At 41.8% G+C, this 60948-nt stretch overlaps 2 protein-coding genes and 1 long non-coding RNA gene across 5 annotated transcripts; 2 read left to right on the top strand and 1 right to left on the bottom strand.

Moving 5' to 3' along the window:
- Positions 1-866: 866 nt before the first annotated feature.
- lim2.3 (lens intrinsic membrane protein 2.3) lies at positions 867-13171 on the top strand. Of its 2 annotated transcripts, none has more exons than XM_034168892.1 (5): positions 867-1131; positions 4569-4756; positions 12576-12725; positions 12800-12934; positions 13026-13171. In XM_034168892.1, exons 2-5 carry the CDS (start codon positions 4582-4584, stop codon positions 13085-13087), a joined length of 522 nt encoding a protein of 173 aa, XP_034024783.1. In that variant the 5' UTR covers positions 867-1131; positions 4569-4581; the 3' UTR covers positions 13088-13171. The 2 variants fall into 2 exon arrangements, with proteins under 2 accessions (XP_034024783.1, XP_034024782.1); XM_034168891.1 differs by having other exon boundaries at positions 1031-1131; positions 4581-4756.
- Positions 13172-22123: 8952 nt separating this feature from the next.
- hspa8b (heat shock protein family A (Hsp70) member 8b) lies at positions 22124-44220 on the bottom strand. Of its 2 annotated transcripts, none has more exons than XM_034169108.1 (9): positions 44097-44220; positions 35955-36164; positions 35661-35866; positions 33102-33254; positions 30845-31400; positions 30545-30747; positions 28936-29134; positions 28308-28540; positions 22124-22423 (listed from the first exon to the last, which is right to left on the bottom strand). In XM_034169108.1, exons 2-9 carry the CDS (start codon positions 36157-36159, stop codon positions 22238-22240), a joined length of 1941 nt encoding a protein of 646 aa, XP_034024999.1. In that variant the 5' UTR covers positions 36160-36164; positions 44097-44220; the 3' UTR covers positions 22124-22237. The 2 variants fall into 2 exon arrangements, with proteins under 2 accessions (XP_034024999.1, XP_034025000.1); XM_034169109.1 differs by having other exon boundaries at positions 30545-30752; positions 30850-31400.
- Positions 44221-54349: 10129 nt separating this feature from the next.
- LOC117509331 lies at positions 54350-55284 on the top strand. The gene is made up of 3 exons (XR_004560381.1): positions 54350-54407; positions 54487-54560; positions 55149-55284. It is a non-coding gene; the product is annotated as an uncharacterized LOC117509331 (long non-coding RNA).
- The last annotated feature ends 5664 nt before the right edge of the window (positions 55285-60948 follow it).

Genomic DNA, 60948 nt, shown 5'->3' with positions numbered 1-60948 from the left:
TGCCGTGCCAGATCCATCTGGAGATTTTCTTGTATGTGCTCAAATCATTTCGGTTCCTGTTTTGCCACCATCGGAATATGTAAAATGTGGTCAGATGGTCTTCAGATTGGACATGGACCGCCGTCGGATAGGCGTCTCATCTTGACGACGCCTGGAGGGTTTTGAACATGTGCATCACACTCAGGGCTGCCGGCCGATTTTGACCAACTGTGTGGAGTCTCACAGATGGCTGTCAGAAGGTTTTGGAACTGAAACCCGACACTTCTTGGATGTGCACCAATTCGTCATTCTGCGTGATTCTGACTATGTCTGATGGAGGTATTAGAATATGATATTAATTTAAATAAAATATGATATTTTACTGTTATACTCATAGACCACTAGGGGCCACTCATGGATCGCTCTTTGAGAAAGGTTGGTCTTGCGTCTTGTTCTTGATTTAAACTTCTCCATAAAATCCGATAACAGTATGTGAAATAATGTCCAAATGCCCAATTTCTGAAATTATTTCTGATCTAACAGAAAAAAAATCACCCAAAGATCACAATAGTTACAAATTACACAATGTTATGATGCAGTCAAAGGAAGATTTTACATGAAAAACACAGACATCTGTCAGCATGTTTACGTTCTGATCTTTGCGGGGACAGTAAATTGCTTCTTCTTTCATTTTTGCAGCACCAATTTTTTTAAAATAAATTGTTACCAGAATAAGTATGAATCATACCCAGTTTCATCTCAAAATGTGTCATCATAAAGCCTATTAAATTAAAACAGTCTTTGTTAAAGGGATTTTTCTGGCACTGTCAGGTGTAATTGTGTTGCAGAGCACTGCTGTACCGCGCGCATGAGTGTGTGTGTGTGTGTGAGTGAATTAAAAGCCTTGTGTCATCAGTATTACAGAGATGTGTGCAGCACTTTAACAGTTTTGTATTTTCAGCAGATTCCCGAAAACACAAAACTCATCCTTTGTGATTGGCTGTGGCTCAGGGCGCCTCTTTGTTCCATTGTCCCGTTCGTTCTCTTGGGTTCCTGCGTGCAAACAAAACTTTTCTGCCCCTGTGGGCCACATCGGGCTCCTCCGACCTTTGACAATCGCTGCCACTCCCTGAGGAAGGTTAAAGGCTACAGGTTTGTCATTAATATCAAAACACTGTATATATGCTCTGGAATGTTTCTTTGCTTATTTAAACTGTTTTGACTTCGGCTAACTTTAAAGCAGGAAACCTCAGTCTATGAAATATTTCCTCATGCTCCAAACGCTGTGTTGCGTGTTCTGTTTGTGTGTTTGTCCTGCACATGGATCCACATGTGGATTTGTGGTAGCAGATCTGCAGAGTTCAGCGATCCAAAACGATCCAAAACCAGCTCTAATCAACTAACCAATTCAGATAAGACTTATTACTGAAAAAACATCCAACAAGACATTTTCCTCAAATTTAACAAAGACGAGTTATGGCCAGAAAACAAAATACACACTCGCCAACTTTTAAAGGACAACTTGTTTTGTGTTGTAGACTTTGTCTCTGTTTGGCTTCGTTATGTTTTCAAAAATGTCCAAATTTTTCTTCAAATATGACTTTGACCTCAGTAAAAGTCAGTCAGTGTACACCGTCGTAGAAGACGTTGGTGGTACAGTAGTGTTCAGAATAATAGTAGTGCTATGTGACTAAAAAGATTAATCCAGGTTTTGAGTATATTTCTTATTGTTACATGGGAAACAAGGTACCAGTAGATTCAGTAGATTCTCAAAAATCCAACAAGACCAAGCATTCATGATATGCACACTCTTAAGGCTATGAAACTGGGCTATTAGTAAAAAAAGTAGAAAAGGGGGTGTTCACAATAACAGTAGTGTGGCATTCAGTCAGTGAGTTCATCAATTTTGTGGAACAAACAGGTGTGAATCAGGTGTCCCCTATTTAAGGATGAAGCCAGCACCTGTTGAACATGCTTTTCTCTTTGAAAGCCTGAGGAAAATGGGACATTCAAGACATTGTTCAGAAGAACAGCGTAGTTTGATTAAAAAGTTGATCGGAGAGGGAAAACTTATACACAGGTACAAAAAATTATAGGCTGTTCATCTACAATGATCTCCAATGCTTTAAAATGGACAAAAAAAACAGAGACGTGTGGAAGAAAATGGAAAACAACCATCAAAATGGATAGAAGAATAACCAGAATGGCAAAGGCTGACCCATTGATCAGCTCCAGGATGATCAAAGACAGTCTGGAGTTACCTGTAAGTGCTGTGACAGTTAGAAGACGCCTGTGTGAAGCTCATTTATTTGCAAGAATCCCCCGCAAAGTCCCTCTGTTAAATAAAAGACGTGCAGAAGAGGTTACAATTTGCCAAAGAACACATCAACTGGCCTAAAGAGAAATGGAGGAATATCTTGTGGACTGATGAGAGCAAAATTGTTCTTTTTGGGTCCAAGGGCCACAGACAGTTTCTGAGACGACCCCCAAACTCTGAATTCAAGCCACAGTTCACAGTGAAAACAGTGAAGCATGGTGGTGCAAGCATCATGATATGGGCATGTTTCTCCTACTATGGTGTTGGGCCTGTATATCACATACCAGGTATCATGGATCAGTTTGGATATGTCAAAATACTTGAAGAGGTCATGTTGCCTTATGCTGAAGAGGACATGACCTTGAAATGGGTGTTTCAACAAGACAATGACCCCAAGCACACTCGTAAACCATCAAAATCTTGGTTCCAAACCAACAAAATTAATGCCTCGCAGATGTGAAGAAATCATGAAAAACTGGATATACAACTAAATACTAGTTTAGTGATTCACAGGATTGCTAAAAAAGCAGTTTGAACATAATAGTTTTGAGTTTGTAGCGTCAATAGCAGATGCTACTATTATTGTGAACACCCCCTTTTCTACTTTTTTTTTTTACTAAGAGCCCAATTTCATAGCCTTAAGAGTGTGCATATCATGAACAGTGTTGGGGAAAGTAACTTTGGAAAGTTACTTCATTAGTTAATCTATACAGTTATATTTTACAGTTACTTCTTACATTTACTTCATTAGCAGCTGCGGACACCTTGTCGGCAGCTGTGAATGTAATTAATAAAGTTACTCATAATCTAATTTGGTTATTTTTAAGATTTAGTACTCAGAAAAGTAACTATTAGTTACTTTGCTGATTAGTTACTTTTCTGATTGCTCAATCTTACGAGTAACCAAGTTAGATTACTCGTTACCTTATTAGTTACATTACTTATTAGTTGCAAGTTTTCTGCAGATTCTAATAAAGTAATTGCATAAAGCTGCTAATGAAGTAACTGCATAAAGCACCTGTATAAAGCAACTAAAAAAGTAACTAAAAAAGTAACTTGTCAAAGTTACTTTCCACAACACTGATCATGAATGCTTGGTCTTGTTGGATTTGTGAGAATCTACTGAATCTACTGGTACCTTGTTTCCCATGTAACAATAAGAAATATACTCAAAACCTGGATTAATCTTTGTAGTCACATAGCACTACTATTATTCTGAACACTACTGTATGTTTATTGTTGTTTGAGCACTCAAGCATAATTACAGGATGAATGATCAAATTGTCAAAGTTTTCACTTTTTTTTTTTTTTTTTTTGGTAAAGTGAAAATCAAGGTCAAGGGGTCAACTGGACATTTTTGTGGCAGGGCCTGAGGCTTTTGTATATGTTTTTAGTCCATTTCAGCCATCTGTTTTCAGGAATGTTGAACTCAAACATCTTGGGTTTGTTTGTTTGTGTTTTTGTTGTAAGCCTTATGTTCCTTCTCGTGCACTCCGTTCTCAGGTTTACTTTAGGAAAAGTTTGCGTATCATGCTCCCAGTTTACTGACACTAGGAAGTTCACTTTAGTTGACACTTTTAAAGCTCATCCTTAAACATAAGTGATGGTTTTATCTCTATTTAAGTATATTTGTTTGTATGTTTGCAAATAATGTTGGGTTTTCATTTGTTCTCATTTGTGTTTAAATGTTTGTCATTTTATTGTTGTATGTTGTTTTATTTACAGAAAGCACTGAAATCTTTTCCCCAAAACCGTAAAAAAAAAAATTCTAACAATACTAATTATTAATTATTATGATTATTGTTGTTGTTATCTGTTTTTCTTCAGTTTACTCATTGACCAGTATATTTCATAAACCATTCAAATTATTGACAAGCAAATCAAAAGCATATTGTACCACAAAACCCACATTTGGCCTTTTACCTTAAAGAAGATATATCTATATATATTCTGTAACTTTATCATTGTACCTGACCCCTAATTGAAGTAAAGACTCAGTAAAGTTGGCAAGTTCCAGATTAGACCTGGTTATGTATCACCTACTGCGTGGTTTACTTTTAGACAAAATCCAAGTTTTTGTTGTTCTTGTTGTGCTGGATACAGTCCTGCATGATTCTGTCAGTCCTGTGTGCTTATAAGAGTGTCATTCAGCTGTAGTGTGTTTTATTTTGTTCTGGTTGTAGTTATTTCTTTATTGTGACTCTGTAACGTGTAGAAGTGATCTGAAACGCTGCACCGGTTCTGACCTGCACTCTTCCTGTGTGTCACTCAGTGCGTTTTGCAGGATGTACAGCTTCATGGGAGGCGGGCTGTTCTGCGCCGGAGTCGGAAACATACTCCTCATTGTCTCCACGGCAACAGACTACTGGATGCAGTACCATCACTCCACTAATTACATGCACCAGGGCCTGTGGCGGTACTGTGTGCCGGGGAAATGTATGACACACACAGACAGCATCGGTGAGACTCTCTGGGTGACTCATGTGCTCAGCCCTGACCCCAAAAACACAGAATCCAAAAAACAATAGAGAGAGAGAGAGAAAAAAAGGATCGAAGGATCGGCTCACCCCATCATATATATTACATGTTTATATGTTATATATATATATATATATATATATATATATATATATATATATATATATTACTGATTATTGGTGGAACTACAAGAAATCATCTATAAAGAAACTGTATGTGTCCTGTCATAACATTTTGATTCGTTGGACTGACCAAATACAGTACAAGGACACTCTGCACAGTCTTTGACATCATGTGGTCAGGCTGTTATCAGGAATTTGGTATATTGGTGTTAAAAGTATCATAAACATAATTTTACAGCTACTTATAAGAAGGAAAGAGCATGCAGCTGTTTTACCAAGCTATTACAATATAAATATTAAAAAATACCACTTAGACAGTTTCAATACGTTCTCCACCTCATTGAGTGGACGAGAGTGAGAAAGAAAAAAAAAGGTCCAGCTGCAACAGTCCTCTGTGATTCCAGAAGCAATTAGAGGTGTTTTCAACAGCCATCTCTGACAGAAAATGATTAATCTGCCACAAAATAATTAATTTATATAAGCAGCGTCCAGCGTAGTAAAGCGCAGCGTCCAGCGTAGTAAAGCGCAGCGTCCAGTGGAACAAAGCACGGCATCCAACTAGGAACACAGCAGGTGGGATCGTCACGACAAAGTGCGTGCAAGTGCGCAGCTCAAAGTCGTACAAGTGTTTATTTATTTATTTATCTTTATTTATTTGGAACCCCATTAGCTTCCACAAAGTGGTTGCTAGTCTTCCTGGGGTCCAAAAACTTAAAATCACAATACAACTACATTTGAACAATTAATAACGCATACAATTAAAGTCATAATACAACTACATTGCAACAATTAATAATGCATATAATTAACAGATTCAATTCATGATTCTTCACATTAGACTCAGTCCAAAGTCTGTTTTTTTTTAAGTTCATTCATACAATTTTGTTTTAAAATGTTTTTAAATAATATTTACAGTTTATTTGCCGTATGCCCCCAGGCAAATGGTTCCACGCTTCCGAGGATCTAAATAACACTGTTCTCCTCATACAGTTGGATTTTGAGAAAGGTACAATTAAATGACCAAAGCTAACCTGCCAAGTGACATGTTGATGACAATAGCCACTGTACACCAATTTATCTACAAAGAAAGTTGGATACCCTTTGAATATGGCAGTGTGCATATGACAAAGTATCTTTATATTTAACTTATCCTGTACCTTTATCCACCCTAAGGTGGCATGCATCTCATTTACACACGTTCTTTAATGCTTTAATGCTTCGATCTTAAATATGATCAATCTATCTTTGTTAGTTGGCTATGTACCACAAGCTTTTAAGGTGGCAGTAATTAAACCATTACTTAAAAAGCCATCACTTGACCCAGCTATCTTAGCTAATTATAGGCCAATCTCCAACTTTCCTTTTCTCTCAAAAATTCTTGAAAGGGTAGTTGTAAAACAGCTAACTGATCATCTGCAGAGGAATGGTCTATTTGAAGAGTTTCAGTCAGGTTTTAGAATTCATCATAGTACAGAAACAGCATTAGTGAAGGTTACAAATGATCTTCTTATGGCCTCGGACAGTGGACTCATCTCTGTGCTTGTTCTGTTAGACCTCAGTGCTGCTTTTGATACTGTTGACCATAAAATTTTATTACAGAGATTAGAGCATGCCATAGGTATTAAAGGCACTGCGCTGCGGTGGTTTGAATCATATTTGTCTAATAGATTACAATTTGTTCATGTAAATGGGGAATCTTCTTCACAGACTAAAGTTAATTATGGAGTTCCACAAGGTTCTGTGCTAGGACCAATTTTATTCACTTTATACATGCTTCCCTTAGGCAGTATTATTAGACGGTATTGCTTAAATTTTCATTGTTACGCAGATGATACCCAGCTTTATCTATCCATGAAGCCAGAGGACACACACCAATTAGCTAAACTGCAGGATTGTCTTACAGACATAAAGACATGGATGACCTCTAATTTCCTGCTTTTAAACTCAGATAAAACTGAAGTTATTGTACTTGGCCCCACAAATCTTAGAAACATGGTGTCTAACCAGATCCTTACTCTGGATGGCATTACCCTGACCTCTAGTAATACTGTGAGAAATCTTGGAGTCATTTTTGATCAGGATATGTCATTCAAAGCGCATATTAAACAAATATGTAGGACTGCTTTTTTGCATTTACGCAATATCTCTAAAATCAGAAAGGTCTTGTCTCAGAGTGATGCTGAAAAACTAATTCATGCATTTATTTCCTCTAGGCTGGACTATTGTAATTCATTATTATCAGGTTGTCCTAAAAGTTCCCTAAAAAGCCTTCAGTTGATTCAAAATGCTGCAGCTAGAGTGCTGACGGGGACTAGAAGGAGAGAGCATATCTCACCCATATTGGCCTCTCTTCATTGGCTTCCTGTTAATTCTAGAATAGAATTTAAAATTCTTCTTCTTACTTATAAGGTTTTGAATAATCAGGTCCCATCTTATCTTAGGGACCTCGTAGTACCATATCACCCCAATAGAGCGCTTCGCTCTCAGACTGCAGGCTTACTTGTAGTTCCTAGGGTTTGTAAGAGTAGAATGGGAGGCAGAGCCTTCAGCTTTCAGGCTCCTCTCCTGTGGAACCAGCTCCCAATTCAGATCAGGGAGACAGACACCCTCTCTACTTTTAAGATTAGGCTTACAACTTTCCTTTTTGCTAAAGCTTATACTTAGGGCTGGATCAGGTGACCCTGAACCATCCCTTAGTTATGCTGCTATAGACGTAGACTGCTGGGGGGTTCCCATGATGCACTGTTTCTTTCTCTTTTTGCTCTGTATGCACCACTCTGCATTTAATCATTAGTGATCGATCTCTGCTCCCCTCCACGGCATGTCTTTTTCCTGGTTCTCTCCCTCGGCCCCGGCCGGTCCTGGCGGGGGACTGCCCCTCCCTGGGCCTGGTTCTGCTGGAGGTTTCTTCCTGTTAGGGGGGGGGTTTTCCTTCCCACTGTGGCCAGGTGCTTGCTCACGGGGGGTCGTTTTGACCGTTGGGGTTTTGCATGATTGTTGTGTGGCCTTGCCTTGCAATGTGGAGCGCCTTGGGGCAACTGTTTGTTGTGATTTGGCGCTATATAAAAAAATTGATTGATTGATTGATTGGTTCTATGAGAACAACCGAGGGTTACCCGGCAGCTGCAATTTTTTCAGGTGTCCCTGTCTAGCACTAGACCAAATGACTGAGCAGTACTCCAGATGTGACAAAACCAGGGACTGGATCACTGTTTTCATGACCAAGAGTGGACAGTATGGTGTCAGGGCACCTTTAGTTGCAACAGGCCAGTCAAGGTCACATGTACATACAGATTAGTCCCAAAAATTAAGATCAGCATTGGAGCAAAACCAACTGAAAAACATTTTCAAATCAGTTTGAAATATGTGGTGTATGTACTCTGTCTGCAAAATTTCATGCTTTTATTGTCAAAGTCACGATTCACCTCAAATATTGCACATATCTGCTCCACTATTCTGGACACAACTTCACATTACACGGAGAAATGTGGCAGGGGTGGGCTTTGAACCAGAAACCTGCACTGAAACCAGTTGGCCATCACCCCCTTGTCACACACAATAATCCAACAAAATATGTTAGCTGATTCTAGCTACTTATAAGCCACATTTTAGCTATAAGCTACATGTTAACTATAAGCTAATTAGCACAATGTTATCTAAATAACTAACTCCATCTAGCTACCTACCTGAACTAGCACACTATCAAGCTAGATGTTCAAAATGTTGTTTCTAAAATCTGTTTTTCTTTATTCTCTTTGGCAATAAAATGACTTTAATCTTAAATATGATTGTTCTTCAAAAATAATCCATTTAAACTGTAAATGGGGAGTCTTCTTCACGGACTAAGGTTAATTATGGAGTTCCACAAGGTTCTGTGCTAGGACCAATTTTATTCACTTTATACATGCTTCCCTTAGGCAGTATTATTAGAAAGCATTGCTTAAATTTTCATTGTTACGCAGATGATACCCAGCTTTATCTATCCATGAAGCCAGAGGACACACACCAATTAGTTAAACTGCAGGAATGTCTTTCAGACATAAAGACATGGATGACCTCTAATTTCCTACTTTTAAATTCAGATAAACCTGAAGTTATTGTACTTGGCCCCACAAATCTTAGAAACATGGTGTCTAACCAGATCCTTACTCTGGATGGCATTACCCTGACCTCTAGTAATACTGTGAGAAATCTTGGAGTCATTTTTGATCAGGATATGTCCTTCAATGCGCATATTAAGCAAATATGTAGGACTGCTTTTCTGCATTTGCGCAATATCTCTAAAATTAGAAATGTCTTGTCTCAGAGTGATGCTGAAAAGCTAATTCATACATTTATTTCTTCTAGGCTGGACTATTGTAATTCATTATTATCAGGTTGTCCTAAAAGTTCCCTGAAAAGCCTTCAGTTAATTCAAAATGCTGCAGCTAGAGTACTGACAGGGACTAGAAGGAGAGAGCATATCTCACCCATACTGGCCTCTCTTCATTGGCTCCCTGTTAATTCCAGAATAGAATTTAAAATTCTTCTTCTTACTTATAAGGTTTTGAATAATCAGGTCCCATCTTATCTTAGGGACCTCATAGTACCATATCAACCCAATAGAGTGCTTCGCTCTCAGACTGCAGGCTTACTTGTAGTTCCTAGGGTTTGTAAGAGTAGAACGGGAGGCAGAGCCTTCAGCTTTCAGGCTCCTCTCCTCTGGAACCAGCTCCCAATTCGGATCAGGGAGACAGACACCCTCTCTACTTTTAAGATCATGCTTAAAATTTTCCTTTTTGCTAAAGCTTATAGTTAGGGCTGGATCAGGTGACCCTGAACCATCCCTTAGTTATGCTGCTATAGACTTAGACTGCTGGGGGGTTCCCATGATGCACCCAGTGTTTCTTTTTATTCACCTCTTTTTGCTCTGTATGCACCACTCTGCATTTAATCATTAGTGATTGATCTCTGCTCCCTCCACAGCATGTCTTTTTCCTGATTCTCTCCCCTCAGCCCCAACCAGTCCCAGCAGAAGACTGCCCCTCCCTGAGCCTGGTTCTGCTGGAGGTTTCTTCCTGTTAAAAGGGAGTTTTCCTTCCCACTGTCGCCAAGTGCTTGCTCATAGGGGTCGTTTTGACTGTTGGGGTTTTTCTGTAATTATTGTATGGCTTTTGCCTTACAATATAAAGCACCTTGGGGCGACTGTTTGTTGTGATTTGGCGCTATATAAATAAAATTGATTTGATTTGATTTTAAAGAATAAATTTGTGCCACTACAGGGGAACGCAGATTATTTTCATTGATTTTATAAACAAAAGTCCCATCACATTATTCTAGAATCTAAGGTGTCATTTTCAAATTAACTTTTTAAATGAAAACATGGAATAAAATCAATTTCCACAGACAGTGACTTGATTTTTGACTACTACTATTTTGTTGCACCATCTCTGGCTTTTATAACAGCTTGCAGTCTCTGAGGCATGGATTTAATGAGTCTACTGTACGTCGATAACAGACAGTGGTGGGCACACTTCCGATAATCCGATAACAGATAATTATCGAAGATAATGTTTTCATTATCGGATTATCTTTTTAGATAACTTTAAAAACCATTATCGGACCAATTATCTTCCAATCAATTTTTGTCCGATAAGATAAACAAAACTGAACAGTGACAAGCATTTTTAAAATTTAAAATCACTTCAGCACCTACCTGTTAAACGTTTTGTAAGAGATGGACAGTTATAGCCTCTGCTAACAGAAGAGAGCTGCTTCTATGAAAAGCGTCTCTATCCTCTGTAGACAAAGGAGAAATGACCCCCCCCCCCCCCCCCAAAAAAAAAAAACCAACAACATTTCCTTTAACGCCATACCGATATGCTGGCAATATCACCTAAGTCATCCAGAGGCATACATTTTTTAACTTATGGCTCAAATTTTAACCAAACTAATTTTGGACAAGTTATTTAAAATTACTGTCATGTCTGAAGTTTTATAAAGTGAAAATATCAGATGTATGTTTTAGTTTTAAAGTAATGTGCTAATTTTTAAGGTTTTGTGAGCACATGCTGTGCCCAGCAGTGAATTAAGGGTAGGATGATGTAATCTCAGTACGTTCATGACAGGACAGATGCATTTCAGACACTTTGTTCAGGCTCCACGGACAACAGCATTAAACTCTAGTGCTTAAAACTCTCGTGAATATATTCTCTGGGTTTATAGACATTGTTATTGTATTTGCGTTTGTTAAATTCCACGCATTTTAAATGTAGCAGACAGGGATTATCTGGAATTTTGTTTTCAAGGCCTCTACTGCCATCTACTGGCCAGTAGTGTTCACGGCAGTATTTGCCCTAAGTACTAAGCATCTGGGCACCAGTAGATGGCAGTGTTCTATTTATTTTGACCCCGGTTATATCAGATGATTGTCAAATCAACTTTTTGGCTTTGCAAATGGCTTTTTTTTTCAAATGAAGTTTAAAATCAAAACAAAACAACAGCAAAAAAATAAAATAAAATAAAATAACATTACAAGACAGCTCTGCAGTGTTTGCACATGCACAGTGTGAGCGGTTAGATGCTTGTAGCTTTTCAGCAGCAGGATACCCTCACGACGGCCGGCCAGAATAATATCAAACAGGTTTGATTTTCATTGGACCATACGATCGGCGATCAGGAGGTGGTCCTGAGATGTTAAACACAGCTTGTTACTCCATGTACACTACACGATGCAGGTCGCGCGATTAACCTGAAACTCGATCCAAAAAATTTCTGCATGAAAAATCATCTCGCACAGTGTAAAGCACGTTTTACAACATCATAAAACGTGCGCACATTCTCTCCACATGCAAAACATTGTGATGACACTTCCAGGGCTCCGTAAAAATGCCTGTTTTTACAAATAAAAAAAATGGAATATTTTACAAAAGCACATTTATCTGTAAACACCAACACACGACAGACGTCACATTAATGCAGGGGTGGGCAATCATGTGCCATGAAGGGCCGAAGCACTGCAGGTTTTCCTTGCTACCAATCACCTCAGCAGGTGATTTCATTAATGTTCAGGTGTTTCAGCAGGTGATTTCATTGACATCCAGGTGTTTATGTTCAAGGGAGAAGCTCATCAGCAACCCACCTGCTGAGGTGATTGGTTGCAAGGAAAACATGCAGTGTCTCGGCCCTCGTTGCCCACCCCTGCATTAATGTGTTGGTTTACATAATGAATGACTGAACCAATCAGTGTTTAGCAGAGGCACTTTTACCCAGAATCCTTTGCGATCTGTGTTTGTTACCAAACCTCAGAATTAGTGCATTATTCAACATTAAAAGATATATGCTATATTTTAACTTTGTACAAATGACAGAATTGACATTAATGGAGTTATTCTATCGGTATTAATGTTATTTATAAATCAAAACCATAAGTCAGCATGACTTTATTTTTCAAGACCTCTGCCTGACCTGAGCATTCTGATTGATAGAGAGTTGGCTTTATGGCTGCTTTCATAGTGACTCTGTGCTGGGAGCTCTGTAGTAAACAAGAGCTTCCACCAGAGACAGAATATCTTTATCGAAGATAACTTATCAGTTATCTGATTATCTGTTATCAAAGTTAATTTTTTGGTTATCTGTGCCCACCACTGCTAACAGATCTCTCTGCTAATGATCTCATCCTCTGTGGTCGCCCTCCACAGCGTACTGGGATGCCACCCGGGCCTTCATGATTCTTTCCCTGCTGGCTTGTTTCATCGGCATCGTGATTGGAGTCATGGCCTTCATCCACTACAGTTCCTTCGATGGGTTTGATAAGACATTTGCAGCAGGCATCCTCTTCTTCATCTCCTGTAAGGTCCACTAAAGCCTCTGTGATGACGATGAGCAAACACTGAAGCGCTGACGCTGAGGTTTGTGTTCGCAGGTTTCTTTGTGTTGCTGGCTATGGCCATCTACACAGGAGTGACAGTGAATTATTACGGTAAGCGTTATGGCAGCTGGCGGTTCTCCTGGTCTTACATCATGGGCTGGGTGGCCGTGGTGCTCACGTTCTTCTCAGGTATGCAAACTTGGTAACAAATAACCGCGCCCCATCCTAAGCTTCTTCAGGTTTGCTTTCTCGAAATAACTTCTTTATTCTGCTTTTCTAGGTATCTTCTACATGTGTGCCTACAGAATGCACGAATGCCCGAGGAACTCAAACTCACGCTGATTTGACCATCATGGACACCGTACAGGCCATGAAGAACCTTTCCTACAGTTACCTGTTGTGCTGTATCTCCACATAGAAGCAGAATAAATGAAAATGAACACAATCTATTGGTTATTTACATCCGCCAAGGACGCAATAAAATCATCTACGTTTGTCTGTCCTTTAGCAGGATTATATCAAAACTACTGCATGGATTTTGACAACATTTTCACCACAGATAGATAACAGGGCACAGAAGACTCCACTGACTTTTGGAGGTGATCTGGATTGGCACACGTCAGAAATCTTGGATTGCTCTTGTTAATCTTGCCTTGACACAAGTACAGCATTTAATCATCAATGTTTTCACCATAGTACCTGGTAGTGAAACTGTCCAAAGCAGGTGTCTAGTTGATGATGCCTGTAAAACCTCCAGGAGGTGCCTCAAGTAACCTTTCGGTTGCAAGAATTGTAGAACTTATTCTTTCAGCCATTTAGATCAATTCAAGGTTCATGACATTCGATAATAGTTTGGTGTTTTGGGTTTGGCAAAGCTTCCTCGTCATCATCACAGTCTGATGTGTCCTTAATCCTGAAAAATGATCTTTATGGGGTGAAGACATTGGACGTGGTAGTCGCCGGCTGGTGTGGCAACACAGTCAGCAGTTCTGAGACTAGTTGAAAATGATGCTGGAGACGGTTTGTGGTTATAAAATAAACATTTTGTGGATGAGCAACAGCACGGGGAACAGCCGTGCAGCCAGCACACCCTCAAAACGAGTGACATCGTGTTGAGCAACAAAACGGCACACTTTGGAATCTTTGAGTCACACCTGTGCAATAATCCCGCTGCTCAATCAGCATCTTCATGCCACATGCGGCATAGATTTAAAATTTGATCAAATAAGTAGCTCGGGTGCATATTTAAACAAAATTAATAAACAAAACTGAAGATCTGGAATGAAAAAGTGCAACGTTTCAGGCCAGTCTGGTGCTTTTTTTGTGTTCCCGTCACAAAAATGGAGCATTTGTGGTGACATATTTTTTTTATTTCATTATCTATAACCCCCCACCCCCAAGTCACCCTGCATTTTGTGCCCCAGCCATGAAAAGTGCCCCATTTTGATGATGTCATCATGAACCTATAGGTTGACTTTTTGTAATGCCATCACGAGCTGCTGGGAGACTGTGCTGTACATTTATACATCTGTTCATTTTTATCTGCATACTTCAATTTTACTTTTGTGAGCACTACGGCAAATGTTTGGAAAAGGCAGTGGCTTTATGTGCATGTGCATGTGTGTACACATGCCGTGTACTATATTGGTTCTCTTTCCAGTGGCGGCTCCAGAGATTTTTTTCTGCGGGTGCTATGGGGAGCTTGGCATTTTGATGAGGGTGCAATGGCCTCGTGTGTCACGATGGATCGCTGCTACACCTCTACCACATTCACAGGTGTGCGTACACATAGTCATATTCTGATCTGCGACAGTCACTAATGACAAAGAGAATGACCAAAATCACACACAAACCTAGGCTACTGTTTAATACAAATATTCACAGACCTACATATGTAGCCTATAGCAGGGCTGTATATAGGAATGTGAAAGGGGGGGTTCAAATCCTTGAGTTGGGGGTCCAGTGGGCCGCAGGGCTCCCGGTGGGGTCGAGGGGCAACGCCCTCGTGGGGGGCTCAGGGGGGCAAAGCCCCCCGAAGCAGAAGCTTTTTGAGGATTTCGACGGGTAAAAAGCTACATAAATTTCATTTGAAACCCAAAATGTATCATTTTAGGAAATACATTTTTATATACAAATAGTCCTTGCTTGGGATTGGATCAGTTGCCATAAGAACCACCCAGGAAGAACCAAGATAACATGCAAACTTTATACCTGCCTGCTGGTTGCGAATGACGCAACCGACAGGCGTGAAAAAACTCACGCATGCGCACGAAGGTTCAAGCTTGGCTGATGGAAGCACACGTGATTCAAATCCATATAGTTTTTGCAAAAAATAAAAAGGTCGGATAGTTTTCTAACAGACCTCGTATTTAGCGGTATTAATATTCGCGTTTACATTATGAATATGTACATATATGTACGTTATGTATTAAAATAGCGGTATTTGGCGACCTTGTTTAACTTGCAAAATTTGCATAATAAATCCCACGTGAATATTTGCACCTTTACAGTATTTGCAACAGGAAGGAGAAGCTCCCTTTATTGCTCAGCTTATACATACAAACATGTTTTTACAAACCAGACAAGTGTAATTGTGTGTCTACATGGGTATTTACAAGCCTACTAATCTGTTTGATATCAGAGGAGGATAGTGACCAGGGAGCAAAAATTCTCAACCCCCATGGGAAAAGTTTATCTAGCAGTTTCCCCATTCATCACTTAAGGGATTACTCTGGCAGAGGAAATTGAAACTTGAGGGTGTGTGATAATAGCTGTGTAACAGTTAGTGCTTGTTGCTTATTATCAATAAAAAGAAAATACATAACGTTGATATCCAGATCAGAAAAAAATCAGTAGAAAAAAATCAGCAGACTTCTCGGGGGGTGGGGGTTCGGTTGAACCCCCTCTATAAACGGGCATGTACAGCCTCTGGAAAAAAAATGCTTCACCTACCATTGACGTCTTCATAACAGCACTGGGTTTAAGAGCAAAAAGCATCAATGATTTGGTTCCTGTCGTGTTCTCTGAGGGTTAATTGCCAGGAGTGACACTGGGTCACTGGTTTGTCTGTGCCTTCTGGTGTTCTTCAGGTAGTTCTTTAGGTGACAGACTTCACTTCTTTCCATTTCCACTCATCAATATTTGGGCAGCAAAAACTAAACCATTTCAGCAACTTGAAACTACACTCACTGCAGTACGACGTCGTCACTGATGTTGAAAAACCTGTCCGTGCCTTTACCCATATTGGCCTCTCTTCATTGGCTTCCTGTTAATTCTAGAATAGAATTTAAAATTCTTCTTCTTACTTATAAGGTTTTGAATAATCAGGTCCCTTCTTATCTTAGGGACCTCATAGTACCATATCACCCCAATAGAGCGCTTCGCTCTCAGACTGCAGGCTTACTTGTAGTTCCTAGGGTTTGTAAGAGTAGAATGGGAGGCAGAGCCTTCAGCTTTCAGGCTCCTCTCCTGTGGAACCAGCTCCCAATTCGGATCAGGGAGACAGACACCCTCTCACTCTGCATTTAATCATTAGTGATTGATATCTGCTCCCCTCCACAGCATGTCTTTTTCCTGGTTCTCTCCCTCAGCCCCAACCAGTCCCAGCAGAAGACTGCCCCTCCCTGAGCCTGGTTCTGCTGGAGGTTTCTTCCTGTTAAAAGGGAGTTTTTCCTTCCCACTGTCGCCAAGTGCTTGCTCACAGGGGGTCATTTTGACCGTTGGGGTTTTTACGTAATTATTGTATGGTCTTGCCTTACAATATAAAGCGCCTTGGGGCAACTGTTTCTTGTGATTTGGCGCTATATAAATAAAATTGAATTGAATTGATCTCCTCTATGCTTGACTACTCTAACTCCCTGCTCTTTGAAATATCTGGAAAAAACGGTGCCGGCTTGCTTCGAAAGTGTTCACTTTAATTGCTACATTGATTAGCCTCATGTCTTCTCCATTTTTTGTAGAAACGTTACAGCGCTACATACAGGCCTGAGTATGATGACACAAAGATTGAACTCTTTGGTGTGAATGTCAGGCATCATGTTTGAAGGAAACCAGGCACCATCCCTACAGTGAAGCATGGTGGTGGCAGCATCATGCTGTGGGGATGTTTTTCAACAGCAGGAACTGGGAGACGAGTCAGGATTGAGGGGAAGATGAATGCAGCAATGTACAGAGACATCCTGGATGAAACCTGCTCCAGAGCACTCTTGACCTCAGACTAGGGCGACGGTTCACTTTTTAGCAAGACAATGGCCCTAAGCAGTACGTCATCGATGCTGAAAAACTCGTCTGTGCCTTTGTCTCCTCTGTGCTTGACTACTGTAACCCCCTGCTCTTTGGGATATCTGGAAAAAACCTTCAAAGGCTCCAAAACAGGGCAGCTAGAATTCTGATGAGAATACATAAACAGGAACACATTACACCTATTCCCCATAATCTTCACTGGCTCCCCATCACCTACAGAATCCATTTTAAGATTGTTTTCATCACCCACCAGTGCATCCATGGCAATGCCCCCACATACCTCAAAGACCTCCTCACTCCCCACACATCCTCCCGTTCATACAACACTAATCTCCGTCACACTCGCACCACACGTCACACCATGGGAGACAGGACCTTCTGTTCAGCTGCCTCTCATATTTTGGAACTCCCTCCCTGACCATCAGAGGGCTCCACAGACTGTGGAAGCTTTAAAAAAAAAAAAAAAAACCCTCAAGACACTCCTCTTTAGACAGGCCCATCACAGGTCTCAATAATTTGAATCTGTTGCATCTTAGTCTTTTTGTTCCATTTGATTATTTTATTTTGGTTTTATTCTAGTCTGGTGACTGTTATCTTATGATTTTCTGTTTTTATTCTCTTATTTATCCTTGGTTTTATTTTTTTCCTGTAGGACGTTGAGATTTTTATTAATGAAAGGTGCATTGTAATTATCATGACATTGTTGAAAGTGATGTCATTGAACATCACGTTACTTATTTTGTATAATACAATCAGTTCTGTTGATGAACGTTTATGCTCTTTTATGAGTGAAATTTTTATCTAATCAGAGAAATCTGAAAATGCCATAAGTGTCTTACTGTGGAAAACTGAAAGGACAATGTCATCACCCTGCCTCTGTAACAAGTTGCTAACAGTGTCATTTAACAAGTCTCATGTAGCACATTATTTTTTCTTCTTGGTGGTGGGACAAAGTACTGACATCCTCTAGCTCAGTCTCAAGAAACTCACCAAGCACAGACACTGAGGGACTTTAAACTCTTGTGTGCTTTCTTCAAAAGTGTTCACTTTAGTTACTACATTGATTAGCCTCATGTCTTCTCCACTTTTTTGCAGAAACATTACAGCGCTACATCCAGGCCTGAGTATGTACTACAGCATTTTCACTGGATCTGTGAGAACTGATATTTTCCTTGACTTTTGAAAATGACAAAGAAACAGATTGTATACAACCCCTGGCAAAAATGATTGAATCACTGGCCTCGGAGGATGTTCATTCAGTTGTTTAATTTTGTAGAAAAAAAGCAGATCACAGACATGACACAAAACTAAAGTCATTTCAAATGGCAACTTTCTGGCTTTAAGAAACACTATAAGAAATCAGGAAAAAAAATTGTGGCAGTCAGTAACAGTTACTTTTTTATACCAAGCAGAGGGAAAAAAATATGGAATCACTCAATTCTGAGGAAAAAATTATGGAACCATGAAAAACAAAACGCTCCAACACATCACTAGTATTTTGTTGCACCACCTCTGGCTTTTATAACAGCTTGCAGTCTCTGAGGCATGGACTTAATGAGTGACAAACAGTACTCTTCATCAATCTGGCTCCAACTTTCTCTGATTGCTTTTGCCAGATCAGTTTTGCAGGTTGAAGCGTTGTCATGGACCATTTTCTTCAACTTCCACCAAAGATTTTCAATTGGATTAAGATCCAGACTATTTGCAGGCCATGACATTGACCTTATGTGTCTTTTTGCAAGGAATGTTTTCAGAGTTTTTGCTCTATAGCAAGATGCATTATCATCTTGAAAAATGATTTCATCATCCCCAAGCATCCTTTCAATTGATAGGTTAAGTGTCCAAAATATCAACGTAAACTTATGCATTTATTGATGATGTAATGACAGCCATCTCTCCAGTGCCTTTACCTGACATGCAGCCCCATATCATCAATGACTGTGGAAATGTACATGTTCTCTTCAGGCAGTCATCTTTATAAATCTCATTGGAACGGCACCAAACAAAAGTTCCAGCATCATCACCTTGCCTAATGCAGATTTGAGATTCATCACTGAATATGACTTTCATCCGGTCATCCACAGTCCACGATTGCTTTTCCTTAGCCCATTGTAACCTTGTTTTTTTCTGTTTAGGTGTTAATGATGGCTTTCGTTTAGCTTTTCTGTATGTAAATCCCATTTCCTTTAGGCGGTTTCTTACAGTTCGGTCACAGACGACTCCAGTTTCCTCCCATTCGTTCCTCATTTGTTTTGTTGTGCATTTTCGATTTTTGAGACATACTGCTTTAAGTTTTCTGTCTTGACACTTTGATGTCTTCCTTGGTCTACCAGTATGTTTGCCTTTAACAACCTTCCCATGTTTGTATTTGGTCCAGAGTTTAGACACAGCTGACTGTGAACAACCAACATCTTTTGCAACATTGCATGATGATTTACCCTCTTAAAAGTTTGATAATCCTCTCCTTTGTTTCAACTGACATCTCTTGTGTTGGAGCCATGATTCATGTCAGTCCACTTGGTGCAACAGCTCTCCAAGGTGTGATCACTCCTTTTTAGATGCAGACTAACGAGCAGATGTGATTTGATGCAGGTGTTAGTTATGGGGATGAAAATTTACAGGGTGATTCCATAATTTATTCCTCAGAATTGAGTGATTCCATATTTTTTCCCCCCCTCTGCATGGTCTAAAAAGTAACCATTACTGACTGATTTCTTAGTGTTTCTTAAAGCCAGAAAGTTGCCATTTGAAATGACTTTTGTGTCATGTCTGTGATCTGCTTTTTTTTCTACAAAATTAAACAATTGAATGAACATCCTTCGAGGCCGGTGATTCCATAATTTTTGCCAGGGGTTGTAGCAGAAGTTCTGCTTAAGTGTTGACAAGGCCTTAAAAACATGGGATGACAGCCACCGGACAAAAAAGTCCTCGAGTTCTTGTACCGTTTTCCATGTAATTAACACCATACATAATGGATTTTTCAGTCACACTGGATAAAATGTCCCGTCTGCTCACAATGTATTTCCACTAAAAACTCAGAGCAGTCGGGATGTGCACACTAACAGAGATACAACTTAAAGTTCAGCTCTGACACTTGCCAATTTGTGGAAAGTGGGATAGTCATTTCTGTGATTAAAATCCAACCGTTTTTTTCAAACGGTGTTCAGACTCGGACCTGCAGCCTGATGTGCGCCTGTTAAATCAGACAAAGGCTGTTTTGACACTTCTCTGCTTTCGATCTTTCGTCTGCCATCATATTATGTAGTGCACACGCAGATTACAAATGGATCAGAAAAGTCTGCATCACATTTACAGCACGAAGTCGGTAAAAGTGTAAATTGTACATCTTACCTTTGATTTGGAGGTGATTGTAGAAAGAAAAGCTTGAGGGTCAAATTAGTCCAGAATAAATCATAATCCAGAGAACTTTAAAACTGTCATGCACATCAATGCATGACACGGAGTTACAGAGCTGCAGAAGCATAAAATCAGGCTGTAAATTAAACCATCAAATTGTAAATTTGATAGCTTAACTATTTTTATATCTATTTTGATAACACCTGTACCTGGATGTGTTGCTGTAGGTGGTTAAATGATTAAAAAAAAAAAAAAATGTTGAAAACATAAAAGGTCCATTCAGTAGTTCAGTGCAGTTAGACCCCAAACCACACCATGTTCTGAGTTGACAACTCTCCAATCAAGGCACTCTACCCCTGGTACCACCCACACCTTTCCAATTAGACAGAATCCAACATTTTTGGCATGTCCTTATTACGTTAACATTCTTTTGGATTCAACTGACACACTGTGCAACGTGTATGCAGAACAGTGGCCAGTTAGGTTTGTTTGTAATTTCGTGGAAATCAGTAAACACGTTTCTGTAGAACACATGCAATGGCCTATCAGAAAATAGATTCCATTTTCCTGGAAGTCACCATAGCAGCCATCTTGGATTTGTAAAAACAGCATTTTAAACTTAAGTTTTCCCCCCAATAACTGTTTTTTGACAGCCTAGGATCTGGATTCTATTGGCTAAACATTTTCATAGGCCATGGAATCTGATATCCACCTATACATGCGACTTTGTACCACATACACATTTTTTAAATTCACTGGAGTCTGCCCAACACTGGAGTCGGGCTTTGAAAATGTTTAATAAAAATAAATGACAAATCTGGTAATTCCCAGGAATCTGCACTGAAACTTTACTAACTGAAGAAAACACAAAAAGAACACATATAATCAATATTCTGATGGATTTATCTTTCCCAATCATTTTTCCAGGGTGTAAATACAAACATTTAAAAACCTTTTTTCTTTGCTCACATATTTGTGGTGCTGTGGATTTAAATTTCTCACTCTGGAAAATGCAGACAGTAATTTTATATCCAGGTGTAATATAGGTACACGCAGTTGAGATTAAAGGGGTAAGTCAGGCCACTCCCACTGACCCACAGTGTCCCAACACGCCACACTGGGCCGAGAAACCCTAATGTGGATTTGCATTGTTGCTCCCAATGTTCAAAATCAGGCTAAAAAATTACAATTAAACAGTGAAAGCACAAGGACAAAGCCAACGTTTTTATTGAAGCCTGCAGCATTGTCGATAAAGCGACTCAAAACGTATTTGTCTCCGTTACTGCAAGTGGCACTCTGCAACAGTATGGAAAAGTCATTTATTGAACAATGAGCGAGTGGCCCAGTGACGGGGTCATAGTGGAGAAACTAATGCTAATATCCCATCACCTCTAAATTTCCAGAATTGTGCTTCAACAAAATCGGCTTCTTGCTCAGGTCAAAGTAAAAATGACTGAAGCGAGGCTACATGAGGAATGTCAGCTGTCAAATGCAGCCATTCAGTTTGTTATAAAAGGCTAAGCACAGCAAATGTACTCCTGCTAATGACACAGCTAATGCTAACAATGTTAAACTGTTCCAATGGTGCCGTGCCACAAGGAGTTCTAGAGTGAGGAATTTCTGCAAAGCCCAGTGCAACGTGCAAGACCGCAACCAGGGGAACAGACATGACACAAACATGAACTGGTTTAACCAAACACCTCGTACAGACAAAGACCCCTTTCAAAAAGAGGATCCTTTGGCTGAACATAGAAAAATTCTGGCAACAATCCCAAAGCAGCTGGTTAATAACTGAGAAAACAGTAAATCTGTGGTAAGATGATATTCTTCAGACTCACTGGTCTCAGGAAAGCAAAACTAGACCAGTTTGTGTTTGTCTTGGTAGCTTGTCGTCTAATCAACCTCCTCGATGGTGGGGCCAGAAGACGATCCTCCTCCTGGAGCACCACCTGCTCCTGGGAAGCCACCTGGCATCCCCCCTGGCACCCCCCCTGCACCCTGGTACAGCTTTGTCATGATGGGGTTGCACACCTTCTCCAACTCCTTCTGCTGATGCTCAAACTCGTCCTTTTCGGCTGACTGAAAAACAGGAAGAAGGTGGCTTGTACGTGTCACAAATCATACATTAACGCATTAGATTCATATAATCAATTCACTCTTCTATGCAATGACGTACATCAACTTCTTTGTGCACCCTAAATATTTAAAGGCCCTTCACACACAGCACGAATGAAGCAGAATCAGGCCAAGGGGGGGGGGGGGGGAATGGCCAAGATCAAGAGGCATTCAGGAGGGACAGACGGTCAGACAGCCGTGAACGGATGCTGTGCAACAACAAGAATGTGGGCGGATCCCGTGGTGACTGATTTGTGCATGAGCACAATGCGACCACGGTGACAGGTGTGATACCGCAGCCGCGCTGACTTGTGCTCTCACAGCAGCACAGAAGCAATTAAATGTTGCACAAATGTTTATGAATCAAAAAATGTATAAGGACAAAATAATGAGACTATAGAACATGAGAAGAACAATGAATGTACCGTATAAATGTAAGACAATCATGTAACTGGTAATAATGTTTAATTGATGCTGGGACAGTGTTTGTGTTGGAATTGAGGGAAGAAATGCATTTCTTTTTGTCTGTTAATATAAAAATTTTTGTTAGAAGGAGCAGAGAATACAAGAATTATCATCCTCCTGTTCCTTTTTGTTCATGAACCGTGCCCATGGAAGTAAACAACGAATTAAATGAAACAATATGAATGAAATGAACTAGAAACATCTCTACCTCGTGTACACAGTGACAGGAGGTCAGGCCAGCGAAGGTCAGGCTGCTCCAGGCTGGTGGCCAAGCAGCAGCCTGACCTGCACGGATGCAAGGCGTCCATGCGCTCGCATCATGAACATGTCAGTCAGCCACACGGAGGATCTGCATGTCCAGCTGTCTCTGGCTGCTTGGCATGTGGAAGGACACTGTCATGTGGAATATAACTTGTGTGGTAGATGTGACATATGGCTCGCCAGCTGGCCGATCACGGGATCAGACTGATATTTTGACATGGGGCAGCCTGGCTGCTGGACGCATTCCAAAGTTGAGTTGCGTTATATATATATATATATATATATATATATATATATTTTTTTTTTTTAAATAATGACATGAGGACCTACCAACATGTGCATCACTGTGGCTTGTAGAGGGGTGGATGTTCTACATAGCACAATGTGTGTTCTCCAGGTTTGATTTGCGATGACACAGCGGTCAGGTGTGACAAACTGATTGCCTCAGTGCATCCGTGAGCCGTGATCTATATATTAATCTGAATTTAAAAAGGTCTTCCTTGAGTCTAAAATATAACCCCCTCCACAAAAGGTGAGAGGGGAGGAGGTTGTAAATTGTTACTTTATATTCAGAATACAGTGCAGCCAGAAAGTATTCACAGCACTTAGCTTCCCCCCCCCCATTTTTTGTTAGTCTTATTCTAAAATGGATACAATTTATTTTTCCCCCTCAAAATTCTACAATACCCCATAATGACAATGTGAAAAAAGTTTGAGATTTCTGTAAATTTATTAAAAATCACATGTACGCAAGTATTCACACCCAACTGCAGTTCTTGTTTGTGACCCTGAGTTTGTTCCCTCAGTGATTAAGAACCTTTGCTCTCTGTCCTCTTCTGTTCACTCAGCAGTCATAAATTAGGGTGTTGCATTTGACCAAGCTTTTGTGCAATCTTGCTTCTTCCATTTAAGGAACACTGCCCGCCTTAGAAACATTGTGTCTGAAGCTGAGCTGGAAATGCTCATCCATGCTTTTATTTCATCATGTCTTGAATTAATCGTCACCATCCAGGAAAGAATCACACTTCAAATGGTTCAAACTATTTTAGTATCGTAAGGTAAGCTGATCTAGCTAGATGCTACATGACAGATGTAAAGTGGTTGTCTTTGGTTCACCACACCCAGGAATGTGTGTGAAACCTATAAATTACAGAGCAGGCAGCAAGCTCCATTTTGTTAATACTAGCCTGCCTCAAGGTGCCAGATCTGCACACGGTTTGAAAAACAAAAAAGTCCACCTGGAGTAAAATCAGCTGATTGGACATGATTTGAAAAGACACACCTGTCTATACATAAGGTCCCACAGTTGACAGTGTATGTCAGAGCAAAAACCAAGCATGAAGTCAAAGGAATTGTCTGTAGACCTCAAAGACAGGATTGTCTTGAGGCACAAATCTGGGGAAGGGTACAGAAACATTTCTGCTGCTTTGAAGGTCCCAATGAGCACAGTAGCCTCCAACATCCGTAAATGGAAAAGTTCAGATCCACCAGGACTCTACCTAGAGTTGGCAGCCCGTCTAAACTGAGCAATCGGGGGAAAAGGACCTTAGTCAGGGAGGTGACCAAGAACGTGATGGTCACTCTGTCAGAGCCCTAGCATTCCTCTGTGGAGGGAGGAGAACCTTCCAGAAGGACAACCATCTCTGCAGCAATCCACCAATCAGGCCTGTATGGTAGAGTAGCCAGATGGAAGCCACTCCTAAGCAAAAACCACATGGCAGAACACCTGGATTTTGCCAAAAGACACCTGAAGGACTTTCAGACAAGGAGACAAGGAGAAACAAAATTCTCTGGTCTGTTGACACAAAGATTGAACTCTCTGGTGTGAATGCCAGGCATCATGTTTGGAGGAAACCAGGCACCATCCCTACAGTGAAGCATGGTGGTGACAGCATCATGCTGTGGGGATGTTTTTCAGCAGCAGGAACTGGGAGACTAGTCAGGATTGAGGGAAAAATTAATCCAGCAATGTACAGAGACATCCTGGATGAAAACCTGCTCCAGAGGGCTCTTGACCTCAGACTGGGGCGACGGTTCACTTTTTAGCTGGACAATGACCCTAAACACACAACCAAGATATTAAAGGAGTGGCTTCAGGACAACTCTGTGAATGTCCTTGAGTGGCCCAGACCTGAATCTGAACATCTCTGGAGAGATCTGAAAATGTCTGTACACCGACACGCCCCATCCAACGTGATGGAGCTTAAGAGGAGCTGCAAAGAGGAATGGACCAAACTGTCCAAAGATAGGTGCACCAAGCTTGTGGCATCATATTCAAGAAGACTTGAGGCTGTAATTGCTGCCAAAGGTGCATCAACAAAGTATTGAGCAAAGGGTGTGAATACTTATGTACACGTGATTTTTTATTTTTAGTAAATTTGCAAAAAAAAAAAAAAAAAAAAAAAAAAAGATTAAATAGTGTGAGTAGAATTTTGAGGGAAAATGAATTTCATCCACTTTGGCTTTGGAATAAGGCTGAAACAAAATGTGGACAAAGTGCTGTGAATATTTTCTGGATGCGCTGCATGTTCATTCAGCACTGACGTGCCCGTGGTTGGTGATAATAAATGACTGGTCATGCATATACAGTAGTGTTCACAATAATAGTAGTGCTATGTGACTAAAAAGATTAATCCAGGTTTTGAGTATATTTCTTATTGTTACATGGGAAACAAGGTACCAGTAGATTCAGTAGATTCTCACAAATCCAACAAGACCAAGCATTCAAGATATAGCAGTAGAAAGAAAAAAAAAAAAAAAAAAAAAAATAGAAAAGGGGGTGTTCACAATAATAGTAGTGTGGCATTCAGTCAGTGAGTTTGTCAATTTTGTGGAACAAACAGGTGTGAATCAGGTGTCCCCTATTTAAGGATGAAGCCAGCACCTGTTGAACGTGCTTTTCTCTTTGAAAGTCTGAGGAAAATGGGACGTTCAAGACATTGTTCAGAAAAACAGCGTAGTTTGATTAAAAAGTTGATCGGAGAGGGGAAAACTTATACGCAGGTGCAAAAAATTATAGGCTGTTCATCTACAATGATCTCCAATGCTTTAAAATGGGGAGGGGGGGGGGACAAAAAAAAGAGACGTGTAGAAGAAAATGGAAAAGAACCATCAAAATTGATAGAATAACCAGAATGGCAATGGCTCACCCACTGATCAGCTCCAGGATGATCAAAGACAGTCTGGAGTTACCTGTAAGTGCTGTGACAGTTAGAAGACGCCTGTGTGAAGCTAATTTATTTGCAAGAATCCCCCGCAAAGTCCCTCTGTTAAATAAAAGATGGGCAGAAGAAGTTACTATTTGCCAAAGAACACATCAACTGGCCTAAAGAGAAAGGCAGTCTGAGTCTGTGGACATTTTTAAGTCAAGACTCAAAACCTATTTTTATTCTCTTTCTTATGGATAGTTTGTTTTATTCTTTTACTTCTGTTTTTATTTATGTATTTGAATTTTTTATTCATTTTTAATTATTTATTCAATTTTATGTTGACTTGTTTTATGTAAGGCATCTTGAGATGGCTTTTGCTGTGATTTGGCGCATTATAAACTAATTAAATTAAATTGAGGAATATTTTGTGGACTGATGAGAATAAAATTGTTCTTTTTGGGTCCAAGGGCCGCAGACAGTTTGTGAGACGACCCCCAAACTCTGAATTCAAGCCACAGTTCACAGTGAAGACAGTGAAGCATGGTGGTGCAAGCATCATGATATGGGCATGTTTCTCCTACTATGGTGTTGGGCCTATATATCGCATACCAGGTATCATGGATCAGTTTGGATATGTCAAAATACTTGAAGAGGTCATGTTGCCTTATGCTGAAGAGGACATGCCCTTGAAATGAGTGTTTCAACAAGACAATGACCCCAAGCACACTAGAAAACAAGCAAAATCTTGGTTCCAAACCAACAAAATTAATGCCTCACAGATGTGAAGAAATCATGAAAAACTGTGGTTATACACCTAAATACTAGTTTAGTGATTCACAGGATTGCTAAAAAAGCAGTTTGAACATAATAGTTTTGAGTTTGTAGCGTCAACAGCAGATGCTACTATTATTGTGAACACCCCCTTTTCTACTTTTTTTTTTTTTTAACACTAACAGCCCAATTTCATAGCCTTGAGAGTGTGCATATCATGAATGCTTGGTCTTGTTGGATTTGTGAGAATCTACTGGTACCTTATTTCCCATGTAACAATAAGAAATATACTCAAAACCTGGATTAATCTTTTTAGTCAGTCTTTTTAGGTCTTTTTTTTTTTTTTTTTGGCGAAAGTACACTTTTGTCAGCAGAGGGTCTGGGGGGCCGCTGAAGACCTCCAGAAATTTTGGGGGTTTTGATGTCCAAGGATGCATTCTAGAGGGTTTTTGATGACTTTCTAACCGTGATCCTCCTCAATTTAGTTGTACCGCTTAATGTGTGCTGTAATTGAATTTTCATTTGCACACTTTCACTTTTTCTTTGCCTTGAACCAAAACTGATATCACAACCTACATGTTTGTTTTATCAAATTACTAACCACAACAGCCGCAATCATTTTCATATTTTTGGCTTCCCTCATCTTAACCAACCTGATTTTAAAGCTAAAGCCCAAAACAGACCCAGTAATGCCTGAGCTTAAAAAAAAAAAAAAAGAAAAAGAAAAAAAAAAAGATACGGCTTCACATCCCACTTTAGTTGTGCTGAAAAGTCCAGAACTATAGTAAAACTTTAGGCCGAGAGTAATATTGATTTAAACATTTTAGTTGTTAAAATTATCATAATCCATAATTGTTATTATATATAGTAGTATGAAAAATATCTTCCAGAAGTAGACTTTTAATCAAGGGGTGTTGTGGAGGGCACCCCCCCATAACACCTTTTTGTCTGGATTCGCCCCTGGTTTGCAGTCTCTGGGTAGGAATCAAGAATTTGTGTATGTATGTGGAAAGTGCAACCTGACTGAGAGCTAATAAGGTTTTATGAGTATATTTTACGTCATGCCATCATCAGAAGGAGATTTTAGGCATTCTGGGGGGGGGGGGGGGGGGGGGGGGGGGGGAGCTGTTAGTATTTCATGTTACTGCGTCTGCAACTGTGTTTTTAGTTTAACCACAGTGAATGAACTTTAATCCCTGTACCTGGTTCTTATCCAGCCAGGAGATGACCTCATTACACTTATCCAGAATTTTCTTTTTGTCATCATCGCTGATCTTGTCCTTCAGTTTCTCATCCTCCACAGTTGACTTCATGGTGAAGGCGTAGGACTCCAGGCCATTCTTGGCAGCTATCTTCTCCCTCTGAATGTCGTCCTCGGCCTTGTACTGCTCCGCTTCCTGAACCATACGCTCAATGTCCTCCTTGCTCAGGCGTCCTGAAATGCAACACTGTAAAAATCAAGTTCCCCCCCCTCCAATAAAACAAAGACAACTATCAAATTGCACATGAGGAAATTCTTAACACCCCCTGCCTCTGCCATTACGTTCCACTGAGCCAGAGTGGACTACAAGTAAACTATAGTATGACTGAATGGATTTAGAGGTGCTGTGGCTCAAACACAGCTGTGATACCAACTGTACACACCCAGGATAACTGTAACACCTCCCAGGATTCACTGTCAAAGATTTCAGCCTAGTGCTGGAATGAAGTTTATGGTTATTAGCATCAGGATTCCACAGTTGCCCAAAAACTATTTTGCATCATATTAGATCACATTACTGCACACTGATGAATGGCTGATTACCGTATCAACCTCGCCTCTGTACTTACCTTTGTCGTTGGTGATCGTAATCTTGTTTTCTTTGCCTGTGCTCTTGTCAACTGCAGACACATTCATGATGCCGTTGGCGTCAATATCAAAGGTCACCTCAATCTGAGGAACACCTCGAGGAGCAGGGGGGATTCCAACTAGCTCAAACTTCCCCAAAAGGTTGTTGTCCCTGGTCATGGCTCTTTCACCTTCATACACCTGCAGGTCAACCCAAAAATTAAGATTTCAGATTATTTCACAATCAACCAGACCAAAGAGGGGAACAATGATTAGTGTCGATACTTCTGTATCCTGGGCAAAAAAATTCAAAAACTATCATTTTGGTCCAGCGACATGTTTTGTGGAAGTGCTAACTGCAACAGGAACTTGGGGTGTGTGTGTGTGCACGCGCGTTTCCTCAAGGGAGAAGCGGATACGGTAGCCAAGTGATTTTTTTTTTTTTTCCTACGCAAAGACTCTGCTGCGGAGTTAACAGAGAAATTTAGAGCAAGACCGAAACAATCCAAAGCATGGGAGCATTTCACAGAAAACAAAGCCGCCAAGTCACTTACATGCAGACTGTGCAAAGTCGTGCTAGCGTATCATGGCAGCACTACAGTCATGCATGAGCACCTAAAACGCAAACATCCCGGGGCAGCCGAATCCACCCCAAACAACACAAGGTAATCTAGCATGTTTAGCTACCCAACAGTTATCGTGTATTGATATATGTAAGGATTAAACAACGAGAAGCAGTGCATTATACGGTTTGAATGCACAACACGGAGTCTAAAACACCACAACGCGAAGCGGAGTGGTGTTACTCCGCAAAGTGCATTCAAATCGTATAATGCACGGCTTCTCGTTGTTTAATCTCAGCTGCCCCCAAGGCCAGAACTGTTCTTCTTTTTTCCCGTCTTCAATCTTGTCCAGTTCGTCCTATGTTAAATCTTTACGCTGTTGCTTTTGCTGTTCTCATCTGCTGTCCTCTTTCCATTCCTCAAACATTATATTTTACATTTTTAAGTTAAATGTGTGTTTTGTTTATCTGAATTTATCATAAGTATTTGGATTAAGGTCCATTAAGTGGACTTAAAAGGTCAATTCTAATGTGCACAGCAGCTTGATGCATTTTTAGCAAGAAAAGAAAGTAATTGTTTGATTAATAGAAAAAATAATCGCCAACTAAATCAACAATAAAAATAATCGTTAGTGACATTATATATATATTATATATATATATATATATATATATATATATAAATAAATAAATAAATAAAAGACAGACTTGTGCCTTTGTCTTGTTTTCATTTTTAGACCAAACTTTCTCAAGTTTCACCAACATGAATTGTCAGAACCCAACACTTTCATAAAATTTCATTAAATTAAACAAGTCCTCAATCTGCTCAAAACCTGAATAGTATATATTCCCCAAACACTGCCAATGTTTCCAAGTTAGAAGAAAACTGTTTGTATTTACATAAACTTTTTAAAACCATCTTCTGCAGAATTGCCCCAAAATTGAACAGCTTCTAAAACAAATGTCAGACTCAACCTTTCTGCCACATTATGAAAAAAAATTGTCAACAAAGAACTTCTTTGATAAAGGTAAAAACTTTGGTGTCAAACCTGAATGAGCACACCAGGCTGATTGTCTGAATAGGTGGTGAAAGTCTGGGTCTGCTTTGTGGGGATGGTAGTGTTCCTTTTGATCAGTGCAGTCATGACTCCTCCAGCAGTCTCAATGCCCAAGGACAAGGGGGTGACATCCAGCAGCAGCAGATCCTGAACATTTTCAGATTTGTCTCCTGACAAGATGGCTGCCTGCACAGCTGCAACACAAACAGGTGGATTAGAATCTGGATTTTAATCTGTCAGATTAAAACCTCTGCACAGACATTCCTAAATTAGTTACTATGGGAATCATACCAGCACCATAGGCCACGGCTTCATCAGGGTTAATACTCTTATTGAGCTCTTTCCCGTTGAAGAAGTCCTGCAGCAACTTCTGGATCTTGGGAATACGAGTGGAGCCTCCCACCAACACAATGTCATGGATTTGGCCCTTGTCCATCTTGGAGTCCTGCAGAGCTTTTTCCACAGGTTCCAGGGTTCCACGGAACAGATCTGCATTCAGCTCCTCAAATCGGGCCCTGGTGATGGAGGTGTAGAAATCTATGCCCTCAAACAGCGAGTCAATCTCAATGCTGGCTTGAGTGCTTGATGACAAGGTGCGCTTGGCCCTCTCACAAGCTGTGCGCAAGCGACGCACCGCCCTCTTGTTGCTGCTGATGTCTTTCTTGTATTTGCGTTTGAACTCTGCAATGAAGTGGTTGACCATGCGGTTATCAAAGTCTTCACCGCCCAAGTGTGTATCACCTGCTGTGGACTTGACCTCAAAGATGCCATCTTCAATAGTCAAGATGGACACATCAAAAGTGCCACCACCCAGATCAAAGATCAGAACGTGTCTTTCAGAGCCAACCTGTAATTTAAACATGCATTCTTGATGTTACTAGACAATGAAATATTACATAAAGACACAGCGTTTGTTAGAATTCACCCCGATGACAATACACATTAATTGTGTACAAATATTAGCATAACATGTAAATAAAACCAGAAATTATAAATATTTATGCTGCTCCCCCAAACCCCTTTCCCCCCCAATTATAATCAAGATCATTAACATCCAACTGAACACGTCTATACACTCTGTGAAAAACTACCTGAAGCAGATATGTGCGTTTGCACAAACTGCCAAAATTAATAACCAGTCTGTTTTTTCCCCCTATCCTTTTGTCATTTATTAAATGTGTTCCTTGTCAGCTGATGTCTAGCATAGCAAAAACAACAAAAAAGATTTGTGACCAGGCCACACAGCATTTTACTGTATTACATACAGTATTTTATGATGGCACAATCACATTATAACAAGCATATTATTAATGTCTAAACGAAAATGTAGTCAAAAATTTCAAGATGCACATAGAACCTTTATTATTTAAGATACGTGACAGTGCCCAACTGTTTTGTTGCATGCAAGTGCTATGTTAAAGATCGGCCAGCAGATGTCGCCACATTTAATTGTATCAAACGCCATCAACAACACTGAACCATTTCAACAATTGTTTCATATTGATTCAGTGGTTCAAAAGGCTTCGGCTTTTCCATCACTAATAATAAGCAATAAAATGCATCAGCGACCAGTAATAATTATTGCATGTGTGCAGACTTGCTAACTAGAACGTTAAATAGTATGTGACATGTTTTTTTAAACACCAACTTACTGAAGAAAAAAAAAAAAGCAGAGCAACTCACCTGAACCTCACAATGTGCAGTCCGACGGCTACCTGATGTCTGTTTTTCTGTCAATGTTCCCGGCACCCAGATCACCAGTTTTGTCACTTTCTATCATCTTTCTGCAGATACTGACTCATTTTGTTTGGCTTGACGCAATTAAAAAGCCAGGTTTTTTTTTTTTTTTTTTTATTAGTTTGACCGCTTTACAGCAATTCACGCCCATTTACGGCAGCACTGTATAAACATACGTATGATTGTTGTAAATTGTTTTTTTTACAACATCTAAAGTGCACTGTCAAAACAGACTGATATCTCGTGTAAAACACTGGCAGAAATTTTAAAATTGATAAACATGCAGCTCTCACACGCTTGTGTGACATGCACAGTTGGCTTTCAATGTTAACAACACAGACAATTTACTGAAATGAAATACTGACTTTGCACAGCATTTATATTAAAGCAAAACTAGGGGCTGACAGCTGACAAGGAACAGCAGATGTAAAAAGGACTTATCAGACAAAAATAAACAAGTTGAAAGTAGCGACTTCACCGTGTGATGGGCTTGTAGAAGCTAGCTACTGTCACAGAACACTGTTTCTTGCACAAGAGTCTTTCACAATAACAGCACAGGACAAATGGATGACATCATCACAAGTCAGATGAAAAAAGGAAGAAGAAAAAAAAACATTGAAAACTAATTTTTTGCTTTTTACAATATGCCAGTGGTCATGGAATTAATTTATTTTAGGTGGGCATTTAAACAACTTTCTTAAAAAAGGGGGTGGGCTAATGCTCAGCCCTGGGCCCTCAGACACACTAATGCAATATGTAATTATGCAAAACGTTACATACATAGAAAGCCACAAGCGTGAACAGATTTTACCTTTTTGTCCAGGCCATACGCAATAGCAGCAGCAGTTGGCTCGTTGATGATTCGAAGGACATTGAGGCCAGAAATAGTTCCTGCATCTTTGGTGGCCTGACGCTGAGAGTCATTGAAGTAGGCAGGCACAGTCACAACAGCATTATTCACGGTCTGTGAAGTTCAAGTGGAAATACCTCTTAGAGATGCAATTAACAGTTTGTTATTAACAATTCATCTTATTTTCAGTCCACAAACTTAGAAAACATTTACAGTGTCCATCATAATTTTCAAGAGGTGAGACATCTTCAAATTCCTGTCAACTGTAAAATAATCAGTTTTATGTAGAACACTGTAAAAGAGCAAATTCTAAGAATTAAAAAAATATGATTGTTGTTTATTTAGTTTTATTCCCATGGTGCTTCATTTTTGTGGGAATAGACCCTGAATTATATTTTGAGGCTCCAAACTTGGAACTCTACAGCCCACTCAAACTGGGCAACTGCCCATTGACAATTTGTAAACAACCTAGGATGGTGGAACAGGTTCCTGTCAGCCCCGAGGTCCACTGGTACCAGTGCCTATTCTATAACTCCTCCCGGATGGGAGTCAAGTTCTTTTTTTTTTTTTTTATTTAGAATTTATCTTGTTGCTTATTGTGTTTGTTTTAGGGAAGGACCACAATGGAAATGCACCGTGTAACTTTGTGTTATCCTTCAAATTCCAAGAATTTTTATTAGTCATATGTTTAAACATGTTTTTGTTTATGAATGTATGGAATTTCTAAATAAATCAAATCAAAACATGCATTACTTCCATAGTCAAGGTCAGTACCCATTTACAGCTGGGCTGGACTGGGACAATGCAGACGAAGTGTCTCGTTCAAGTACACAGATGTAGTTGCGACTGGGAATCAAACGCAGGTTTACATATTTGCAGTCCAACTCCTACCCCACTGACATTCCGGTTACAGCCTCAACACCAGGTCAATTCGAAGAATGCCTGAACTCAAAATTAACCCAGCTTTGATAGGTTCTTGACTTTCCGTTATTCTGGACCAAAACAGCAGATCCAATTTTGATTTGGCACAAGCTTTACAGCCCTTCCTGATCCAACTACAGTTCTATAAGGACAAGGGGTATGGGTGCAGTTGAACATAAAACCAACTCACTGAGAGACAGCAGTCCTCGCTGCTGCACCAATGCTGCAAGCTCACCAATTACCCTAATATATAAACATTGCGCTTAGTTTCCTGGAACTTACCAAATCCTAGATCAAGCATCAATACCCCACACAATCATGCTGCCAATGGAACAGGATCTGTCCAAAATATGACCAGTGCTACATTTTGCTTTCACAGATTCAAGAGGTTTAATATTTAATTTAATGCTGCAAATCAGTACATGAGACTTCAATATTTACGTGCAAGTAGAACAACAGTGGATGAAAGTTTGGCTAGTGGTTACAAGAAATCCAATAAAAAAAGTGGGAATAGCCAAGATGTGAGAAATGACAAATAAAAAAAAAAAAAAAAGAGAAGAGATCCCTCAACTCCCAGTTCCTGCTGCTGAAAAACATCCCCACAGCATGATGCTGTCACCACCATGCTTCACTGTAGGGATGGTGCCTGGTTTCCTCCAAACATGACACCTGATATTCACACCAGAGTTCAATCTTTGTCATCAGACCAGAGAATTTTGTTTCTCATGGTCTGAGAGTCCTTCAGGTGTCTTTTGGCAAACTCCAGGTGGGCTGCCATGTGCTTTTTACTAAGGAGTGGCTTCTGTCTGGCCACTCTACCATAAAGGCCTTATTGGTGGATTGCTGCAGAGATGGTTGTCCTTCTGGAAGGTTCTCTTCTCTCCACAGACGAATGCTGATGCACTGACAGAGTGACCATCAGGTTCTTGGTCGCCTCCCTGACTAAGGCCCTTCTCCCCTGATCTCAGTTTAGAAGGGCGGGCAGCTTCTTTCATTTACAGTTGAAGGAGGCCACTGTCCTCAATGGGACCTTCAAAGCAGCAGCAATGTTTCTGTACCCTTCCCAAGATTTGTGCCTCAAGACAATCCTGTCTCGGAGGTCTACAGACAATTCCTGACTTCATGCTTGGTTTGTGCTCCGACATGCACTGTCAACTGTGGGGGCTTCTGCGTAGGCAGGTGTGTGCCTTTCCAAATCATGTCCAATCAAATGAATTTATCCCAGGTGGACTCCAATTAACCTGTAGAAATAGCTGAAGGATGATCAGTGAAAACAGGATGCACCTGAGCTCAATTTTGAGCTTCATGGCAAAGGACAAGGACGGCAATTACTTAGTTTTTTTTTTGTTTTTGATAAATTTGCATAGATCTACATAAAAAAAAAAAAAAAAAAAAAAAACCTTTTCACATTGAAAAAAAAGTGGAAAAAATGAAGTGCGGTGAATACTTTCTGGGTGCACATGACCTGTAAAAGTAACCTGCAGTTGTAAGATGACCCCCACCATTTTTTTAAAGCTGTGCTTCTAATAAAATGGAGGTTGGGGGGGTGGACCCATAACTTACATTTAGGCTAATACTGTCATTAGCACTTATGTTTACCTTGCCAAGGTACGCCTCAGCAATCTCCTTCATTTTGAGCAGCACCATAGAGGAGATCTCCTCTGCGTAAAAGGTCTTTGTCTCACCCTTGTACTCCACTTGTATTTTGGGGCGTGAGGCATCATTCACAACTTTAAAGGGCCAGGTTTTCATATCTGACTGGACCACACTGTCATCAAACCGCCGTCCAATAAGACGCTTTGCATCTGAGGAGCAGTAAAAGATGCATTTAACAACTGCAAACATCAGCATTTATTTATTTATTTATTTTTGCCAGTAAATTTAGTTTCATACCAAATACTGTGTTGCTGGGATTCAAAGCCACTTGATTCTTGGCCGCATCCCCGATCAGCCTCTCAGTGTCTGTGAAGGCAACGTAACTTGGTGTGGTCCTGTTTCCCTGATCATTGGCGATGATCTCCACTTTGCCATGTTGGAACACTCCTACACAGGAGTAGGTAGTGCCCAGATCAATACCAATAGCTGGTCCCTTGGACATGGTTCCTGAAAACAAATCATCACCATTAATGACAATTGGAAATCTGGGTGTACGACGGGTGAGTAACCAACACGGTTTCAGTCCTGTGGGTGGCGACCATGATGCACATTTGTCATGCAGGCTAATGACACTATTATTAGAATCTGAGCTTTGCATATATAAGTGGAAACAAAGTGTCAGTATGAAGAACCACAGCACCTGTTTTTAAGCCCCCACATCTTCAGCAGTGGCTGGTTTTGTTATGGCAACATCAGACAACAGCACCGCCGGGTGTGTTTAAGAAGGACATTCACTGGATGTGTGGATCATCTGTTCAATGAAACCTTAAAACTGGAGCATGATGTGAGAAGACTCAATCCAGCTTCCAGTCAACCACACTGAGTGACGAATGTGAGATAAGTGCCCAAGCTAAGTGGTCAGCTACCTATAGTATGTGACTGATTAGGGCAAGAACCTACACAGGCAGCAAGGGTCTTGACACAGTGTTCCTCCCAAATGGTCTGATGTATGCAACTCTATGGCTTCAGATAAAACTACCTTATGTAACACAGTGAGGGAAGATGCATGTGCTCTCATGAATATGAGTCAGTGGCCAGAAATACAGTTGAGCAAGTCTGTATGAGAGAGACTGAGGTTAGCAGATACAAATCACAATCATGGCAGTACCAAAGTTAATATGTAAACTTATCACAAAACATGGGCGTTAGCGGTCTGAACTTTTGAGCGTGAACTTCAATTCAGAGCCAATTTCACCATAATCTGTGCAGTTACTGGAAACTCAATGAGTCCAACATTTTTTAGCTTTGTAGAACTGCAATGGTTAACCGAAATGAAATTAAATAACAATTCTGATAACTGATTAGGCTAATTGTATGTTTTTTTAATATCCAAATTCTTTGATTTCAGCTTTTTATTTTCTGGTTTACGCAGGCTGTCCGTAAAGTATCGGTCCTTTTTATTTTATTTTATTTTTTTTAACTATATGGATTTCATTCATGTTTTATGTCAGGCAAGTTTGAACCCTCGTGCGCATGCCTGAGTTTTTCCACGCCTGTCGGTGACGTCATTCACCTGTGAGCACGCCTTGGGAAGGAGTGGTCTCGCCCCCTCGTCGAAATTTCATTGTCTGGAAATGGCGGAATGAAAAGGACTTTTTTTCCCATCAGATTTTTTTCAGAAGCTGTTAGAAACTGGCACCTGGAAACCATTCGAAAAATTTATCTGGCTTTCGGTGAAAATTTTGCGGGCTTCACAGAGAATAAGGACTTAACTGTCGCTTTAAGGACCCCTTTAAGGATGGTTGGCGCACCACGCTCCATGCTGCGATGACGCGACAAACCACTGGATAATTTCTAAGCTGATGGCTCTGTGGATACGAGACGTCGTGTGCTCTTTCTCCGGTAATCACAAGAGCTGGACATTAGCCATTTTCCGGCAGATTTCACTTTTAACCAGAGATTTTGTCGTGGAATGCCGCGCGGAGGAAATTGTGGAGAGCTAGACATGTCTAAACTTGTCCACTGACACGCTGAAACGGAGGTGTTCTTTGTCTCGCTCATCAAGCGAATCAGTTGTGACGCGCGAAGCCTCCGCGCGGCGTTCCACGACAAAATCTCTGGTTAAAAGTGAAATCTGCTGGAAAATGGCTTACGTCCAGCTCTTGTGATTACCGGAGAAAGAGCACACGACGTCTCGTATCCACAGAGCTATGCGTTTAGAAATGATACGGTGTTTTGTGCCGCATTGTTGCAGCTCGGCGCGCCAAGCGTCCTTAAAAGGGTCCTTAAAGTGACAGTTAAGTCCTTATTCTCTGTGAAGCCCGCAAAATTTTCACCGAAAGCCAGATACATTTTTCGAATGGTTTCCAGGTGCCAGTTTCTAACAGCTTCTGAAAAAAATCTGATGGAAAAAAAAAGTCCTTTTCATGCCGCCATTTCCAGACAATGAAATTCTGACGAGGGGGCGGGACCACTCCTTCCCAAGGCGTGCTCACAGGCGAATGACGTCACCGACAGGCGTGGAAAAACTCACGCATGCGCACGAGGGTTCAAACTTGCCTGACGTAAAAACATATGAATGAAATCCATATGGTTTTTGAAAAAAATAAAAAGGACCGATACTTTACGGACAGCCCATGTATATTCTGAGCTGCTTTACTCCTATCTGGCAGTAAAAAGACATTTGAAGGTGTTCATGTTGGGCTCTGGATAAAACTGATAGAAAATGTTCCCCTTTTTTGGACCTAACAAATAATTGGGGGAAAAAAAAAAAAAAAAAAAAAGATGAATCTATTATGAAAATAATTTTTAGTTGCTGCCCTAGACCTCTGATAAGAAGACTGTCATCAACCCTCAATCACAAGCCAGCCAAATTATGACAATGGCTTGTCATAACTAAAACTTTACTTTGCTGTTGGGTGAAGCTGGTTTTGTGACATTAACTTGCACGTTGCAACCTGTTCATCTACTATTACGTGCCAGGAACTTTGCACACACTTGGAAAACAGAATCCGCAGAGGACTTTCAATCTGACTTTGGTGCCCTCCATCAAGCTTCAAGTCCATCTGTTGATCCAATATCTTTCTAACTTTAGCTTAGCTTCCTATGGGATCTGAGCTCAGAAGGAAACCTCGCATTGCTCAGTACAACTGCCTAAATAAAAAGCCACATGAAATCCTTTTTAGCGCAGTGACAAGAGCACCACTGTCAGTCATGTAGTGGTGATCAGCAATAACCATAAAGGAGTCAAAGACTCTAGGAGGTGCAGCGCTGCAAAAGAAGCAACGAGTTTTACAGCAGCTGCTCAACACCTAAGAGCCATTTTTTTCCTATAAAAGAGTAAGACTGCTCCCAGTGGTTGGATTGTGTCCAACTGTAATTAGGATGGGTTAAATACAGAGAACAAATTTTGTTGTATATACAACCCCTGGCAAAAATTATGGAATCACCGGCCTCGGAGGATGTTCATTCAGTTGTTTAATTTTGTAGAAAAAAAAGCAGATCACAGACATGACACAAAACTAAAGTCATTTCAAATGGCAACTTTCTGGCTTTAAGAAACACTATAAGAAATCAAGAAAAAAAGATTGGGGCAGTCAGTAACAGTTACTTTTTTAGACCAAGCAGAGGAAAAAAAATATGGACTCACTCAATTCTGAGGAATAAATTATGGAATCACCCTGTAAATTTTCATCCCCAAAACTAACACCTGCATCAAATCACATCTGCTTGTTAGTCTGCATCTAAAAGGAGTGATCACACCTTGGAGAGCTGTTGCACCAAGTGACATGAATCATGGCTCCAACACGAGAGATGTCAGTTGAAACAAAGGAGAGGATTATCAAACTTTTAAAAAGAGGGTAAATCATCACGCAATGTTGCAAAAGATGTTGGTTGTTCACAGTCAGCTGTGTCTAAACTCTGGACCAAATACAAACAACATGGGAAGGTTGTTAAAGGCAAACATACTGGTAGACCAAGGAAGACATCAAAGCGTCAAGACAGAAAACTTGTCTCAAAAATCGAAAATGCACAACAAAACAAATGAACGAATGGGAGGAAACTGGAGTCAACGTCTGTGACCGAACTGTAAGAAACCGCCTAAAGGAAATGGGATTTACATACAGAAAAGCTAAACGAAAGCCATCATTAACACCTAAACAGAAAAAAACAAGGTTACAATGGGCTAAAGAAAAGCAATCGTTGGACTGTGGATGACTGGATGAAAGTCATATTCAGTGATGAATCTTGAATCTGCATTGGGCAAGGTGATGATGCTGGAACTTTTGTTTGGTGCCGTTCCAACGAGATTTATAAAGATGACTGCCTGAAGACAACATGTAAATTTCCACAGTCGATGATATGGGGCTGCATTTCAGGTAGAGGCACTGGGGAGATGGCTGTCATTACATCATCAATAAATGCACAAGTTTACGTTGATATTTTGGACACTTTTCTGATGTTTAAGGATGATGAAATCATTTTTCAAGAAGATAATGTGTCTGCCATAGAACAAAAACTGTGAAAACATTCCTTGCAAAAAGACACATAGGGTCAATTTCATGACATAGGGTTAATGTCAACGAGCAGATGTGATTTGATGCAGGTGTTAGTTTTGGGGATGGAAATTTACAGGGTGATTTATTCCTCAGAATTGAGTGAGTCCATATTTTTTTCCTCTGCTTGGTCTAAAAAAGTAACCGTTACTGACTGCCACAATCTTTTTCTTGATTTCCTATAGTGTTTCTTAAAGCCAGAAAGTTGCCATTTGAAATGACTTTAGTTTTGTGTCATGTCTGTGATCTGCTTTTTTCTACAAAATTAAACAACAGAATGAACATCCTCCGAGGCTGGTGATTCCATAATTTTTGCCAGGGGTTGTATGTACAATGACAATAAAGGATCTTCTTAAGATGCTTGATTAATTTTGGTTTTTAATCAATGGTTAAGTGGAGTGGTGATCAGGAAGTTTACACAGAAGCAAATCTATATTACACATTCACAGGCAGGGCTCGACATAAACCAATTCACCCCACTGGCCCACAGGGCCAGTAGAATTTAGAAGTTAGTGGCCCACAGTGTAGGAGCACTGGCCTATGGTTTTGCGTGCAAGAGTTCATGATATTCCACCTTGAAATCCTGCAAATAATATACAAATAATCAATGTTTATGAGTTCAATGGTACGAATATTTCATGAGGTGAAAGATGGAACATACCATTCAATGAGGCAAAGCGTGTGTGAATGTTCTAAAAGTAGGCTTTAAAGGTTTTCTATGTCAACAACATTTTATTGAGTCTTAAAGTAAATAAATATGAAATTGGTCACTGGATCCTTAAACTCTGGACCTAAATAAACTCTACATGTTGGCTCCTTGATCTCTAAACATAAAGAGAAATAAACAAAATCTGTAGTTTTTGTCAAAAGCATTTCCTTTCAGACATTATTGGCATGAATGTCTTTCCATACCCTGAGCTGAACTCTTGCAGCTCGCTGTGCTGCACGTCCAGCATCAGTTTAATTCATAAATAATGCAGGATGTCTCATTTTGGGAAGAAAAAAAGTTTAGTCTATTGTAGTTTATTGTCTGTATTACAGCCTTTGAAAAGAGGTGTCATTTTATTTAAAGCAGCAATTCGTTTGTAAGTTATTAATTCCGAGCGGACTCTGTCTCAGGAGAGAGCCAGGCAGCATTTAGAGCTGTGCCAACAGAATGGAGGATGATTCTTGTTTCTTAACTGCCACAAGACACGATCCCACTTAGGGACTTTAATATGCACAAAAGTGACTCACAGTCACGACTGACATATTTTAATGCCTTTGAGAGGAGTTAAGAAGCAGACTTGCCGCTTCTGAAGAGTTATTATTACTATTATTGCTGTGTTATTATTATTAAATATAATTTTTTTAAAAAATTACAATTTTTAATACATTTGACTCTTACGACAAGCGCTGAGCCATTAATTATTATACAGAAAACAAATGCACACAAACTTGCTGGAATGCCAACAGCTAATACTAACGTTAACATTGAAAACGCCATAGACATGCTTACGCGTTAGCGTCGGTTCTGTTTTTAAGTTATAAAATATATCTATCAACTGTTTCAGAAGACCATAACAGGTTGGTTTAACATAAAAGGGTATTTATTACTCACAGGCATATGCTCTTTAGGGTTTTACTGGGGAAAAATTAAGATAAAGTCCAACAACCATGCGGATCGAATCATTGCTTCATAGGTTCACACTTCAAAGTGTAGTCGCTCTGCAGAAGCGGTTGATTACAGACCCGCTGCATGGACTGCAATCAACAACAAAAAGACCCTCAAAAACAACGGCCGCTCTGAAGGACCGATAAGGGAATCGTTAAGCAAAAAGACTATTGATATCGGTGGATCAAATTATTTCTTAACAATACCCAACCTGAGATACAAGATGTGGACCGTGGTGCGAGATCAAAACAAACAAAGAAGAAGCCCAAAACAAACATGACGGACTTATCGAAGTTTGATGACACAGAGATGTGAAGAAATTCGACTTTGCCGCCGCAAAATATGGTAAAATAAATAAAATTTTGCGTATTTTTGTAGTGGCCCAAGCGGGCCATCATTTGATAAATTGTACTGGCCCGTAGTGGCCCGAAAGTGGGCCAAATCGGCGCCGGGCCAGGGGGCAAATGGCTGTGTTGAGCCCTGACAGGGTTCAACCATGTGGCCATTTTCAATGCTGGAGTCATGGTTTGAGCTTCAAATGGGCTCCGCTTGCCACACACAGTATTCTACCTGTTTAACATACATACACATAAATCTTACACAAACACAAAGACTAATTGGCATTTAATCCTAATTCCTATTGCTGAAGACCAATTTGTGTTGTATTTCTGAAGTAGAATCACACACACCCCCCACCCATACCCATGCCTCAGTGACAGTCTTGAGTTCATCCACTGACCTGTAACTGTTCAACAAAGGATCAGTAAAATTTCGATTGGATTGACCTCTCTGTGCCCGACTCTGACTGAAGCCCCTGTTCTTAAAGGTGCTATCAAACCAGTATTCTCGAGGTCAGCGCCACGTCACTCCCGCCAAAATGGCCAATCCAAAGAATTCGTACTTCAGTGACTGGCCGGTCCGTGAAAACTTGCTTGGGCTGTGTGCTGTTCCACTGAAATCAACTGGTTTGCTTTTGTCTCTAACTTGCTTCTGTCAGCCAGCTGAAAGGTGTCATTTCCTGGAACAGCGGGATTTATACACCAAGATGACCTGAAAATGAACCACTGTACATTAATTGACTTATTGACAAACCTGAGCCCTTTGAAAAGTGACCAAATTACATGCATTTGTATCGAGTTCAGCGATGTTTTCACTGACAAAACCCGGCCCCAGAGGTTGAAAGCCCAGATGACCAACCTCAAGAATTCCAGAGATTTGCACTCTTAACACTTACAAAAAAAACAGTTTGCTTGCTTACAGGATCTGCCACAGTAGCATAATTCCCATATGGTTCAGGTCCAATGACAGAATATTTCTGATTTTAATATTTATTGCACAGAACAGATTGCACGTTGTGCAGTCCAGCATTGCATTATGGACAAAACACTAAACATACATATTTGTGTGTGACAATCAGAGAAGGGAATTTTAACCGTTAACTGTCTGCAATTTGGAAGACTACAAGACATCTTAGGTAACAACACAGCAGGCAGCCTACTTTGTTACCAATGTCAAAGGAGAACGTGCAAAACCAGATGGACAGAGTTAAGTTCAGAAGTTTAAAAAGGCTACATGATAGGTTAACTGTTCAAACTGTTACCGAAGGCAGCACTTACAAGACAAAATATGCCTTCTGCTGCAAATTAATCTTACAGTTACAGTCTTTCAGTCTACAAAGATCCTCTTTAGGATTACTGCATGAAAAGTTGGGTGTGTTCATTTGGTGGCCAAAGTTAGAAGAAAATCTGAGGTGGTCACTGACGTCACAGCCGCCTGATCCAGACCCATACCAATAAGTGATAAAACATAAAGAAGCGAGTTTTATCTCAACTACAGCGCTTGTTGAAGGTGTATACTTTAATGAATGCTTTTCTATCTTTAATAACTACGCAAACTGCGCCTCATCATTAGCCGCTAGTAAGGTAGCTTCACTCTGAGGGTGTGTCGCTTTCTGGAAAATTCGTCTCACTTGTTGCCAACCTGCCCATTTTTCACAAGACATTACGTAACATAATTCACCTTCTCAATGAGACTATTATAGCTGTCGAACTAATCCACTTTTAAAACAGACTGGCATTCGTTAAAAGCAGACCACAGAGAGACAAGAATTTTTTTGTTTCCTTCTTCACTCTCTTGCCACGGACCTTACAGCTAAACTTTTATTTAACGTTAATGATATCACGCAAATAAATCTCACGGGAAGTGCCACATTATTTTAGCGATACCTACCGGTATCAGAGCCTAAAGGTACAGAGGAATCGCAGATAAAAGTTGCAGAATTACAGTTCCTCAAGAGTCCTGATGGCCGATGAATCGGTGTGGGCGGAGTCTGCAGCTTTCGCCGTTCAAAAGAATTCTCTCGAAGGCAGGAGGGAACGTTTTTAACCAATCACCTTCCACCATTCCAAAATCGGACCATGAAATACGGTTTGCAGAAAACAGCAGCTGTCGCTACCAGGAGTAAAGAAAGAAATAAGAAATTATACAAATTATATATATAAATATAATAAATAACTAAATAAATACACACACAACACACACACACACACACACACACACACACACACACACACACACACACACACACACACCACACACACACACACACACATATATATATATATATATATATCACCTCATTACCCCATCCCTGTAGAGACGGTGCCTGCTCCCAGACCACCAATAACCAGTAAAAATCTATTTAAGCATAAAAATTCAAAAAGAAAAAATAATATAGCACCTTCAACTGCACCACACGACTAAAACAGTTAAATGTGGTCTATTAAACATTAGGTCTCTCTCTTCTAACTCCCTGTTAGTAAATGATATAATAATTGATCAACATATTGATTTATTCTGCCTTACAGAAACCTGGTACAGCAGGATGAATATGTTAGTTTAAATGAGTCAACACCCCCGAGTCACACTAACTGCCAGAACGCTCGTAGCACGGGCCGAGGCGGAGGATTAGCAGCAATCTTCCATTCCAGCTTATTAATTAATCAAAAACCCAGACAGAGCTTTAATTCATTTGAAAGCTTGTCTCTTAGTCTTGTCCATCCAAATTGGGAGTCCCAAAAACCAGTTTTATTTGTTATTATCTATCATCACCTGGTCGTTACTGTGAGTTTCTGTGATTTTTCAGACCTTTTGTCTGACTTAGTACTTAGCTCAGATAAAATTTTAACATCCACATAGATGCTGAGAATGACAGCCTCAACACTGCATTTAATCTATTATTAGACTCAATTGGCTTCGCTCAAAATGTAAATGAGTCCACCCACCACCTTAGCCACACTTTAGATCTTGTTCTGACATATGGCATAGAAATTGAAGACTTAACAGTATTCCCTGAAAACCCCTTTTGTCTGATCATTTCTTAATAACATCTACATTTACTTTAATGGACTACCCAGCAGTGGGGAATAAGTTTCATTACAGTAGAAGTATTTCTGAAAGCGCTGTAACTAGGTTTAAGGATATGATTCCTTCTTTGTTATGTTCTTCAATGCCATATACCAACACAGTGCAGAGTAGCTACCTAAACTCTGTGAGTGAGATAGATTATCTCGTCAATAGCTTTACATCCTCATTGAGCACAACTTTGGATGCTGTAGCTCCTCTGAAAAAGAGAGCCTTAAATCAGAAGTGCCTGACTCCGTGGTATAACTCACAAACTCACAGCTTAAAGCAGATAACCCATAAGCTGGAGAGGAAATGACGTCTCACGAATTTAGAAGATCTTCATTTAGCCTGGAAAAAGAGTCTGTTGCTCTATAAAAAAAGCCCTCCGTAAAGCTAGGACATCTTACTATTCATCACTAATTGAAGAAAATAAGAACAACCCCAGGTTTCTTTTCAGCACTGTAGCCAGGCTGACAAAGAGTCAGAGCTCTATTGAGCCGAGTATTCCTTTAACTTTAAATAGTAATGACTTCATGACTTTCTTTGCAAATAAAATTTTAACTATTAGAGAAAAAATTATTCATAACCATCCCAAAGACATATCTTTATGTTCGACTGCTTTCAGTGATGCTGGTATTTGGTTAGACTCTTTCTCTCCGATTGTTCTGTCTGAGTTACTTTCATTAGTCACGTCCTCCAAACCATCAACATGTCTATTAGACCCCATTCCTACCAGGCTGCTCAAGGAAGCCCTACCGTTAATTAATGCTTTGATCTTAAATATGATCAATCTATCTTTATTAGTTGGCTATGTACCACGGGCTTTTAAGGTGGCAGTAATTAAACCATTACTTAAAAAGCCATCACTTGACCCAGCTATCTTAGCTAATTATAGGCCAATCTCCAACCTTCCTTTTCTCTCAAAAATTCTTGAAAGGGTAGTTGTAAAACAGCTAACTGATCATCTGCAGAGCAATGGTCTATTTGAAGAGTTTCAGTCAGGTTTCAGAATTCATCATAGTACAGAAACAGCATTAGTGAAGGTTACAAATGAGCTTCTTATGGCCTCAGACAGTGGTCTCATCTCTGTGCTCGTCCTGTTAGACCTCAGTGCAGCTTTTGATACTGTTGACCATAAAATTTTATTACAGAGATTAGAGCATGCCATAGGTATTAAAGGCACTGCGCTGCAGTAGTTAGAATCATATTTATCTAATAGATTACAATTTGTTCATGTAAATGGGGAGTCTTCTTCACGGACTAAGGTTAATTATGGAGTTCCACAAGGTTCTGTGCTAGGACCGATTTTATTCACTTTATACATGCTTCCCTTAGGCAGTATTATTAGAAAGCATTGCTTAAATTTTCATTGTTACGCAGATGATACCCAGCTTTATCTATCCATGAAGCCAGAGGACACACACCAATTAGTTAAACTGCAGGAATGTCTTTCAGACATAAAGACATGGATGACCTCTAATTTTCTAATTTCCTCTCAGACTTCAGGCTTACTTGTAGTTCCTAGGGTTTGTAAGAGTAGAACGGGAGGCAGAGCCTTCAGCTTTCAGGCTCCTCTCCTGTGGAACCAGCTCCCAATTCGGATTAGGGAGACAGACACCCTCTCTACTTTTAAGATTAGGCTTAAAACTTTCCTTTTTTGAAAAAGCTTATAGTTAGGGCTGGATCAGGTGACCCTGAACCATCCCTTAGTTATGCTGCTATAGACTTAGACTGCTGGGGGGTTTCCCATGATGCACCCAGTGTTTCTTTTTATTCACCTCTTTTTGCTCTGTATGCACCACTCTGCTTTTAATCATTGGTGGTTGATCTCTGCTCTCTTCCACAGCATGTCTTTTTCCTGATTCTCTCCCCTCAGCCCAAACCAGTCCCAGCAGAAGACTGCCCCTCCCTGAGCCTGGTTCTGCTGGAGGTTTCTTCCTGTTAAAAGGGAGTTTTCCTTCCCACTGTCGCCAAGTGATTGCTCATAGGGGGTCGTTTTGACCATTGGGGTTTTTCTGTAATTATTGTATGGCTTTTGCCTTACAATATAAAGCGCCTTGGGGCGACTGTTTGTTGTGATTTGGCGCTATATAAATAAAATTGATTTGATTTGATACACACACACACACACACACACACACACACACACACACACACACACACACACACACACACACACATATATATATATATATATATATATATATACGAGGGCTGTCAATAAAGTAACGGTCCTTTTTATTTTTTCAAGAACTATATGGATTTCATTCATATGTTTTTACGTCAGACATGCTTGAACCCTCGTGCGCATTCGTGAGTTTTCCACGCCTGTCGGTGACGTCATTCGCCTGTGAGCACTCCTTGTGGGAGGAGTCGTCCAGCCCCTCGTCGGAATTCCTTTGTCTGAGAAGTTGCTGAGAGACTGGTGCTTTGTTGATCAAAATTTTTCTAAACCTGTGAGACACATCGAAGTGGACACGGTTCGAAAAATTAAGCTGGTTTCAGTGAAAATTTTAACGGCTGGATGAGAGATTTTGAGGTGATTCTGTCGCTTTAAGGACTTCCCACGGTGCGAGACGTCGCTCAGCGCTCTCAGCCGCCGTCGTCAGCCTGTTCAGCTGAAAACCTCCACATTTCAGGCTCTATTGATCCAGGACGTTGTGAGAGAACAGAGAAGTTCAGAAGAAGTCGGTTTTCAGCATTTTATCCGGATATTCCACTGTTAAAGGAGATTTTTTTCATGAAAGACGTTGCGGACGGGTCCGCGCGTCGGGACGCAGCCGCCGCGACGCTCCGCCACAGGAAAACACCTCTGTTGAAAGCCTTAAGGACAAGTTGGCGCTGGACAACTAATTCATGCATTTGTTTCCTCTAGGCTGGACTATTGTAATTCATTATTATCAGGTTGTCCTAAAAGTTCCCTAAAAAGCCTTCAGTTGGTTCAGAATGCTGCAGCTAGAGTACTGACGGGGACTAGCAGGAGAGAGCATATCTCACCCGTGTTGGCCTCCCTTCATTGGCTTCCTGTTAATGCTAGAATAGAATTAAAATTCTTCTTCTTACTTATAAGGTTTTGAATAATCAGGTCCCATCTTATCTTAGGGACCCTCGTAGTACCATATTACCCCATTAGAGCGCTTCGCTCTCAGACTGCGGGCTTACTTGTAGTTCCTAGGGTTTGTAAGAGTAGAATGGGAGGCAGAGCCTTCAGCTTTCAGGCTCCTCTCCTGTGGACCAGCTCCCAATTCAGATCAGGGAGACAGATACCCTCTCTACTTTAAGATTAGGCTTAAAACTTTCCTTTTCGCTAGGCTTATAGTTAGGGCTGGATTGGGTGACCCTGGACCATCCCTTGGTTATGTTGCTTTAGACGTAGACTGTGTTTCATAATTATTGTATGGCCTTGCCTTGCAATGTGGAGCGCCTTGGGGCAACTGTTTGTTGTGATTTGGTGCTATACAAGAAAAAAGTTGATTGATTGATTGAAGTTGGAACATGTCCTGCCTGTTAAACAATTTCTCATATACTCACTCCACTGAAAGCCATCAAAAGCCGCCTGGATTTTACAAATGGTTATCAACACGGAGGTGTTTTTCCTGTGCCACCGCACCGCGTCGGCTGCGTCCCGACGCGCGGATCCGTCCGCACGTCTTTCATGAAAAAAAATCTCCTTTAAACAGTGGAATATCCGGATAAAATGCTGAAACCGACTTCTTCTGAAACTTCTCTGTTCTCTCACGACGTCCTGGATCAATAGAGCCTGAAATGTGGAGGTTTTCAGCTTGAACAGGCTGACGACGGCGGCTGAGAGCGCTGAGTGACGTCTCGCACCGTGAGAAGTCCTTAAAGCGACAGAATCACCTCAAAATCTCTCATCAGCCGTTAAAATTTTCACTGAAAACCAGCTAATTTTTCGAACCGTGTCCACTTTGATGTGTCTCACAGGTTTAGAAAAAATTTTGATCAAACAACGCGCCAGTCTCTCAGCAACTTCTCAGACAAAGGAATTCCGACGAGGGCTGGACGACTCCTCCCACAAGGAGTGCTCACAGGCGAATGACATCACACCGACAGGCGTGGAAAAACTCACGCATGCGCACGAGGTTCAAGCATGTCTGACGTAAAAACATATGAATGAAATCCATATAGTTTTTGAAAAAAATAAAAAGGACCGTTACTTTATTGACAGCCCTCGTATATATATATATATATATATATATTATATATATATATATATATAATATATATATATATATATATATATATATATATATATATATATATATATATATATATATATTATATATACTGTATATGTGCCTTAGGCTGTGGCCACAATACAAGGCCACTCTGAAATTTGCAGTGTTGATTTATGGGTGTGTGTGTCTGTGTGTGTGAGTGTGTGTGTGTGTGTGTGGGGGGGGGGGGGGGTGTAACCACCATTTGCCTTACGCAGTGCAACACAGCTTCACATAGACTTCAGCAGCCAGACGCAATTGAATGTGAGCATTTGGCCACTTAAACCGGTTATGATGACATATCCTGCTGTGACTTGCGAGGGCCGCAGTTCTCAACAGCTGCTGCTTGCAGCGACAACGCCCACCTCTGCGGATCAAAGAAAAAAGTCTCACTCTCTTGTTCCTTTGTTGTGTGATTATTTATGTTATGTATTTGTTATGTAATTATGTATGTAGTCATTGTTGTATTTATTTATTTATTTATTTATTTATTTGTCCTGCCTCTGTTCTCTGTGTTTTTAATTTAACAGTAACACTGTGGAATAACAGCACAGTAACACTGTAGAATAACAGAAAAGTAATACTGTAGAATAACAGAACATTAACACTGCAGAATGTTGTGAAAGTGTCGTGACACTGACCCACACAGGGGACGTAAATGAACGGACAATGGATAAGCCAAAAGTACCAATTTAATGTTGTGAATCACACAACGACATACAGACAATAACAATATAGTGACTGTCAATCATACACCAGGTGACGTGTGGGCATGCTCGACGATAGAAGACGCCTGGCGAGAGAAGAGCCAGATCCACACAGCTTCCACTGCCAACGGAGCTGAAGAACACTGGAGCCGCCAAGCCCTGCGCCCCAGGTGGCCGCTGTCTTCAGCAGTCAGACCCGGTACTGCTGGCAGAGAACAGAGACAGTCCTGATGAGTGTGAGGTCGCACACTCAGTAATCCCACAGTCTGTATTCAGTAAGGAGGGAGCACCTCCACCTCCAATCACACACTCGTGCAGCTCCTGTCGCAGTCCGGCCTTTATGGAGATGGTGATGAGTTGGCTGAGTGACAGCTGGTGCTGATGAAGAGTGACAGCTGTCACTCCCAGTGGCTCCGGCGCCCTCTCGTGCTTGAAGCCCGCACTCCAAGCAGGGCGCCATCTGGTGGTGGTGGGCCAGCAGTACCTCCTCTTCAGCGGCCCACACAACAGGACCCCCCCCACCAGGCTTGTCCGGGTGCCGCCGGTAGAAGTCGGCCAGGAGGGCCGGGTCCAGGATGAAGCTCCTCTTCACCCAGGAGCGTTCTTCGGGTCCATACCCCTCCCAGTCCACCAGATACTGGAACCCCCGGGCCCTTTCGACGGACATCCAGGAGCTTGCGCACGGTCCAGGCAGGCTCTCCATCTATGATCCGGGCAGGAGGCGACGCCGGTCCGGGGGTGCAGAGAGTCGACTTGTGGTAGCATTTGATCCTTGAGGTATGGAACACTGGATGAATCCGCAGTGAAGCTGGTAGCTTCAGCTTCACTGCGGCCGGACTGAGGACTTTGGTTATGGCAAAAGGTCCTATGTACCTGTCCTTGAGCTTCTGGGATTCCACCTGCAGGGGGATATCCTTTGTGGATAGCCAATCCTCCTGCCCGGGCTGGTATGCAGGGGCCGGGGAACGCTGGCGGTCTGCATGGGCTTTAGCCCTCGTCCTGGCTCTGAGCAGGGCAGAGCGGGCGGTACGCCACACCCGACGGCACTTCCTCAGATGGGCCTGGACCGAGGGCACCCCAACCTTTCCCTCCACTAGGGGAAACAATGGGGGCTGGTACCCCAAACACACCTCAAATGGGGAGAGGCCGGTGGCAGATGAAACTTGGCTATTATGAGCGTACTCGATCCAGGCCAGATGGTCACTCCAGGCCGTCGGGTGCGCGGAGGTCACGCAGCGGAGGGCCTGCTCCAGTTCCTGGTTCGTCCGCTCTGCCTGCCCGTTCGTCTGGGGGTGGTACCCAGACGAGAGACTGATGGTGGCCCCCAGTTCCCTGCAGAAACTCCTCCAGACCTGGGAGGAGAACTGAGGACCACGATCCGAGACAATGTTTGCTGGAATCCCATGCAGACGCATGACGTGGTGGACCAGGAGGTCTGCAGTCTCCTGGGCCGTTGGGAGCTTCGGGAGGGCCACGAAGTGGGCCGCCTGGAGAACCGGTCCACTATCGTTAAGATGGTGGTCATGCCCTGGACGGCGGGAGGCCCGTGACAAAGTCCAGGCCAATATGAGACCAGGGGCGGCGAGGCACGGGCAGAGGCTGGAGGAGGCCTTGGGCCTTGTGGTGGTCGGCTTTGCCCCTGGCACAGGTGGTGCAGGCCTGGACATATTCCCGGACGTCGGCTTCCATAGACGCCCACCAGAAGCGCTGCCGGACCACTGCCACGGTCCTTCGCACCCCTGGATGACAGGAGAGCTTGGAACCGTGACAGAAGTCAAGGACCGCAGCCCTGGCCTCTGGTGGGACGTACAGCTTGTCCTTCGGACCTGTCCCCGGGTCTGGGCTCCATGTCAGGGGCCTACCCGGATGGTCTTCTCCACGTCCCAGGTAAGGGTGGCCACGACAGTGGACTCGGGGATGATGGTGTCAGGGGGTCTGACGGCTCGGTCTTGACCTCCTCTTCATGCACCCGGGACAGGGCGTCAGACCGTTGGTTCTTTGTCCCGGGGCGGTAGGTGATCCGGAAGTCAAAACGCCCGAAGAACAGCGACCAGCGGGCTTGCCTGGGGTTCAGACGCTTCGCGGTCCGGATGTACTCCAGGTTCCGATGGTCCGTGAAAACTGTAAATGGTACCGATGCTCCCTCCAACAGGTGTCTCCACTCCTCAAGAGCCTCCTTCACCGCAAGAAGTTCCCGACTGCCGACGTCGTAGTTCCGTTCAGCTGGGATCAACCTGCGGGAAAAGTAGGCACATGGATGGAGAACCTTGTCGGACTCCCCGCTCTGGGACAGCACGCTCCTATCCCTGAGTCAGAGGCATCCACTTCAACAACAAACCTGGCGCTTGGGATCGGCTGCACCAGAACCTGTGCAGTCGAGAACCGGCGTTATCAACTCCCTAAACCGCGGCTTCGCACCAATCCGACCAGGTGAAGGGGACTTTTGTGGAGGTCAGGGCTGTCAGGGGTGCTAACTACCTGACAGTAGCCCTTGATGAACCTCCGGTAGAAATTTGCAAAACCGAGGAACTGTTGTAGTTCCTACGGTTTGTCGGTTGGGGCCAATCTCTCACCGCCGCAACCTTGGCCGGATCAGGGCGACGGAGTTGGAGGACATTATGAACCCCAGGAAAGACAAAGAAGTGCGGTGGAACTCACACTTCTCGCCCTTCACAAACAGCCGGTTCTCCAACAACCGCTGTAGGACCTGACGTACATGCTTGACATGGGTCTCAGGATCCGGAGAAAAGATGAGTATATCATCTAATATATAGAAGACAAACCGATGCAGGAAGTCCCGCAAGACGTCATTAACCAATGCTTGGAACGTCGCGGGCGCATTGGTGAGGCGAACGGCATGACCAGGTACTCAAAGTGACCTACGGGGTGTTAAATGCCGTCTTCCACTCGTCTCCCTCCCGGATCCGAACCAGGTGATAAGCATTCCTAAGATCCAATTTCGTGAAAATTGGGCTCCATGCAGGGGCGTGAACACTGAATCCAACAGAGGTAACGGGTATCGGTTGCGAACCGTGATCTTGTTCAGCTCTCTGTAATCAATGCAGGGAAGGAGTCCGCCATCCTTCTTGCCCACAAAAAAGAAACCAGCAACCCATCGGGGAGGTGGAGTTCTGGATCAACCCGGCAGCTAACGAGTCCTGGATGTAGGTCTCCATTGATTCGCGTTCCGGACGTGAGAGGTTGTACAGCCTGCTGGACGGTACTCAGTGCCCGGTATCAAATCAATGGCACAATCGTACGGACGGTGCGGGGGCAGCGTGAGTGCCAGATCCTTGCTGAAGACGTCAGCAAGGTCATGGTACTCGGCTGGCACCGCCGCCAGATTGGGGGGGACTAAAAACCTCCTCCTTAGCTGTCACACTGGGTGGAACCGAGGATCCTAAACACTCCCGGTGGCAGGTTTCGCTCCACTGAACCACAGCCCCAGACGGCCAATCAATCCGGGGATTGTGTTTTAACACCCATGGAAAACCCAAAATTACTCGGGAGGTAGAAGGTGTTACATAAAACACAATCTCCTCCCTGTGATTCCCAGACACCACCAATGTCACTGGCTGTGTCTGGTGTGTGATTAGTGGAAGAAGGGTGCCATCTAGCGCCCGCACCGACAATGGTGACGGTAAGGCCACTAGAGGGAGCCCAACCTCCTTTGCCCATCTGCTATCCAGCAGATTCCCCTCCGACCCCGTGTCCACCAGTGCTGGGGCATGAAGGGTTAGATCCCCACTCAGGATCGTGACTGGGATTCATGCAGATCGTTGGGGTTTCCCCACGTGGGTGTTGTGACCCACCCTTATGTAACCCAGGGTTAAAATGAGATAAATAAATGAAATTTTATTTATTTACCGGAGCATAAATAGTGATAAAATAACAGAGAGATATAAGTTCATAAGTATGTTGACATAAATATACTAAAAGAAAAAAAAGAAGAGTTAAGAAGTTGTAAGCTTAAGTTAAAATGCTGTTTTGATTGACACACTGAGCAACCAATAGCAGTAAGCCTGGTGTGATATTAACCCAATAAGGTCAACGGTTTGAACCGCGGGGCATTGCACAACGCTGCGCCTTGCTCAGTCTTTCATCAGACGCTGACCAGAGAACCCCTGCTCGTGTGTTACAAGAGCTTACGCATGGAAATTGGTTTCCTCTATGGATACAATTGTTGCTGGGTAAGCGCAAACAATTGCTATAACTGCCTGAAGTATCATATGTTGCATATTTGTGACAAAGCCTTTGTTAAATCTTAAGATACTGAAGTGCCGAGTGCCCGTGGAAGCCTCAGGAAACCCCGTAGCCTTGTTAGCACATTGTGCCCTGTATCGGTGAGTCCCATACAAATGAATTGTGCTAACGTAGCATGCTAATTTTCGCTAGCTTTTTCCATTTTATTAGGCCAAAATGATTAGCTGTGTGTCGATTAATTAAATCAGCACCGCAATTAAAAGGTACAATGTAAAGTCTTGTGTTTTGTTGTGAACGGTTGTATATTTCTGTAATTTTGAAGTGACAGTCTATCAGCTAAGCTAAGCTGTTAACGTAGTTCTTAAGCCCTGGGAATAGTAATTGGAGAACTACAATTGCAATTCACTGCCTCTTTTCTAATCTTTTGGTACAAATGATTAGATCAAGACGCCAACAAGTATTCCAAATGTACTTTAAAGGTGTGTTGTTATTTTTTTTTTGATGTGTACTATGCACTCCAAACAATGGAGTTAGTACAATTACTGTATTATCACATTCCAACTATGTTATTTGGTATATTGATGTGGTAATGATGTAATCGTGAACCTTAGGAATTCATAATGTTGTACAACATATTTTATTTTGAAAATTGAATGTGTACAGTAGTTGTGGGTATTGTAGTTCTATAGTACATATTTTAAGCTACTTTATTCTGACCTTATCCATAGGTCAGGTTTTATGTTGGGATCAAAGTCCGAATCGCAGACGTGCAGAGGACGAACAGATGAAGATTCCCAGTATTGGATGGCGAGCCCCAGCCCAAGAGTCAAATGAACTGGTAGATTGTAGCCCGACAGGCTATAAAATACACTGAACACTGAGCGAACCTAAAGAAGTAAGAAAAGACTAAAGGACTATACCGGAGTATATTTTATTTCATTTGGATATATTTTATTTTATTTTTATTTTTTTCTCTTTTTTTTTAAGAGCGCTCTCAATTAATTTTGTACTGCCATTTTAGTTCAATTGAGTTCATGACATTAAATTTTGTATACATAGTTTTCCAGTTAAACAAAGTGTTGTTATGTCTTATGTTGATACACCCCTAGGCTCTTTCAAATCTATAATCTTCTGATCAGGCCATTTCCTCTTTCTCTGCTGATACATACATTGGAGATAAATATACTTCCATTTCCAAATACTGACACAAAGGTCAAGAAATACTAGAAGGGTTACATAAAGTGGCGAGCCAGCCAGGAGCCTAGAGAGTTGTGTAACAACATAAGAATAACCCCCAGGAATCAAACTAAACGGTTTAACACTGTTAGAATGGAGTTTGTCGAAAAACTTGGTGTCAAAGTTCCGAATGCACTTATTGTTAGTGGTTTTATTGGATCAGAAAAAGGTGAAGAGCTTTTGGAGTACCTAGAGCAGCATGGTGCAGTCACTAGGGTGTTAACTGTTCCTGAGGCATCCATATTTAAAGGCAGCAGGATTATTGAGTTTGAATCTGGTAGAGCTCTACAAACTTTAGCTTCATCTCTGCCTTATACATTTGTACCCACCGACAATCCTGATCTTAAATATTGCATTCAGGTTTTGAAAGATGTGTACACCAGGACAGTAGGGAGTCGTGCTACTGACACGTACCTTAGTGAATTAAAAGATTTAGCCAAGTTAAGTGGGAAAGACTACGAAGATGTGTTGCGGGAGGTTATGTCTACCATTGAAAAGTCCATGGTACTGCAGATGCTGAGCCAAGCACTCCCATTGAGCCTGCACAGAGTTCAGTTTCACCTCCACATCAAGTTGAAGCCCACACACTCCAAAACCCTTCCAATACCCCTTCAGACAAAATGTGACATCTCAAATGTTGAGTCCAGACGATCTTAGCCCACCTGAAATTCAGAAAATCGTAGGTGAGCATATTGTTAAAATGTGGAAAAGACGCCAAGTTCTCACCCCTCATTAAGACTGCGTGCTTTTTCTGGTAAAGTACCCAGACCTTACAGTGAAGCTGACTACGAAATGTGGCATTTTCATGTTGACCACCTGATTGAAGATTCCTTCTCTTTCTGACTTGGAAAAAACTCGGAGAATTCTGGAAAGTTGCTTGCTCCTGCTTCTGACGTTATCCGTCCCTTGGGCCTGAAGCGACCCCTAAAGACTACCTTAAGCTTTTGGACTCAGCCTTTGGAATAGTTGAAGATGGTGAAGAACTGCTTGTGCGATTTATGAACACTCTCCAAGACCCGGGTGAGAGACCTTCGGCTTACTTGCATCGCCTGCAGGTGGCACTAAATCTTGTAATGTGTAGAGGAGGTATTGAGCAAATGACATGAGCAGACAACTTGTGAAACAGTTCAATAGAGGCTGTTGGGACAATGGCCTGTTGACAGAACTGCAGTCAGAGCTAAAACAAAGAGATCCACCTTCTTTTGCCGAGTTATTACTTTTCCTTTGCACTGCCGAAAACAGACAAGAAGTCAAAAACACACGAATGAAAACACATTTTAGCACCACCAAACAAAAAGCAGTCTCTCACGAACAAACTGTCACAGAAACGGGCAAAAAACCCAACCGAAACAGAATCAAGCAGTATAAAAGAGTTGAAAAAACAAGTCGCTGATCTGAAAAGCCAATTAGCTGCCGTCATGAAACAAAAGACACGTCACGCTCTAAAGAAAGACAACACAGCGATACCTGAAAGTAAAAAACCTGACCATACCACTCCTGAACTACCAAGCAGCCACCCCAGTACACGGCCCTAACCCTGGTATTGTTTCCGCTGTGGGGAGGATGGGCACATAGTTGCTAACTGTGGGTCCGAACCAAACCCAGCCCTCGTGGCTGCAAAACGAAAAAGAACTAAGAGTGAAAAGACAAATCTGGACAGCCAAAATAGCCTTGCCCCTTTAAACTAAAGGCTGCCTCTGTTGAGGACAAACAGAGGCTGCTCAAGATTGTATCCGTCCCCTCAGACCCAGCCGAAAAGTGTTTTTCAAAACACGTGCTAACCTAAAGTCACTCAACAAAACATACACCTTCAAGCTCCCATCTGGTTTAATTGGTACAAAAAGTACTGCAGAAGTGAAAGTGAATGGCCGCTCAGTGAACTGTTGTTAGACACTGGCTCCCAAGTCACCACTGTTCCTGAGTCATACTACAAGCAACATTTGCGACTTATGAGATAAAGCCACTCTTTGAACTGTTGGAAGTTGAGGGAGCAAATGGCCAATCTGTATCGTACTTAGGCTACGTTGAGGATGCAGGTTACCTTTCCCAAAGAGTTTATGGGTATCGAAGCTGAAGTGCCTACACTTGCCTTAGTTGTCCCTGATGTGCGTGCCGCTTCACAGTCCATGGTGTTAATGGGACGAACACATTGGATGTATGTATGAGATGTACTATAATGCTTGTTCTGAACTGCAGCCTACAATGTCTCATGGCATATAAGGCAGTGTTTAAAATGTACTTGAAGTCCGGCACAATCAGTCCAAAGATGGTAATCTCAGTTTGAGTGACCATGAACAACAAGGAGCCCCAGTTAGTCCCAAGCTGGTCAAACTGTAGTCCTGGAAGGCTGGTGTTGTTGCATCAGCCTGCAACAATGAGAAGTCAGTCCTGTTAGAGCACCCGAAATTGTCTGCTTTACCTGGTGGTGTCCTGGTCAGTCTTGCCCTTCTCGACCTGCCTGAACGAGCACCTTACCTTGTCCCGGTTATACTTACCAACGAATCCCAACACGATGTGACAATCCCGCAAAAATGTGTAATCGGTGAAATCAGTGCATACCAAAGAGTCCTGTCAAAGGAGCACACAGTGAAATCCCCAAAAGGCCAAACTGAACAGGAAACAAACATCACCTTCAATTTTGAGTCTTCACCTATCAGCGCTGAATGGAAAGAACGCATAACCCAGAAACTAAGTCAAATGCCTGAGGTTTTTGCACAAAATAGCCTCGACTTTGGTAAAACGGATCAAGTGAAACACACGATCAAACTGTCAGACGAAACACCATTCAAACACAGAGCGCGCCCCATACATCCCAGCGACCTGGAAGCGGTTCGTAAGCATTTGCAAGACCTCCAACAAGCTGGCGTAATCAGGGAGTCCACCTCTCCTTTTTCTTCGCCCATCGTAGTAGTGCGCAAGAAAAATGGCGAAGTCCGTCTCTGTATAGATTTCCGAAAGCTTAATATGCAAACTGTGAAGGATGCTTACGCCCTTCCGAACTTGGAGGAGACGTTCTCCACCCTGACAGGTTCGCAATGGTTCTCCATCCTTGACTTAAAGTCAGGGTACTACCAAATTGAGGTAGAGGAGTTGGACAAACCAAAAGACAGTCCCAAACTGACAGCAACCCCCTGACGTACGTGTTGACTACGGCTAAGATGGATGCAATGAGCTATCGGTGGCTAGCTGCTCTGTCCACGTTTAACTTTAAGCTTCAGTACAGAGCAGGAAAGCTTAACTCCGACGCAGATGGTCTCTCCAGGCGACCACATGGTGAGCTGGTAAATGATTCAGTGTCCCAAAAAGAGCTTGACCGCATACAGCAGTTCACACAAAATCACCTGTCCCAAACAGAGAACAGTTTAAGTCCAGAAGTAGTGTCTGCAGTTTGCGAGAAACACCTAGTCAGTTCTCCTAGCGACACCAGCCCACCTGTACACTTGCTAGCCGCTAATGTAGCTGCCATCCCAGATGATTTTATCAATGAGATAGCTTGTGGTGGTCTCCCAATTGTGCCCCACCTGTCCCTTGAACAAATCCGAAATGAGCAAAGAACCGACCCTTGCTTGCGAGAGGTCATAACACAAATTGAAACGGGTGAAAAAGTACCTCCGACAGTACGAACCGAACTCCCTGACATCAATCTGTTACTGAGCGAGTTGAACAGACTTGAAATTCAAAATGATATCTTGTATCGAACACGTCAGGATGGAGGAAATGTTACTTACCAACTTGTCTTACCTGAACAGCTCCGTTACACAGTCTTCAAAAGCCTTCATTGTGATATGGGCCACCTAGGCACTGAACGCACCCTAGATCTTGCGAGAACCCGATTTTATTGGCCCCACATGGCATCAGACATTGAAAACAGGATAAAAATGTGCAATCGCTGTGTAAGACGCAAAACGCCTCCCGAAAAAGCTGCCCCCCTCGTGAATATAAAGTCCACCAGGCCTCTCCAGCTAGTGTGTATGGACTTTCTGTCTATTGAACCCGATCACAGCAACACGAAAGATGTGCTCGTACTGACTGATCACTTCACGAAATACTCACTTGCTATTCCTACTGCAAATCAAAGAGCGCAAACTGTAGCAAAAGCCCTCTGGGACCATTTCCTTGTCCATTATGGGATTCCTGAGCAGTTGCTAAGCGATCAAGGGCCGGATTTTGAATCCCACCTGATACAGGAGCTTTGTAAAATCATGGGTATTCGCAAAATCCGAACAACGCCGTATCACCCCAGAGGTAACCCGGTAGAACGTTTTAACCAAACTCTCTTAAGCATGCTTGGTACCTTGGAAGAAAAAGATAAGTCGCAGTGGCACAGCTTTGTCAAACCACTTGTACATGCGTACAATTGTACGAAAAATGACACAACTGGTTTTACCCCGTATGAGCTAATGTTTGGACGTCAGCCAAGATTGCCAGTCGATCTAGCATTCGGATTGCCCTATAACATCAAAAGTTTCAAGTCACACTCTCAGTACATAGAAAATCTTAAAACAACTCTCCAAGAGAGCTACAAACTAGCAGCTGAAAATGCGCACAAAATGGCTGAAAGAAATACGACAAGATTTGACTTGCGTGTCAAACCCTCCAAGTTGGAACCTGGTGACCGAGTTTTGGTCCGTGCAGTTCGACTCAGGGGTAAACACAAACTAGCCGACAAGTGGGAAGCCGACATTCACACTGTGGTGGATCAAGCAGGCGACTTACCTGTCTATACTCAGGCCTGAAACAAACCAAGGCCCAGTCCGCACAGTCCACCGCGATCTCTTGCTTCCCTGCAGTTTCTGGCACCTGTTAAGGAGACCCCGGCCAAGCCAAACCATGCCCTCAAGGTAAAAACTCCGACAAAGACCTGAACAAAATGAGGAACATGACCCTTTCAGAGCCAGAACCTGCGGATGTCTATTGGCACAAAGAGCAACCAATGCAAACTCCCCTGATATTCACTCGAGTCTGTGAAATTCCAAAACCAATGGCATGCCTAAAGGTTCAAAATCCCCTGATTGTGACAACTTACCTGATTGTGACAACTTACCTGATTGTGACAACTTACCTGATTGTGACCACTTACCTGATGATGACCACTTACTTGATTGTGGATTTCCGGAGGAAAATGCAACACATGGGGAACAGTCAAACAATGACCAAGAAACTGAAAGCGGAACCAACGTACCTGACATACCAACCTGTGAAGGGGAAAGGAATGTGGAAGGAAGTGGATAGAGGAAGACAAAACTCACTCAACTGACAGAGGAAGTGACACAAGCACTGGAACTGAACCCG

Source organism: Thalassophryne amazonica, chromosome 4, assembly GCF_902500255.1.
Source record: "Thalassophryne amazonica chromosome 4, fThaAma1.1, whole genome shotgun sequence".
In the NCBI taxonomy this organism is placed as follows: domain Eukaryota; kingdom Metazoa; phylum Chordata; class Actinopteri; order Batrachoidiformes; family Batrachoididae; genus Thalassophryne; species Thalassophryne amazonica.
Note: the sequence above shows the minus strand (reverse complement) of the source record. Positions and strands in the feature narration are given on the sequence as shown.

Coding starts and splice junctions, on each gene's coding strand:
- lim2.3 (XM_034168892.1), top strand. CDS start 4,582: ATGTACAGCTTCATGGGAGGCGGGCTGTTCTGCGCCGGAGTCGGAAAC. Junction 4,757..12,575: donor GACACACACAGACAGCATCG/GTGAGACTCTCT, acceptor CGCCCTCCACAG/CGTACTGGGATGCCACCCGG. Junction 12,935..13,025: donor GGTGCTCACGTTCTTCTCAG/GTATGCAAACTT, acceptor CTGCTTTTCTAG/GTATCTTCTACATGTGTGCC.
- hspa8b (XM_034169108.1), bottom strand. CDS start 36,159: ATGTCCAAGGGACCAGCTATTGGTATTGATCTGGGCACTACCTACTCC. Junction 33,255..35,660: donor CTGAGGCGTACCTTGGCAAG/GTAAACATAAGT, acceptor TGAACTTCACAG/ACCGTGAATAATGCTGTTGT. Junction 29,135..30,544: donor AGCCTGGTGTGCTCATTCAG/GTTTGACACCAA, acceptor GTTGACCTGCAG/GTGTATGAAGGTGAAAGAGC.